This window comes from Mustelus asterias, chromosome 21 (genome assembly GCF_964213995.1).
Source record: "Mustelus asterias chromosome 21, sMusAst1.hap1.1, whole genome shotgun sequence".
In the NCBI taxonomy this organism is placed as follows: domain Eukaryota; kingdom Metazoa; phylum Chordata; class Chondrichthyes; order Carcharhiniformes; family Triakidae; genus Mustelus; species Mustelus asterias.
Window position 1 is genome coordinate 80,115,543 of NC_135821.1, and position 72,089 is coordinate 80,187,631.

Genomic DNA, 72,089 nt, shown 5'->3' on the forward strand with positions numbered 1-72,089 from the left:
CTCGAAAAACTTGGTCAAGTTAGTGAGACACGACCTCCCCTTCACAAAACTATGTTGCCGCTCACTAATATGTCCACTTATTTCCAAGTGGGAGTAAATCCTGTCACGAAGAATCCTCTCCAATAATTTCCCTACCACTGATGTAAGGCTTACTGGCCTGTAATTACCTGGATTATTCTTACTACCCTTCTTAAACAAAGGGACAACATTGGCTATTTTCCAGTCTTCTGGAACCCCCCTGTAGCCGTGAGGATACAAAGATTTCTGTCAAGGCCCCAGCAATTTCCTCCTTTGCCTCTCTCAGTATTCTGGGGTATATCCCATCAGGCCCAGGGGACTTGTCTAGCTTAATGTTTCTCAAGAACCCGAATACCTCTTCCTTTTTGATCTCAACGTGACTCAAACTATCTCCACATCCTTTCCCAGACTCATCATCCACCAAGTCCTTCTCTTTGGTGAATACTGACGCAAAGTACTCATTTAATACCTCACCCATTTCCTCTGGCTCCACGCATAGATTCCCTCCCCTGTCCTTGAGTGGGCCAACCCTCTCCCTGGCTACCTTCTTGCTCTTTATGCACGTCCAAAAAGTCTTGGGATTTTCCTTAATCCTGCTGGCCAATGACTTTTCGTGGCCCCTTTTAGCCCTCCTTACTCCTTGCTTAAATTTCTTTCTGCTTTCCTTGTATTCCACACTTGCTTCGTGTGTTCCCAGCTTCCTAGCTTTGACAAATGCTTCCTTTTTTTCTTTGACTAGACTCACAACACCTCTTGTTATCCAAGGCTCCCAAAACTTGCCATACTTACCCTTCATCCTGACAGGAATGAGTTTTGTAAAGTAAGAACATGCGTCCATGAGCCACAGAGTGCCTTTGAGGACAAATTTAAAACATTAGTTAAGGAACATCTTTTTCGCATTAATCCTACAGTTGAGCTGGGGTTACAGTGGATAATCCTTGTTTCAACAATTTGTCTTGAAGTATATTTGGAATTATGTACGGAAAGTGTTGTAATTGAAGTAAATCTAAGTTCATGTGGACATTAACGCTCTCATTCTAACATCCTAACCAGGAAACACCAGTAAAATCTCACAGCTCTGGTTAATTAATCCTTTCCACCAGCCAAATGCAATGATTATTTCAACAATTACCAGGTTTTCTTGAGGTTATCTCTGTGGCTGGGATTTTCTGGTCTTGCCCAACGAGGAACCAAACCTTCCCACCCAAAGTCAACGGACCTTTGGCTGGTCTGTCAAATTTTCCATCCCGTTGGTGACTATTCCCACCACGGGCGACACCAAAACACCCTGGTCAGAACTGAGCCTCCAATTCCTTTCTCTTCCTGTCTGTAATGAGTGTGCTTTTTTTAAACGGAAAGCGGGTGTGTTTCTCACCCCTGAGTATGTGAACAATTTTAATAACCAGCCACAAGCTTCCATGGGTTTAAATAACGAGAATTATTTATTCATGCATTATTCTGCAAGTCTAAACACTGTGCCACTTAGTCACAGAAACTCACACTCAAGAATGACACCGTTCAAGGAAATAGTGCACTTTCATGAGTTGTAAACAGAAGAATAGTTCATGGTTCATAGTTCATATCCTCAGCTGATTGTAGTAAAAAACAGACATTGCAGCCCATTGAAGAAGGTGTTTTCACTCTTAAAGGGATTGGGGTAGTCGAGGTGGTTTCAGGAGCTGGAGGCGTATATCAGAGTTTTTGCTGGAGTCCCTCGAAGAGATGGACTTTTCCAGCTGGACTTGAAGTTGATTACATGGGGCTGAATTTTACAGCCTTTTTCATCAATGGGATCTTCCATTCCCACCAATGGCAACACTCAGCGGTGGGTTCTCTGGTGGCATGGCTGGTGAAAAATGTGAAACTCTTTAGACATTGACAGGACTGGAAGAGCCCTTTATTGGCCAATGATGAGCTGCATTCACTACCAGAAAACATGCTGGTGGGGTGGGGGGGGGGGGGGGGGCGGGAATCCCACCCTTGTGGTTTTCTTGCCAGGAGGTCAGGTTTTTGGTCGGTGGAGTTGGAACAGGAACAAGGCTGGAAGACATTTAAGATGTAGGAGTCTTCTCCTTTTATCTACTTCTGATGTTTGGCATCTGGTGTTCTACGTACACTGACCAGATTTTCTCTGGTCCTTGGGATGAAGGAATTTGTGATCAGAAGTCACTTTTACTCACATGATCAACTGCCATTGTCCACCTAGAATAGTTTAAAAGCCTGAAGCCATTGCTACACAATGAGAGATAGATGATGACTATTCACACCTCTTTGTGATTAACCGGTTTCCACAACTTACTTTCATTAGAAGTCAAGCTTGGGGATGGTGAGTCTAGTTTTTAAACTCCATCCCTCCAGCATGCGATTCATGCACAAGGACACCCAGGTCCCTCTGCATAGCAACATGGATCGAGGATTGGTTAACTAACAGAAAGAAAAGAGTGAGGATAAATGGGTGTTTTCCTGGTTGGTGACCAGTAACTAGTGGTGTGCCTCAGGGATCAGTTTTGGGAGTGCAATTGTTTATAATTTACATAGATGATTTGGAGTTGGGGACCAAGAGTAAAATGTCAAAGTTTGCATATGACACTAAGATGAGTGGCAGAGCAAAGTGCACTGAGGACACTGAAAGTCTGCAAAGGGATATCAATAGTCTAAGTGACTGAGCGATGGTCTGGCAGATGGAGTACAATATTGGTAAATGTGAGGTCATCCATTTTGGTAGGAATAACAGCAAAATGGACTATTATTTAAATGGTAAAAAATTGCAGCATGCTGCTGTGCAGAGGGACCTGGGTGTCCTTGTGCATGAATCACAAAGTTGGTTTGCAGGTGCAGCAGGTAATTAAGAAGGTAAATGGAATTTTGTCCTTCATTGCTGGAGGAATGGAGTTTAAAAACAGCGAGATTATGTTGCAGCTGTATAAGGTGCTGGTGAGGCCACACCTGGAGCACTGTGTACAGTTTTGGTCTCCTTACTTGAGAAAGGACATACTGGCACTGGAGGGGGTGCAGAGAAGATTCACTAGCTGGTTCTGGAGTCAAGAAGGTTGGCTTATGAGGAGAGACTGAGTAGACTGGGACTATACTCATTGGAATTTAGAAGAATGAGGGGAGATCTTATAGAAACATATAAGATTATGAAGGGAATAGATAAGATAGAAGCAGGGAAGTTGTTTCCATTGGCGGATGAAACTAGAACTAGGGGGCATAGCCTCAAAATAAGGGGGAGCAGGTTTAAGACTGAATTGAGGGGGATCTTCTTCACCCAAAGGGTTGTGAATCTGTGGAATTCCCTGTCCAGTGAAGCAGTTGAGGCTACCTCATTGAATGTTTTTAAGGCAAGGATAGATACATTTTTGAACCGTAAAGGAATTAAGGGTTATGGTGAGCAGGCAGGTAAGTGGAGCTGAGTCCACAAAAAGATCAGCCATGATCTTATTGAATTGCAGAGCAGGCTCGAGGGGCCAGAAGGCCAACTCCTGCTCCTAGTTCTTATATTCTTATGCAAACAACTGACAATAACAAATGTAAATCTCACAGACAGAATTGCTATTTCCAATCAAGGGTGAGGTCCCCACACCCAACCCCTGGTTATTCCATCAGAAATTTTCCAGAAACTTGAGGCAGAAATGGCCAAAGTCACCTGATCTTCAGCAGCCATCATAGCCACCTGTTAGTGTCCAATTTTTGAAAAAAGTAAGTTAGTTCCGGAAGATTCTGAACTGATTACAGTCCATGTTGTACAGTTATGGATAGGACATGCCTCAACAGGGCATGGTTTCCCTTTACTTTGCATTGGTTTTCTACTTCTTACAAAGGTAGCAATACTTAAATTCTTTGAGAAATTTGAATCTCTAAAAGCTTTACCACCGCACTGTCTCAACAATCCCACTGGGTCTCATTGAAGTTGAATTGATTGGTGACATTGGGGATCAAGTTTAAAAGATAATTCCAGGATTCGAAGAGCTTGTATTTAAGATAAAGAGCTCTTCTATCATGAAGTCACAAATGAATTTCATTGGCACATTGATCGATGTTTCCTAAAGTTCCCACTCTTTAACAGGAGACATTTCTAGCTTTGGGCAGATTACTTACTGCTTTTTATCATCAGGTAACGACTTTGCATCAAAAATACCAGGAAATGATCAATTTCTAACAGAAAGTACTTGTTGATTATATTTCCTAATTTGTTTCTTTTTATATTTGCAGCACACACAGGCCAAAACCCGACCACCTCTCCTGCCCTGGAATTGGTGCGGGCGACATTCCCAAAATGGAAATCTTCGTTGGCCTCGGGTGGGTTTTTACGATCTCGCCCAGTGTGTTTGGTTTAACGGCCCCAGAGCAGAGTTGGTGCTTCACTCAAACCAGATACTGAATTGAATAGAAGATGAGTTTTGTGAAAAACGCAGGTGCTAGAAATCTGAAATCAAAGCAGAAAATGCTGGAAACACTTGAAGTATCGGCAGCATCTGTGGATAATGGAACAGAGTTAATGTTTCAGATGGAAGGACTTTTATCACGGTGGTGAAAGGTGAAAGCTCTGAAACATTGGGCGGCACGGTAGCACTGCTGCTTCACAGTTCCAGGGACCTGGGTTCGATTCCTGGCTTGGGTCACTGTCTGTGTGGAGTTTGCACATTCTCCTCGTGTCTGCGTGGGTTTCCTCCGGGTGCTCCGGTTTCCTCCCACAGTCCAAAGATGTGCTGGTTAGGTTGATTGGCCATGCCAAAAATTGCCCCTTAGTGTCCTGAGATGCGTAGGTTAGAGGGATTAGTGGGTAAATCTGTAGGGATATGGGGGTAGGGGCTGGGTGGGATTGTGGTCGGTGCAGACTCGATGGGCCGAATGGCCTCTTTCTGTACTGTAGGGTTTCTATGATTTCTATGATTGGACTGGATTTTCCAGCCTTAACTCCGGCAGAAACCCCCGTCCCCAGCACCCTCCAATGAACGTTAGAATACGACATGATAACCTTGCAAGGGCAATACGGTGTCATCGCACCATCTCAGGTATTACAGAAAGCAAAGCTGCTGCCAAACAAGACTTGATTAGCTGCAAAGACTCGCATTCCAACCATTATCTTGTAAATTGAGTTTGTGTCTTTATAGGTCCTGTTTGTGAACACAACTCCTCACTCACCTGGTGAAGGAGCCTGAGGCTCCAAAAGCTTGTGCTGCCAAATAAACCTGTTGGACTTTAACTTGGTGCTGAGAGACTTCTTCGTGTGCCAAACAAGAAGCCAGGCCGCCTTTTTAAAATGACCAATTAACAATCAGCTTTCTAATGAGCCAATTATCTGAAATTTCTCAATGCTTGCTGAATTTTTGGGTGCCAGATGGGAAGAGGTTTGGGAGTGTTTTAAGACGGGTGCAAGGAGATGGTATAAAGATTTGCTTTTCTGATTTTATTTGATTTATTATTGTCACATGCATTCGTATACAGTGAAAAGTATTGTTTCTTTGTTCTTTAGAGGGATATGGTCCCCGGAAGCGTAGGGGGTTTTAGTTCAGTCAGGCAGCACGGTCGGTGCAGGCTTGGAGGGCCGAAGGGCCTGTTCCTGTGCTGTAATTTTCTTTGTTCTTTGTTCTTTCTTTGTTCTTGCGCACCATACAGACAAAGCATACCATTCATCGAGAAGGAAACGAGAATGTAGTGTTACCGTCATAGCTCGGGTGTAGAGAAAAGTCAACTTAATGCGAGGTAGGTCCATTCAAAAGTCTGATGTAGCAGGGAAGAAGCTGTTCTTGAGTCAGTTGGTACATGGCCTCTGACTTTTGTATCTTTTTCCCGACAGATGAAGGTGGAAGAGAGAATGTCCGGGGTGCGTGGGGTCCTTAATTATGATGGCTGCTTGTCCAAGACAGCAGGAAGTGCAGACAGATTGTGCTGGTGAAGTGTCTGTCTGGACATTGATCTGAGCCTGCCATAGGAAATAAAGACAGATTGTGAGAGCAGGTGTGACTGAATCCACAGTCACGGTATAACCTCTCTCCCACCTGTCGTCCAGCCTACACTCCTGATTGGACTCATTCAAACTGCTAATTAGCCAGCTTCCTGTTGGGCAGCCACTAACTGGCCACCTGCTGCTTGACTGTGTTGAGACAGCAGGTCAGGAGCGAACTGACCACGCTCCGTTTCCGTTTCATCTCTCTCACTCACCAAATACAATAAAATCCAGCCCATTAACTGTGTTTCCCTCTCCACAGATGCTGCCTGAATGATGGAGTATTTGCAGCATTTTCTGTTTTGATTTTGTATTTTACGTGTATTTTGTGGCTTTCGAGTCTCCAGTTTTCTCCCCTTTTCCTCACCTTAAGGTGCTGACACTTGTGCTCAAGGTCATGTCATGACCAGTGAAAGCCCTTTGGTTCCATCCCCTAGTGCCCATTATTTATTTTTTATTCATTTGTGGGACAATGGCATCGCTGGCTGGCCAGCATTTAATGCCCATCCCTAGTTGCCCTTGATCAGAGTGCAGTTGAGAGTCAACCACATTGCTGTGGCTCTGGAGTCACATGTAGACCAGACCAGGTAAGGACGGCAGATTTCCTTCCCTAAAGGACATTAGTGAACCGGATGGGTTTTTCCGACAATCGACACAAGTTTCGTGGTCATCAGTAGATTTTATTGAATTCAAATTCCGCCATCTGCCATGGTGTGATTTGAACCTGGGGTCCCCAGAACATTGGCTGAGTTTCTGGATTAATACTCTCGCGATAAGACCACTCGACCACCACCGCCCCAAGTGTCCATTGCTTTATGTATGCTGTTGACTAATTAGACAGTGGGAGGAAACACAGTCAAGTCCAAACTTGTCCTGACTGACATCCACACACTCTTCCTGGGAGGTAACAGCACATCCAGGGTGAGGTTTCTAACCATATGTTCTCTAATACTACCTCAGATCATTCAGACTGTAGCAGCAAACTGACCTGGGACCTTCTTGATCTGCATGTCTTCATTCATCATTTTCCAAATGAAATAGAAGGCCAACAGGTCTCAATTTGTTAAATATTTTGGGTTAGCATTCGTACTGCAATGTGATATTTGGCAATCTTCCAGTTGTAATGGACAACTACCTAGTTGCACCATGTACTGAACAAATGTTGGCAAATAGCCATCGGACTAATGGTCCATGCCATGTAGTCAGAAACCTCTCAGCCATCACAGCAGTTGTAATAAGTGACTGCTATCTTTCAGCTATCAATCTCTTTGTTGCAGAATAATACTGGGCCATGTTTTACCTGGAGCCACTGACGAACAACGGTAATATTGGGCCTTTTTTAGGTATTACCATTGGCATAACATTTGCTGAATGGTGTGAGGAGAATAGCAGCATCTATTTCTTTATGAAGAAATTAAAAGATTGAGTTTTTTGAAGGGGTAACCAAGAAGGTAGATGAGGGCAAGTGCAGTTGACGTTGTCTACATGGACTTTAGCAAGGCCTTTGACAAGGTACCACATGGTGGGTTGTTGCATAAGGTTAAATCTCATGGGATCCAGGGTGAGGTATCTAAATGGATACAAAATTGGCTTGATGACAGAAGACAGAGGGTGGTTGTAGAGGGTTGTTTTTCAAACTAGAGGCCTGTGACCAGCGGTGTGCCTCAGGGATCAGTGCTGGGTCCACTGTTATTTGTCATTTATATTAATGATTTGGTTGAGAATTTAGGAGGCATGGTTAGTAAGTTTGCAGATGACACCAAGATTGGTGGCATAGTGGACAGTGAAGAAGATTATCTCAGATTGCAACGGGATCTTGATCAATTGGGCAGTGGGCTCATGGCAGAATGGCAGATGGAGTTTAATTTCGATAAATGCAAGATGATGCATTTTGGTAGATCGAACCAGGGCAGGACTTACTCAGTTAATGGTAGGGTGTTGGGGAGAGTTACAGAACAAAGAGATCTAGGGGTACATGTTTATAGCTCCTTGAAAGTGGAGTCACAGGTGCACAGAGTGGTGAAGAAGGCATTCAGCATGCTTGGTTTCGTTGGTCAGAACATTGAATACAGGAGTTGGGACGTTTTGTTGAAGTTTACAAGACATTGGTAAGGCCACACTTGGAATACTGTGTACAGTTCTGGTCACTCTATTATTGAAAGGATATTATTAAACTAGAAAGAGTGCAGAAAAGATTTACTAGGATGTTACTGGGACTTGATGGTTTGAGTTATGAGGAGAGGTTGGATAAACTGGTACTCTTTTCCCTGGAGCGTAAGAAGCTCTAATTTTATAGAGGTCTATAGTTGAGAGGGGAGAGATACAAACGGGTCCAGAGGGGCAATTTTTTCACTCAGAGGGTGGTGAGTGTCTGGAACGAACTGCCAGAGGCAGTAGTAAAGGCAGGTACAGTTTTATCTTTTAAAAAGCATTTAGACAGTTACTTGGGTAAGATGGGTATAGAGGGATATGGGCCAAATGAGGGCAATTGGGACTAGCTTAGTGGTTAAAAACTGGGCGGCATGGACAAGTTAGGCCAAAGGGCCTGTTTCCATGCTGTAAACCTCTGTGACTCTGTAAGACTAATTTGAGTCCTTGCTGTATGTTCTTATACACAAGGGTGAAATTAAGCATAAAGCACGTCTCGACCTCTGTTCAGAGTGGGAATTATTGTTACAAAGTAAAAGAAAATAATGCTCAACTCAATCCACTTTCCTTGTTTATTTTGCAAAACGTATTTCCAATGTGAATGAGCATGTGTGTAGAGGAAAGAAATGTGGATCTGTTCCCCTGGAATCGAATGGAGGATACAAAGTTTGTAAATTATCGTCTGAGTTTTAGTCGATGTGGCTTAACAGTTAGTATCTGTTTCTATGTATTGAATAGTCCATGGTTATATTAGAGAGGAGAAGTCCAGATAATTAGATTCTTTTGAAGGCATGGATAAAAGTTAAATATAACAGGGGTAAAAATTCAAATGTATGCCAATTGGGAAATATTTAAACTCGAAACAAAAAGAGAAAAGACAAATAAAACATGAAATTGAGAATGGGAGAAATATCTCCCAGGATACTGTCTCTAAATAAACTGCTGATATTGGAAGGCCATGCAGTCTAACACTGTGACACGGGTTGGTAATTGATGAGGAGATGGGATGAAGATGGGCTGTTGGATTGCAGGGATGTGCCCAGCCGTGTCCCACAGGGATCTGTACTGGGGCCTCAGCTTTTCAGTATGTACGTTCATGGCTTTTGGGTTAATAGAGAGTTCCATGTCCAAACTTACAAATGACATTAATTTAGGAGGCACAATCAGCTCTGTTGATTAAATAGGAATTTGAAATAAAATAAACAGGAAAACTTTATTTTTCCGAACAGATTAAAATATATATCCATCAGTGTGATTTGGACAGGCTAAGTGAGTGACAAATGCTTGGCAGATGCAGTATGATGTGGGTAAATGTGAGGTTATTCACTTTGGTCGCAAAAACAGGAAGGAAGACAGATTATTTTATGTGAGTGGCTATAAATTGAGAGAAAGGAATGTGCAAAGAGGTGGTCACTGAAGGTAACCATGCAGATGCAGCAGGCGGTAAAAGTGGCAAATGGTATGTTGGTTTTCATAGCGAGGGGATTCAAATACAGGAACAGGGATGTCCTGCTGCACTTATACAGGGCCTTGGTGAGGCCACACCTGGAATATTGTGAGCAGTTTTGGTCTCCTTATCTGAGGAAGAACATTCTTGCCAGAGAGGGAGCGCAGCGAAGGTTTACCAGACTGATTCCTGGGATGGCAGGTCTGTTATATGAGGAGAGACTAAGTCGGTTAGGATTCTATTTACTGGAGTTTAGAAGAGTGAGAGGGGTCTCATAGAAACTTATAAAATCCTAACAGAACTAGGCAGCGTGGATGCAGGAAGGATGTTTCTCATGGTGTTGGAGTTCAGAACCAGGGGTCACAGGCTGAGGATACAGGGTAGACAGTTTAGGACAGGGGTGAGAAGAAATTTCTTCACCCAGTGAGTGGTCAGTCTGTGGAATTCACTCCCACAGGAAGTAGTTGAGGCCAAAACATTGAATATTTTCAAGAAGGAGTTAGATATAGCTCTTGGGGAGAAGGGGATCAAAGGAAATGGGAGGAAGGTGGGATCAGGCTATTGAGTTGGATGATCAGCCATGACCTTACTGAATGGTGGACCAGGCTTGAAGGGCCGAATGGCCTCCTCCTGCTCCTATTTCCCCTGTTTCTATGATCTTTCTCACCTCATCTTCCGCATGTGAAAACAAAGTAAGAAACAGATGAATGTACCTATACACGGCACAATATTCTCACAATGTCCTGAAGCAGGTTATATCTGGAGTGCACTCGCTGCCGTCCTGTGGATGCACCCAGTCCATTTGTACACAGCAGGTCGCAGCAACAAGCAAACAGCCAGAGAGTCTGTGTTCAATAGTGTCCGTTGGTTCAGTGGTGGCCTGAACACGGCAGGTTTCCGCCTCTGGCCAGCGTCATGGGATCCTTTAATCCAAGGATGGACATGTTGGGTCCGATTTTACCATTTTGATTCTAAGTGCTGAATCTGGGAGTGTTTCAGATCCGACTTTTAGACCTGTTCTCAGGCGCCCCCATACGCACTCTGCCTGAAAAATTATCAGCGATTGTGAATCAACAACAAACAAAGAACAAAGAAAATTACAGCACAGGAACAGGCCCTTCGGCCCTCCAAGCCTGCACCGACCATGCTGCCCGACTGAACAAAAACCCCCTACCCTTCCAGGGACCATATCCCTCTATTCCCATCTCATTCATGTATTTGTCAAGACGTCCTTTAAAAGTTACTACCGTGTCCGCTTCCACTACCTCTCCCGGCAACGAGTTCCAGGCACCCATAAGACCATAAGACATAGGAGCGGAAGTAAGGCCATTCGGCCCATCGAGTCCACTCCACCATTCAATCATGGTTGATTTCAACTCCATTTACCCGCTCTCTCCCCATAGCCCTTAATTCCTCGAGAAATCAAGAATTTATCCATTTCTGTCTTGAAGGCGCTCAACGTCTCGGCCTCCACAGCCCTCTGTGGCAATGAATTCCACAGACCTACCACTCTCTGGCTGAAGAAATTTCTCCTCATCTCTGTTCTAAAGTGACTCCCTTTTATTCTAAGGCTGTGCCCCCGCGTCCTAGTCTCCCCTGCTAATGGAAACAACTTCCCTACGTCCATCCTATCTAAGCCGTTCATTATCTTGTAAGTTTCTATTAGATCTCCCCTCAACCTCCTAAACTCCAATGAATATAATCCCATGATCCTCAGACGTTCATCGTATGTCAGGCCTACCATTCCTGGGATCATCCGTGTGAATCTCCGCTGGACCCGCTCCAGTGCCAGTATGTCCTTCCTGAGGTGTGGGGCCCAAAATTGCTCACAGTACTCCAAATGGGGCCTAACCAGTGCTTTATAAAGCCTCAGAAGTACATCCCTGCTTTTGTATTCCAAGCCTCTTGAGATAAATGACAACATTACATTTGCTTTCTTAATTACGGACTCAACCTGCAAGTTTACCTTTAGAGAATCCTGGACTAGGACTCCCAAGTCCCTTTGCACTTTAGCATTATGAATTTTGTCACCGTTTAGAAAATAGTCCATGCCTCTATTCTTTTTTCCAAAGTGCAAGACCTCGCACTTGCCCACGTTGAATTTCATCAGCCACTTCTTGGACCACTCTCCTAAACTATCTAAATCTTTCTGCAGCCTCCCCACCTCCTCAATACTACCTGCCCCTCCACCTATCTTTGTATCATCGGCAAACTTGGCCAGAATGCTCCCAGTCCCGTCATCTAGATCGTTAATATATAAAGAGAACAGCTGTGGCCCCAACACTGAACCCTGCGGGACACCACTTGTCACCGGTTGCCATTCTGAGAAAGAACCTTTTATCCCAACTCTCTGCCTTCTGTCTGACAGCCAATCGTCAATCCATGTTAGTACCTTGCCTCGAATACCACACCCACTACTCTCTGTGTACAAAATCTGCCTCGTACATCTCCTTTAAACCTTTCCCCTCGCACCTTAAATCTATGCCCCCTAGTAATTGACTCTTCCACCCTGGGAAAGAGCTTCTGACTATCCGCTCTGTCCATGCCTCTCATAATCTTGTAGACTTCTATCAGGTCTCCCCTCAACCTCCGTCGTTCCAGTGAGAACAAGCCTGTGGGCGGGGCTTAATGCGCCCAAAATCCTGCTGCTCTGATCAGTGCCTCCAACTACGCATGCGCAGTAAAAAAAAAGAAAAATGCTTTCCTGCCGCATAGCTCCCGGGCCGGATAATGCCTCCTCTTGGCCCCTACAGACATTGCCCCACCCCTACAACATTACTATCCCCCTTATCCCCCAACCCCCAGCTACCCAGACCGATCGTGGGTTCCTGACCCTCTTCCCCCCCACCGATCGCACGCAGAGTGGCAACAGACCCCCCTTCCCCCCCAACAAGAGAGCCATCTGACCTGCCTCCCTCCCACCTCCAGAGAGCCATCTGACCCGCCTCCCTCCCCCCTCCAGAGAGTCATCTGACCCGCCTCCCTCCGACCCGCCTCCCTCCTCCCCACCAGAGAGCCATCCGACCCCCCCCCCCCCCACCCCTCTCAACACCGATCAGAGTTAGAGAGCTGCTGGAAGCTCTGAACCTACCTCCTCAGAAGATGGAGCGCCCAAATCGGACCTTTTCCGAGCATGTCTGTTTTGCGCCGAATCTGGATGGGCGAACGCAATGGTAAAGGGGGAAATACCGGTAAGTTTGGGCGTTCAGCCCATTAAGTCAATTTAAATTCATGCAAATGCATTTGAATTGCCGTCATGCCCGTTTTGGGCGTGGTGCAGATGGCGGCCATTTTAGGCGCTTGGTAAAGCGGGAATCGGCGCAGTGGCAGGTGCAGATCCCACTACTTGCCTCACACCTGACTTTACCAAGTTTTCGCGCCCAGAAACGGGCACAATTTGATGGTAAAATCAAGCCGGAGAGTGAAAGCACTGTGATACACAGTACAGTGTGTGCAGAGAGGGATGGGGCGCATTGGGCAATGGCAGGATATTGATACTAAACTGTAATTTCAGATCAAAAGCAGCTTCACCCTGCAGTTTGTAGCTGAAAACAGAAACTAAACTGGGCCTGGCAGCAAGGCTCAGAGCAAAATGAATGATTGTAGCACTCAGAAAGGTCAAATAATTCTCACAGCAGCGACTGCAGGCAACTTTTGAAGCTTTGCTGCTCTTTGTTATTCCTTGTAGCCTGCAGCTGTGCTCTGAGTAATTCCTCGAATACTTTAATATGTGAGAATAACGAAAGGGAACAATGACTATCTTGTTCTTTCTGTTTATGCTACAGGTCCACTATCTACAATCAACAAATCCACACACAGGGACCAATCCATTTTTAAACTGTTCCTGCATCAACTCCACGTTCTGCCACGTGAGTGATTTCACATTTATTTTCCTTGCAAGGTTAAGGAGATTGAATTGTTTTTCTTTCCGCACCCAACTGAGTGACCTGACGGAACTCGTTTCCAGTGGTAGAATTTAAGTTTCTTCAGTTTATAAGAAGCAGCTGAACTGCGAGGATTTTATTGTCTCCCGAATTCCTTTATTGCCAATTTAATAACGAAGAGTTTAAAATATTCACCATGTTTCACATTAAAAGAATCCTAACATCAAATAGGATGACACCATTGGAATTGTTGATTGTATTTGATCTGAAACTTCCTGCTGTCCAGGATACAACATATTGTGCAACAGGCGATTCTGTTCCAGCCCAGTGAGACACTGCTACAACTTTTCATGATGTGGAGATGCCGGCGTTGGACTGGGGTGAACACAGTAAGAAGTCTCACAACACCAGGTTAAAGTCCAACAGGTTTATTTGGTAGCAAATACCATAAGCTTTCGGAGCACTGCTCCTTCGTCAGATGGAGTGGAAATGTGCTCTCAAACAGTGCACAGACACAGAAATCAAGTTACAGAATACTGATTAGAATGCGAATCCCTACAACCAGCCAGGTCTTAAAGATACAGACAATGTGGGTGGAGGGAGCATTAAACACAGGTTAAAGAGATGTGTATTGTCTCCAGACAGAACAGCTAGTGAGATTCTGCAAGTCCAGGGGGCAAGCTGTGGGGGTTACTGATAATGTGACATAAATCCAACATCCCGGTTGAGGCCGTCCTCATGTGTGCGGAACTTGGCTATCAGTTTCTGCTCAGCGACTCTGCGCTGTCGTGTGTCGTGAAGGCCGCCTTGGAGAACGCTTACCTGAAGATCCAAGGCTGAATGCCCGTGACTGCTGAAGTGCTCCCCAACAGGAAGAGAACAGTCTTGCCTGGTGATTGTCGAGCGGTGTTCATTCATCCGTTGTCGTAGCGCCTGCACGGTTTCCCCAATGTACCATGCCTCGGGACATCCTTTCCTGCAGCGTATCAGGTAGACAATGTTGGCCGAGTTGCAAGAGTAGGTACCGTGTACCAGGTAGATGGTGTTCTCGCGTGAGATTATGGCATCTGTGTCGATGATCCGGCACGTCTAAGGAGGCCTTCACGACACACGACAGCGCAGAGTCGCTGAGCAGAAACCGATAGCCAAGTTCCGCACACATGAGGACGGCCTAAACCGGGATGTTGGATTTATGTCACGCTATCAGTAACCCCCACAGCTTGCCGCCTGGACTTGCAGAATCTCACTAGCTGTTCTGTCTGGGGACAATACACATCTCTTTAACCTGTGTTTAATGCTCCCTCCACCCACATTGTCTGTATCTTTAAGATCTGGCTGGCTTTAGGGATTTGCATTCTAATCAGTATTCTGCAACTTGATTTTGTGTCTGTGCCCTGTTTGAGAGCACATTTCCACTCCATCTGACGAAGGAGCAGTGCTCCGAAAGCTTATGGTATTTGCTACCAAATAAACCTGTTGGACTTTAACCTGGTGTTGTGAGACTTCTTACAACTTTTCAGACCAGGGCCAATTGCCCCACAGAAAGAACATAAAGTTATATGACAATGACATGGGTTAGCACAGAGTGTTTGTTCTGTGTTTAGTGACATATAAAGAACATATGATTCCATTCACTGAAAAGAAAGGGTATTTTACCCAGTGTTCATACGAAATATCAGTTTGAGGAAGACTTTTTTTATGCAGTGACGGGGAATTCATTGCATAAAGTTCCCTTTGCTTTTGTTCCTCTGCTAGTTGTTTCGGTTTGAGGTTAGATATTTTATTGATGACAATATGGGGAAATCTCACACGGGCTTTGACAAAATGTCCCACACATTTATGCTGAAAGCCAATTTTCCCATTGAACTTGGTACCAAGTTTTCCTCGAAGCAGCGCATTGACTACAGGGTTATTGTGGATGGGAGAAGTGACTCCAGCCAGTTTAATTAACATTTGGTAATTATGCATTGCTGTAAGTGTGTTGCACCAGACTACTTTGTAAATGTTGCGCTTAACTTTTAAAAATCCATTGAACTCCATTGACCAGTTCTGGTCGCCGCACTACCAGAAGGACGTGGAGGCTTTGGAGAGAGTGCAGAGAAGGTTTACCAGGATGTTGCCTGGTATGGAGGGTCTTAGCTATGAGGAGAGATTGGGTAAACTGGGGATGTTCTCCCTGGAAAGACGGAGGATGAGGGGCGACCTAATAGAGGTGTATAAAATCATGAAGGGCATAGGTAGAGTGAACAGTGGGAAGCTTTTTCCCAGGTCGGAGGTGACGAACACAAGGGGTCACGGGTTCAAGGTGAGGGGGGCAAAGTTCAACACAGATGTCAGGGGGACGTATTTTACACAGAGGGTGGTGGGGGCCTGGAATGCACTGCCAAGCAAGGTGATTGAGGCGGACATGCTGGGATTGTTTAAGACTTATCTAGATAACCACATGAACAGATTGGGAATAGAGGGATACAAACGAATGGTCTAGTGGGCATGTGAGCGGCGCAGGCTTGGAGGGCCGAAGGGCCTGTTCCTGTGCTGTATTGTTCTTTGTTTGAAACACTCTTCAGTAAATTGAGGCACAGAAAAGGTCAACCTAAACATTGACCTCTGAAAGGAAGCAGGTTCACATGAAACACCAGGTTGTTGAATCTCTGAGTTCCAAGGTGTCTCCTCAAGAACTGCGCCACAGCCAGGCATCGGGGGACACAGATCTTTATTCAGTCTACTCGCTCCACACTCCAAACGTTGACCGCCCACTCCGGGCAGCTCCCAGCCAGCTCACCACATACCCCAGGTCACATGACCCATTCCCTTCAATGTAACTCACAGATCTCTCCAGATCAGTTAGACTCCACACCGGGAGACAGAGTGAGCATTGATAGGCTGAAAGGGATTTCCGAAACATTCTTCTTGTATTAAATGAAAACCCATTAGAGAAGTCAATTTATGTGAAATACCTCCACCTGATACCAGAGAAAATGCACATGTATCACGGGAGAGACTCTGAATTTTAAATTGGCAATAGATATTATTTTCTGACAGTTGGCAATATGATTAGATACTCAATTGATGGAGCCACTGTTTTCTGAGCTCACAGCGGGGCCGAATGGCGATGAAGGTTCATTTCCTCGACAGGAGTTGGTGCTAGTTCTGGTGAGAAGGAGCGAGGAAATTGGAGAGAAGAACAGCAACTTGCTTTTAAATAGCACCTTTTATGATTCTTAAGGCAATTTACAGAAATTTTATACAACAAAATATGACACTGACCAAAAAGTCAGAGACAGGCTTTAAGGAGCATGTTAAAGAAGGAAAAATATCACCATTTAGAGAGAGCAGCAGAGAGAGGGAGGAGCGGAGAGAGGGAGCAGCGAGAGAGGGAGCAGCGGAGAGAGGGAGCAGCGGAGAGAGTTGGGAGCGGAGAGAGGGAGCAGCGGAGAGAGGGAGGAGCAGAGAGAGGGAGCAGCGGAGAGAGGGAGCAGCGGAGAGAGGGAGCAGCGGAGAGAGGGAGGAGCGGAGAGAGGGAGGAGCGGAGAGAGGGAGCAGCGGAGAGAGGGAGGAGCGGAGAGAGGGAGGAGCGGAGAGAGGGAGCAGCGGAGAGAGGGAGCAGTGGAGAGAGAGAGGAGCGGAGAGAGGGAGCAGTGGAGAGAGAGAAGAGCGGAGAGAGGGAGGAGCGGAGAGAGGGAGCAGTGGAGAGAGGGAGGAGTGGAGAGAGGGAGCAGCGGAGAGAGGGAGGAGCGGAGAGAGGGAGGAGCGGAGAGAGGAAGGAGTGGAGAGAGGGAGCAGCAGAAAGAGAGGAGCAGAGAGAGAGAGGAGCGGAGAGAGGGAGGAGCAGAGGGAGGGAGGAGTGGAGAGAAGGAGCAGCAGAAAGAGGGAGCAGCAAAGAGAGGGAGGAGCGGAGAGAGGGAGAAAATAGTCCTGTAAAGTTATGATGCAATTGTTGTTTGGTAACCGAGTGTTGCTCCTCTTTATACTGAATGAGGATGTGGGAAGTTTTCTGGGTCAGATATACAGGAAGTTGGAATCTACATTACTCTCCCAATCTCAACAATAACAACTCCATCCTCCAAAGCGTCTGATGCTTCAGGGTGACAAACTAACAATCCTTATGGTTTCCCCGAGAGAGTTAATAACCTTACATCATTTTCTCTGTTGTTGATTCATGTCCACTGGGATCCGGATAAAAGAAATTAACTTTGTTTACCTCACATTCTGAACAGCAGTCATCAAGAGGAGAAGTTCATTCATTCAAGTTCGGCTTTACTTGAATTGACAGCTGGAGAAGAGGCTGCGGTGTTTGAACTCAGCAAACTTTATCAACCTTTGCACTTTGCTCACAAATATAATGTTAAAATAAAAAATTGTTAAAGTTGAGGCAGAGGGTCCAATTAAAGAGCAGTTAATAATGCTGCAAAGTTTGACAGTTGCCAACAGGCCTTATTGTTTGAGGACGGTCGAGGACGGTCGAGGATGGGAGAGGATGGGAGAAAGTTACTTTGCCAATATTGCTGCATGGTGCTTTGGCAATTATGTAAGATCTGTCTGGTTGTTTATCCATTTAAGGCCATTCGATATAAAGATGCATTGTATGAAATCAGAATTACTCAGACTTTAGAATAGTTTAGAAGCTTAATTCACATAATCATAGAATCCCAATAGTGCAGAAGGAGGCCATTTGGCCCATCGAATTGGCACCAAATTTCCAACAGAGCATCCCACCCAGGCCTATCCTTGTAACTCCACATATTTACCCTGCTAATGCCCCAACCTGCACATCTTTCGACATTAATCGTGAGAATCGTGATGAGGTGACTGAGAGCGAGGAGGTTAGCCCGCAAAGAGAGAAGGATTGTAGACAGTGTAAGAGGGAGAATAGACGGGTGATGGAGAAGGGGAGAGCTCAGACCAAAGGTTTGAGATGTGTCTATTTTAACGCCAGGAGTGTAGTGAATAAAGTGGATGAGCTTAGAGTGTGGATCGATGCTTGGAAGTGTGATGTGGTGGCCATTACGGAGGCTTGGGGACAGGGACAGGACTGGATACTTCAGGTGCCTGGTTTCAGATGTTTCAGAAAGGACAGAGAGGGAGGCAAAAGAGGGGGGGAGTGGCACTGCTGATCAGGGATAGTGTCACAGCTGTAGGGAAGGTGGAAGCCGTGGAGGGATAACTTTGCTGGGTGTTTTCTACAGGCCACCCAATAGTAGCAGGGATGTTGAGGAGCAGATAGGGAAACAGATCCTGGAGAGATGTAGTAATCATGATGTGGAGATGCCGGCGTTGGACTGGGGTAAACACAGTAAGAAGTTTAACAACACCAGGTTAAAGTCCAACAGGTTTATTTGGTAGCAAAAGCCACACAAGCTTTCGAGGCTCTGAGCCCCTTCTTCAGGTGAGTGGGAATTCTGTTCACAAACAGAACTTATAAGACACAGACTCAATTTACATGAATAATGGTTGGAATGCGAATACTTACAACTAATCCAGTCTTTAAGAAACAAAACAATGGGAGTGGAGAGAGCATCAAGACAGGCTAAAAAGATGTGTATTGTCTCCAGACAAGACAGCCAGTGAAACTCTGCAGGTCCACGCAACTGTGGGAGTTACAAATAGTGTGACATAAATTCTGATTCTAGGATCGCATGATAAAGACTCAGGAGGAAAAAAGCAGAAATATTTATGTGAAATAGTGTGACATAAACCCAATATCCCGGTTGAGGCCGTCCTTGTGTGTGCGGAACCTGGCTATCAGTTTCTGCTCCGCGACTCTGCGCTGTCGTGTGTCGCGAAGGCCGCCTTGGAGAACGCTTACCCGAATATCAGAGGCCGAATGCCCGTGACCGCTGAAGTGCTCCCCAACAGGAAGAGAACAGTCTTGCCTGGTGATTGTCGAGCGGTGTTCATTCATCCGTTGTCGCAGCGTCTGCATAGTTTCCCCAATGTACCATGCCTCGGGACATCTGTCCCGAGGCATGGTACATTGTCCCGAGGCATGGTACATTGGGGAAACTATGCAGATGCTGCGACAACGGATGAATGAACACCGCTCGACAATCACCAGGCAAGACTGTTCTCTTCCTGTTGGGGAGCACTTCAGCGGTCACGGGCATTCGGCCTCTGATATTCGGGTAAGCGTTCTCCAAGGCGGCCTTCGCGACACACGACAGCGCAGAGTCGCGGAGCAGAAACTGATAGCCAGGTTCCGCACACACAAGGACGGCCTCAACCGGGATATTGGGTTTATGTCACACTATTTCACATAAATATTTCTGCTTTTTTCCTCCTGAGTCTTTATCATGCGATCCTAGAATCAGAATTTATGTCACATTATTTGTAACTCCCACAGTTGCGTGGACCTGCAGAGTTTCACTGGCTGTCTTGTCTGGAGACAATACACATCTTTTTAGCCTGTCTTGATGCTCTCTCCACTCCCATTGTTTTGTTTCTTAAAGACTGGATTAGTTGTAAGTATTCGCATTCCAACCATTATTCATGTAAATTGAGTCTGTGTCTTATAAGTTCTGTTTGTGAACAGAATTCCCACTCACCTGAAGAAGGGGCTCAGAGCCTCGAAAGCTTGTGTGGCTTTTGCTACCAAATAAACCTGTTGGACTTTAACCTGGTGTTGTTAAACTTCTTACTGAGATGTAGTAATAACAGGGTTGCCGTGATGGGAGACTTTAATTTCCCAAACATCGATTAGAATATCCCGAGGGTAAGGGGTTTGGATGGGGAGGAGTTTGTTAGGTGTGTTCAGGAGGGTTTCCTGACACAGCATGTGGATAAGCCTACAAGAGGAGAGGCTGTACTCGATCTGGTACTGGCTAATGAGCCTAGACAGGTGTCGGATCTCTCAGTGGGAGAGCATCTTGGGGATAGTGATCATAACTCTATCTCCTTTACGCTAGCATTGGAAAGAGAAAGGATCAGGCAAGCTAGGAAAGTGTTTATCTGGAGTAAGGGGAAATATGAAGCCATCAGGCAGGAGATTAGAGGCGTAAATTGGAAGGAGGTATTCTCGAGGAAAAGCACCAAAGTAAGGTGGCAGATTTTCAAGGAATGTTTGTCTGGAGTCCTGCATGACAACGTTCCGATGAGACAGGGAGGTTTTGGTAGGTTACGGGAACCATGGTGCACGAAAGCTGTGCTGAACCTAGTCAAAAAGAAAAGGAAAGCGTACAAAAGATTCAGAGAGCTAGGCGATGATAGGGATCTAGATGTGTATACGGCTTGTAGGAAGGGACTTAAGAAAGAAATTAGGAGAGCCAGAAGGGGTCATGAGAAGGCCTTGGCAGGTAAGATTAAGGAGAACCCTAAGGCATTCTATAAATATGTGAAGAGTAAAAGGATGAGATGTGAAGGAATAGGACCTATAAAATGTGAAGGTGAGAAAGTCTGTACAGAACCAGAAAAATAGCAGAGGTGCTTAATGAATACTTGACCTCAGCATTCACGGTGGAAAAAGACCTGGGTTGTTGTACTACAGGATTGAGGCGGACTGAAAAGATTGAGTATGTGGACATTAAGAAAGAGGATGTGTTGGAAATTTTGAATAGCATTAAGATAGATAAGTCGCCGGGACCGGATGTGTTGTACCCCAGGTTACTGTGGGAGGCGAGGGAAGAGATTGCAGAGCCTCTGGCGATGATCTTTGCTTCGTCGATGGAGACGGGAGAGGTTCCGCAGGATTGGAGGATTGCGGATGTGGTTCCTATATTCAAGAAAGGGAATAGGGATAGCCCAGGAAATTACCGACCGGTGAGTCTAACCTCAGTGGCTGGTAAGTTGATGGAGAAGATCCTGAGGGACAGGATTTATGAACATTTAAAGAAGATTAGTATGCTCAAAAGTAGTCAGCACGGCTTTGTCAAAGGCAAATCATGCCTTACGAGCCTGGTGGAATTCTTTGAAAATGTGACGAAACACATTGACGAAGGAAAAGCGGTAGATGTGGTTTACATGGACTTCAGCAAGGCATTTGATAAGGTCCCCCGTGCAAGACTTCTCGAGAAAGTGAGAGGGCATGGGATCCAAGGGGCTGTTGCCTTGTGGATCCAGAACTGGCTTGCCTGCAGAAGGCAGAGAGTGTGTATAGATGGGTCTTTTTCTGAATGGAGGTCGGTCACCAGTGGAGTGCCCCAGGGATCTGTTCTGGGACCCTTGCTGTTTGTCATTTTCATAAATGACCTGGATGAGGAAGTGGAGGGATGGGTTGGTAAGTTTGCCGATGACACAAAAGTTGGTGGTGTTGTGGATAGTTTGGAGGGATGTCAGAAGCTGCAGCATGCCATAGATAGGATGCAAGACTGGGCGGAGAAGTGGCAGATGGACTTCAACCTGGATAAATGTGTAGTGGTCCATTTTGGCAGGTCAAATGGGATGAAGGAGTATAATATCAAGGGTAAGACTCTTAGCAGTGTAGAGGATCAGAAGGACCTTGGGGTCCAAGTCCATAGGACTCTTAAATCGGCCTCGCAGGTAGAGGAGGTGGTTAAGAAGGCGTATGGTGTGCTGGCCTTCATCAATCGAGGGATTGAGTTTAGGAGTCGGGAGATAATGATGCAGCTTTATAAGACTCTCGTCAGACCCCACTTGGAGTACTGTGCTCAGTTCTGGTCGCCTCATTATAGGAGGGATGTGGAAATTATTGAAAGGGTTCAGAGAAGATTTACAAGGATGTTGCCTGGATTGGTTGGCATGCCTTATGAGGATAGGTTGAGAGAGCTCGGTCTTTTCTCCTTGGAGAGACGAAGGATGAGAGGTGACCTGATAGAGGTGTACAAGATGTTGAGAGGTATAGGTCGGGTGGATTCTTGGAGGCTTTTTCCCAGGGTGGAAATGTCTGCTACGAGAGGACACAGGTTTAAGGTGCTGGGGAGTAGGTACAGAGGAGATGTCAGGGGTAGGTTTTTCACTCAGAGGGTGGTGGGTGAGTGGAATCGGCTGCCGGTGGAGGCAAACTCGATAGGGTCTTTGAAGAGACTTCTGGATGAGTACATGGAACTTAATAGGATTGAGGGTTATAGGTAAGCCTATATATAAGCCTAGGTAGGTAGGGACATGACCGGCACAACTTGTGGGCCGAAGGGCCTGTTTGTGCTGTATTTTTTCTCTGTTCTATGTTCTATTAAGGGGCAATTTAGCGCGGCCAGTCAAAGAACAAAGAACAAAGAACAGTACAGCACAGGAAACAGGCCCTTCGGCCCTCCAAGCCTGTGCCGCTCCTTGGTCCAACTAGACCAATCGTTTGTATCCCTCCATTCCCAGGCTGCTCATGTGACTATCCAGGTAAGTCTTAAACGATGTCAGCGTGCCTGCCTCCACCACCCTACTTGGCAGCGCATTCCAGGCCCCCACCACCCTCTGTGTAAAAAACGTCCCTCTGATGTCTGAGTTATACTTCGCCCCTCTCAGCTTGAGCCCGTGACCCCTCGTGATCGTCACCTCCGACCTGGGAAAAAGCTTCCCACTGTTCACTCTATCTATACCCTTCATAATCTTGTATACCTCTATTAGATCTCCCCTCATTCTCCGTCTTTCCAAGGAGAACAACCCCAGTCTACCCAATCTCTCCTCATAGCTAAGACCCTCCATACCAGGCAACATCCTGGTAAACCTTCTCTGTACTCTCTCCAATGCCTCCACGTCCTTCTGGTGGTGTGGCGACCAGAACTGGACGCAGTACTCCAAATGTGGCCTAACCAGCGTTCTATACAGCTGCATCATCAGACTCCAGCTTTTATACTCTATACCCTGTCCTATAAAGGCAAGCATACCATATGCCTTCTTCACCACCTTCTCCACCTGTGTTGCCACCTTCAAGGATTTGTGGACTTGCACACCTAGGTCCCTCTGTGTTTCTATACTCCTGATGACTCTGCCATTTATTGTATAACTCCTCCCTACATTATTTCTTCCAAAATGCATCACTTCACATTTCTCCGGATTAAACTCCATCTGCCACCTCTCCGCCCAATTTTCCAGCCTATCGATATCCTGCTGTATTGCCCGACAATGCTCTTCGCTATCCGCAATTCCAGCCATCTAATCTGCACATCTTTGGAGTGTGGGAAGAAACCGGAGCACCCAGAGGAAACCCACGCAGGCACAGACAGTGACCCAAGGCTGGAATTGAACCCGGGTCCCTGGCGCTGCGAGGCAGCAGTGCTAACCACCATGCCATCCATCATAATTGTCTGCTATTTATTTTGATTTAATAATAACAAACAGATCAACAATGAGCAGATAGTAGAACGCGCTTGTAAACCATAAAACAACATTTAAGTGGGCAGTTTAAAGTTCGCTGTAAGCAGGCTGCTTAGAAGTGAATAGGAAAAAATATTAAAGGATATAAATCCACATATACAGTTCATCAATAGATGCAGTTTGATATCGTGGATCGTACAAGTGTATTCTCAGTTTCAACATGCATCATCAGCACTTCCATATTATGGTTTTACACCAGAATTGGACCGATTGTATTCTCTATATTCCAAGGTAACAATGAATCTCATTAACATTTTTTTCATCTTATAAGATTGACATTTCCTTCCTCACTTTTGGAAATCGAATTCCCCCTCATTAGAGATGTTCAAAATCGTCAGGGTGCTGGACAGAGTGGTTAGGGAGAAACTGTTCCCCTGGCAAAGGGGAAGAGAGCGAGAGGGCACAGATTTAAAATTATTTGCAAAAAAAGCAAATATGATGCGAGAAAACACTTTTCACGCAGCGAGTGGTTGGGGTCTGGAATGTTCTGCCTGGGAGTGTGGTGGAGGCAGGTTCAATCGAGGCATTCAAGAGGGTATTTATTGGCCATCCCTCATTGCCCTTGCGAAGGTGGTGGTGAGCGTCTGCAGCCATGTTGTGTAGGTACACCCACAGTGCTGTTAGGGAGGGAGTTCCCAGACCTTACATACTGACCCTCACCCTGGCTTCTCAAAGTGCCTGGATCCTTAAACTTACCGCTTTACAGAACCGAGAGCGTGGATTCACCTCCCCCTGACCCTGCTGCCCTCCCCAGCCCAGCCCTACTCTGCCTTCCCTGATCCTCCCCGACTCTGCTGCCCTCCCCGATTCGACCCTCCCCGATCCTCCCTGACCCTACCCAACCCCTGCTGCCCTGCCCTGCCCTCCCTGCCCTGCCCGATCCGAGCCTGCCCTGCCCACTTCAACCCTGCCCTCCCCGAACCTCCCTGACTCGAGCCTGCCCTGACCCTGCCCTCCCCGAACCTCCCCGACCCTACTGACCTCCCCGACCCTGCCCTCCCCGATCTGACTGTCCCCAGTCCTTCCTGACCCTGCCCGACCCCTGCTGCCCTGTCCTGCCCAGACCTGCCCTTCCTGCCCTGACCCTGCCTCCTCGGCCCTGCCTCCCTGACCCTGCCTCCCCAGCCCTGCCCTACCCGACACTGACCCTGACCAGCCCTGCCCTGTTCTCCCCGACCCTAACCCTGACCAGCCCTGCCCTGTCCGACCCGACCCTGCCTCCCCGACCCTGCCACCCCGGCCCTGCCTCCCCAGCCCTGCCCTTCCCTGCCCTGCCCTCCCCGACCCTGCCCTCCCTGACCCTGCCCTCCCTGACCCTGTCCTCCCTGACCCTGCCTCCCTGACCCTGCCTCCCCAACCCTGCCTCCCCCCCCAGCCCTGCCCTCCCTGACCCTGCACTCCCTGACCCTGTCCTCCCTGACCCTGCCCTCCCCGGCCCTGCCCTCCCTGACCCTGCACTCCCTGACCCTGCCCTCCCCGGCCCTGCCCTCCCTGACCCTGCACTCCCTGACCCTGTCCTCCCTGACCCTGCCCTCCCCGGCCCTGCCCTCCCTGACCCTGCACTCCCTGACCCTGTCCTCCCTGACCCTGCCCTCCCTGACCCTGCACTCCCTGACCCTGTCCTCCCTGACCCTGTCCTCCCTGACCCTGCCTCCCCGACCCTGCCTCCCCCCCCCAGCCCTGCCCTCCCTGACCCTGCCCTCCCTGACCCTGTCCTCCCTGACCCTGTCCTCCCTGACCCTGCCCTCCCTGACCCTGTCCTCCCTGACCCTGCCTCCCTGACCCTGCCTCCCCGGCCCTGCCTCCCCCCCCCAGCCCTGCCCTCCCCGACCCTGCCCTCCCTGACCCTGCCCTCCCTGACCCTGCCCTCCCTGACCCTGTCCTCCCTGACCCTGCCTCTCTGACCCTGCCTCCCTGACCCTGCCCTCCCTGACCCTGTCCTCCCTGACCCTGCCTCCCTGACCCTGCCTCCCCGGCCCTGCCTCCCCGGCCCTGCCTCCCTGGCCCTGCCCTCCCTGACCCTGCCCTCCCTGACCCTGCCCTCCCTGACTCTGCCTCCCTGACCCTGCCTCCCAGACCCTGCCCCCCCCCCCCCCAGCCCTGCCCTCCCCGACCCTGCCCTCCCTGACCCTGCACTCCCTGACCCTGCCCTCCCTGACCCTGCACTCCCTGACCCTGCCCTCCCTGACCCTGCACTCCCTGACCCTGTCCTCCCTGACCCTGTCCTCCCTGACCCTGCCTCCCTGGCCCTGCCTCCCCGACCCTGCCCTCCCTGCCCTGCCTCCCCGGCCCTGCCTCCCCGGCCCTGCCTCCCTGGCCCTGCCTCCCCGACCCTGCCTCCCCGACCCTGCCCTCCCTGCCCTGCCTCCCCGGCCCTGCCTCCCCGACCCTGCCCTCCCTGCCCTGCCTCCCCGGCCCTGCCTCCCCGGCCCTGCCTCCCTGACCCTGCCTCCCTGGCCCTGCCTCCCCGGCCCTGCCCTCCCTGACCCTGCCCTCCCTGACCCTGTCCTCCCTGACCCTGCCTCCCTGACCCTGCCTCCCCGGCCCTGGCCCACCGCCCCCAGCCCTGCCCTCCCCGGCCCTGCCCTCCCTGACCCTGCACTCCCTGACCCTGTCCTCCCTGACCCTGTCCTCCCTGACCCTGCCTCCCCGGCCCTGCCTCCCCCCCCCAGCCCTGCCCTCCCCGACCCTGCCCTCCCTGACCCTGCCCTCCCTGACCCTGCCCTCCCTGACCCTGTCCTCCCTGACCCTGCCTCTCTGACCCTGCCTCCCTGACCCTGCCCTCCCTGACCCTGTCCTCTCTGACCCTGCCTCCCTGACCCTGCCTCCCCGGCCCTGCCCTCCCTGACCCTGCCCTCCCTGACCCTGCCCTCCCTGACCCTGCCTCCCCGGCCCTGCCCCCCCCCCCAGCCCTGCCCTCCCCGACCCTGCCTCCCTGGCCCTGCCCTCCCTGACCCTGCCCTCCCTGACCCTGCCCTCCCTGACCCTGCCTCCCTGACCCTGCCTCCCAGACCCTGCCCCCCCCCCCCAGCCCTGCCCTCCCCGACCCTGCCCTCCCTGACCCTGCACTCCCTGACCCTGCCCTCCCTGACCCTGCACTCCCTGACCCTGTCCTCCCTGACCCTGCCCTCCCTGCCCTGCCTCCCCGGCCCTGCCTCCCCGGCCCTGCCTCCCTGGCCCTGCCCTGCCCTGGAAGGTGTCCGGGTTGCTGAGCTTCACATAACTCACCAGATCTGGGTTAGAAGCTCAGCTGAAAAATGTGCAGCTGCCGAGCTGGGTAAAAAGGGGAAAGAGGCAGAGTGGCACTCCGACTGTGACATCACTTCACCCAGTCCTTGCCCAGGATTAGTTTATAAAGCTCAGAGCTCCAACATTGGTGAATACCTTTCAAAAAGCAAAACTGAAATACTCAGATCATCTCGCAGCATCCGCGGAGCGAATAGTCCCACCACCCCAACCTCAGACCCATCTGGGCAACATGGTGGCACAGTGGTTAGCACTGCTGCCTCACAGCGCCAGGGATCCGGGTTCAATTCCCGGCTTGGGTCACTGTCTATGTGGAGTTTGCACTTTCTCCCCGTGTCTGTGTGGGTTTCCTCTGGGTGCTCCGGTTTCCTCCCACAGTCCAAAGATGTGCGGGTTAGGTTGATTGGCCAGGATAAATTGTCCCTTAGTATCAGGGTGATTAGCAGGGTAAATACATGGGGTTACAGGGATAGGGCCTGGGTGGGATTGTTGTTGGTGCAGCTTCGATGGACCGAATGGCCTCCTCCTGCACTTCGGGAATTCTGTGATTCTATGATCTCCAAAGACAACGCAACTGACTCGAGCTCTGTTAGTCAAAGCTGCTTGATGTGGAGATGCTGGTGTTGGACTGGGGTGAACACAGTAAGAAGTCTCACAACACCAGGTTAAAGTCCAACAGGTGCAGCCAATCCAAGGATATTTTAATATTTCTATTATTGAGTTTCAGCTGTAATTTCTCTGTTCGTCTGTTTACATCAGGAGATTGAATTGAGTTTGGTCAACACACCTGACGTCAGTGTTTGCTTTTGCATTGCCCTAACATCAAAACATTCAGAAAACACAATAGCTAACGCAATAAATTATCCAAAATCAGAACAAAGCGAAACCTTTGTGTTTATACTGAATATCCAGGAGAAACTAACATTGCACCTCCACATTCTACACTCACCAGTACATCAGCAATGCAAGCTCACACACATCCTTTTCTATGTGTCTGCTATCTACTGGGCAATGTTTAACTGTTGTACATATTAGTTTAATCAGAGTTAATAATTTCAGGGCCACTTTTTACAGCGGTCAAATCAGTGACATTCCATTTTTATTATATGCCATTCCAGGATTCTCCCACATTTTTATGGCTGTTATGAATATTATATTTTATGATTCTGTCTGAATGTGGAAATTGCAAATTGGAAGCCTTGATATTATAGTTTCATAGAATCCCTGCAGTGCAGAAGGAGGCCATTCGGCCCATCGAGTCTGCACCGACCACAATCCCACCCAGACCCTATCCCCATAACCCCATGCATTTACCCCAGCTAATCCTCCTGACACTAAGGGGCAATTTTAACATGGCCAATCCACCTAACCCACACATCTTTGGACTGTGGGAGGAAACCGGAGCACTTGGAGGAAACCCATGCACACCGTGACCCAAGCTGTGAATCGAACCCGGGTCTCTGGCGCTGTGAGGCAGCAGTGCCAAACGCATATTTCCTAAATCCTATCGATGTATCCAATCTGGGGTGAAATTCCACAGATCAATTGATTTCATTTTCATTTACGATTGTCCTAAAATTATTAACAGGAGGAATTTTGTTCTAGAATGGTTTTTCGGCCGGTAACTCCCTTTTCTGATGTCCCCATTATCTGCCACAGTCTATTATTGGTCCAGTTACAGCTGGCTAAACCTTAATAAAAACACAGTTTATGGAACTGTCTGAAATTTCAGTCTGTGAAACAGGCCTTCGTCTAGTGCCGATCTGCATTGGACGGAAAGGCTTTGACCCTCTGACAGACTCATGGTCATGTTTAGATTGTTCTTACTGTTCTCCTGTCCCCTGGCAGTCTAGAAATAGTGATGTCCTGTAACTGGTCCAAGCCGTGCAGCATTTACACATAGTCTCACTCTCTCTGCCGCCATTTCCCCAAGTCTGGCTCTTCCTCACAAACAACCCATTGGCTCAATGCTATTGTGAAGTTAATGTTTCAACAGAAAGCCACATCCAATAGGAATGCACCAAGCTCGAAACTGGCATCAAGTCCTCGCAACTCTCCAAACATCCATTGGTTATATGATAAATAATTGTGGCCAGACTCTGAATTTTAATGGTTTGGAGATCACAGAACAGGGTTTACTGATATCAAATCAAAACCGCTGATGAAGGAAATCGCGGTTCGCATTTGCAAAACAGATTTTTGTGTCGATTTGTGAAGGTGAACATGTGAAATACAATGACGTGTGTTTTATTTTAAGGGCCTCTGATTAATGTTGACCCTCCCGTCCATTCAGCCCCGGATCATTCATCTCAGTTCCTCAGTTCCTGCCATTATTCTTTCCACTCTGATTGTTCTCCTGTTCTGTGAGTTAGTAACCGCACGTGTGTGACTGTGCACTTGCTCCAACTAGCTGAAGAACTGAGAACTGTCAGAGCTTCATCCCTCTGAGATATTTCAATTACACGTTGTGGCTGCGATTTGAACTCATTACCACCCTCCGGAATGGAAGGGCTTTGCAAGATACTCCCCGTGTCAGCCCCAACACATTTATTTATTCGTGTTGCCAAATAGACAAGGTACAATGTGAAAGAAGCAGAAAATGCTGGAAATCTGAAATGAAAAGGGGGGTAATGCTGGAAATATGCAGCAGGTCAGGCAGCAAGGTTTCAGGTCAATGACCTTTTATCACAACTGAATTTGTGAAGCAGTTCTTAAAGGGTTAATCTTTCTGGGAAAAGTTATAAACAGTGACCCTTGCCACGCTGAATTTGAGTAATTTCTGTAGCTCTGTTGGTGCCTGCCTAGAATATAGACGAGAGTAAGGAATTCATTTTTTGTGTTTCGACTTCCCCTGGAACTGTGTCTGGCTCAGACCGGTCTATTCTTTGGTTTGGTGAACACAGTTGGGAAGTAGCAAGACCCGTGTCCAATTCAAATACAGTGTGAAAGGCCCGCAGTGAACAAAAATCTCATTAAAACATCACTGAAATGTACCCGACAATTTCTCTCGAGTGAGAATACATCGCCCTTTTACTTTTCATTTGTATCAGTTCTCAGATGTTAACGAATATTTTTTTGGTATATTTGAATTGATTATGTGCACTGAATTAAAGCTGGAATATTTATCTACCCCAGTCTGACTCGGAGACTTCCACAGAGTAACAGCAATGAGCCAGCACCAATCAATACACAGCTAGCCTTATGGCAGAGAGTTGCTAAGCAACCTGCTTCGGTGAACAATTAAAATTCTTCAAAGGTGTATTTTGACCGGATGCAATAATACCCAAAACCGTAACCTAAAGATTCAAATTGAATATTATTGGTGTATTTTTTTTGACATTATTTGAAGAGACAAGCTGGCCGGGATTTTATGGCACGCTCGTCCCAAGATCGTAAAATCCCACCTGAGGTCAACGGACCTTCCCATGGTCCGCCCCTCGCCCGCTCCAATTCCCGTGGCGGGCGGGAGGGTAAAATTCCGACCGCTGGGTCCAATTTAATCCCCACGATGGCAAGAATGGATAATTATGCAGTGAATTTTATGGGCCTCCCAACCGTGGTATTTACAGGTGGGGAGGGGATGTAAAATAAAGCAGATGGCCAACTGGCCACCCAGGAGCTTACCCCGTATTGCGGAGCGGGGCTGGGGTAAGATGTCAGTTAGACCCACTGAGATCCTTAGGTGGACAATTAACCGGCACACAATGACCTTATTCCACCTTGCCGCAATTTCACCGTCTGTGTGGGGAAGGCAGAAGCAGGTTGGGCAGCACGGCAGCTTTGAAATGTGACTGCTGTTGGGTGGGTGTCCTGGAAGGTATCTCCCTTGGGTGGGACGGGGGGGGGGGGGGGGGGGTTTGTCCTGTGCCCATCAGGGTATTCTTCCAAGGATGCTATCCAGCTTTGTCCCTCTCAACCCAGCCACCCACTCCCCCTCCCACCCACACCCAGCTGTGCCCATCAAACATCCCTGGAATTTTCTGAAGTCTGGGGGATATTCACGCTTCTTTCTGGGACTGGTTGCAATCCCAGAATTGGCCACTACTCTGTCCTGGGGCTGTTGAGACTACAGAACAGCGCTCCATCTGATTGGTCAGCAGTTCTCTTGGGCAGGATATCCTGTTCCTGAGGGGCAGAATTCCCATACCGTATGTATTAATCCCATCCTTGGCGTGTTATTGCTGTGAGACAGCCAGATTTCGTGTGCTAGCCTATTTTTAGGCTGGGCCAGGGGACGGTAATCCATTTCCCCTCCCCCAGAAAATCAATCCCTAGTTTTTCCCACTTCGATTACCTACACTGCAGAAAGAGGCCATTGGGCCCATCGAGTCTGCACCGACTCTCCCACAGAGCATCCCAGGTTCTATCCCTTAAATCCACATTTTTACCGGCTAATCCCCTAATCTACACATTTTGGGACACTAAGGGGCAATGTAGCACGGCCAGTCCACCTAACCTGCACATCTTTGTAGATGTGGAAGGAAACTGGAGCACCCGGAGGAAACCCACACAGACATGGGGAGAACGTGCAAACTCCACACAGACAGTGACCCGAGGCTGGAATCGAACCCAGGTCCCTGGCGCTGTGAGGCAGCAGTGTTAACCTTGAAGAATAATGGCACTTTTGTCAATTGTATACAGGTCTTCTAAAACTCAGGTTCTAAATCTTCTTTGGGATGGAGGGGCAGAACCTTAGAATAGCTAACTGTCATAGACAGTGTCTGATAGCCTCAATTCCCATTCCCAGCTCAACACCCAGACCACGGGCATTGAGCAGCAAAGATGAGGAGGACATCCTTGTCAAATCATCTGGGATTGCTGAAAATTGCAATTTCCAACAATCTCAGAATGTCAGCTAAAACTGGGAAAGCCAATATCAGGAGTGGACATGAACCCAACTCTGTTCAACTGCAAATTCATTTGCAAGTGTTCAGGGGATTGTGTCACCCAAAGCACTGAGGTTTATCCAAATGAAAAGAAGCCAAACAGAAATAGTTAATCCCGAAAGAAATGTAGCAACAGTCGATCAGAGATTAATTACTCCTAATCTGCTTTTTATAGAATTAAAGCAAGCTCTGTACTCTGAGGTCAGGTATATGTCTGTTGATTACAACGATCCAATCAGAATAGGAAATGCATTGCATCATTTTCTGTTTCGGAGCATCCAGTCTGGTGTCCTGCAGTTAATCCTGCTGTTAAATCACTCGCGTTCCTTTATCCAGTTCAGCCTGAACTGAAACACTCTGCAGAGCGAGATTTCAGCATTCCGCCTGTGTTTCTCAATGCTGATGTGGAGATGCCCGCATTGGACTGGGGTAAACACAGTAAGAAGTCTCACAACACCAGGTTAAAGTCCAACAGGTTTATTTGGTAGCAAAAGCCACTAGTTTTCGGAGCGCTCGCTGCTCCTTCGTCAAGTGAGTGGGAGTTCTGTTCACAAACAGGGCATATAAAGACACAAACTCAATTTACAAAATAATGGTTGGAATGCGAGTCTTTACAGGTAACCAATTCTTAAAGATACAGACAGTGTGAGTGGAGAGAGGGCCAAGCACAGTTTAAAGAGATGTGTATTGTCTCCAGACAGGACAGTTAGTGAGATTTTGCAAGCCCAGGCAAGTCGTGGGGGTTACAGATAGTGTGACATGAACCCAAGATCCCAGTTGAGGCCGTCCTCATGTGTGCGGAACTTGGCTATCAGTCTCTGCTCAGCGACTCTGCGCTGTCGTTTGTCGTAAAGGCCGCCTTGGAGAACGCTTACCCGAAGATCAGAGGCCGAATGCCCATGACTGCTGAAGTGTTCCCCAACAGGAAGAGAACACTCCTGCCTGGTGATTGTCGAGCGGTGTTCATTCATCCACTGTCATAGCGTCTGCACGGTTTCCCCAATGTACCATGCCTCGGGGCATCCTTTCCTGCAGCGTATCAGGTAGACAACGTTGGCCGAGTTGTAAGAGTATGTACCGTGTACCTGGTGGATGATGGATCCGTGTCGATGATCTGGCACGTCTTGCAGAGGTTGCTGTGGCAGGGTTGTGTGGTGTCGTGGTCACTGTTCTCCTGAAGGCTGGGTAGTTTGCTGCGGACAATGGTTTGTTTGAGGTTGTGTGGTTGTTTGAAGGCAAGAAGTGGGGGTGTGGGGATGGCCTTGATGAGATGTTCGTCTTCATCAATGACATGTTGAAGGCTCTGGAGAAGATGTCATAGCTTCTCCGCTCCTTATACACAGGATCTGTTCAGATGAGGAGGATCGCAACAGACACCTCCAGAGGCTGAAAGATGCCCTCATAAGAACAGGATATGGCGCTCGACTCATCGATTGACAGTTCCGACGCGCCACAGTGAAAAACCGCACCGACCTCCTCAGAAGACAAACACGGGACACGGTGGACAGAGTACCCTTCGTCGTCCAGTACTTCCCCGGAGCGGAGAAGCTACGGCATCTCCTCCTGAGCCTTCAACATGTCATTGATGAAGACGAACATCTCGCCAAGGCCATCCCCACACCCCCACTTCTTGCCTTCAAACAACCACACAACCTCAAACAGACCATTGTCCGCAGCAAACTACCCAGCCTTCAGGAGAACAGTGACCACGACACCACACAACCCTGCCACAGCAACCTCTGCAAGACGTGCTAGATCATCGACCCAGATGCCATCATCTCACGTGAGAACACCATCCACCAGGTACACAGCACATACGCTTGCAACTCGGCCAACGTTGTCTACCTGATACGCTGCAGGAAAGGATGTCCCGAGGCATGGTACATTGGGGAAACCTTGCAGACGCTACGACAGTGGATGAATGAACACTGCTCGACAATCACCAGGCAGGAGTGTTCTCTTCCTGTTGGAGAACACTTCAGCAGTCATGGGCATTCGGCCTCTGATCTTCGGCTAAGCGTTCTCCAAGGCGGCCTTTACGACACACGACAGCGCAGAGACACTGAGCAGAGACTGATAGCCAAGTTCCGCACACATGAGGATGGCATCAACCGGGATCTTGGGTTCATGTCACACTATCTGTAACCCCCACGACTTGCCTGGGATTGCAAAATCTCACTAACTGTCCTGTCTGGGGACAATACACATCTCTTTAACCTGTGCTTGGCCCTCTCTCCACTCACATTGTCTGTACCTTTGAGAGTTGATTACCTGTAAAGACTCGCATTCCAACCATTATTTTGTAAATTGAGTTTGTGTCTTTATATGCCCTGTTTGTGAACAGAACTCCCACTCACCTGACGAAGGAGCAGCGAGCGCTCCGAAAGCTAGTGGCTTTTGCTACCAAATAAACCTGTTGGACTTTAACCTGGTGTTGTGAGACTTCTTACTGTGCTTACCCCAGTGCTGACCAGGGGAAACGTAGCCACAACCTGCAGCCTGATCGTTTCGCTGAGACTTCATGTGTCGGCATCATCACTGTCAAATCAAATTATTTTGAACTCTTCAAAATTGTCAAGGTGGTGACTGTTTATGATTGTGTAGCCATCAGGCTTTGCACAGATTAAGTGATTATGTTAAAATCTAAGATGTAAGTCACCACTGCCTCCATATGTTTTCCATCAGAGTGAGCCCCTTTGGGCAGTTACAGTCACAATACTCACTCTGAGCGATCTCATTTTTTGGTACAAGCCTTCCACCTGGTGTTTACTTTGCTGAGATTTGTTCCAATGTCCACAGAGGAATCCTTGGTTCGTAACTGATAAATGAGTTTATCAACAAAAATATTTGCAAATCCAAATTCATTCCCAACTGAAGTTGAAATTCAAAAAGCTGCAGGAAAATGGTTCCTGTGGCATGTTTTTGACAATACGGATTTATTAATCTCGATCTCTTAAAACAGTGGGCAGCTGGGTTGGTGCAGCCATGCATTGTGCTAGTCAAAAGTAGCCTATCCATTGGTGCGTTTGGATTTCAGGTTAACCACTGCTGGAACCTTGGCGATTTTTCCTTCAGGAAAGGGGAAAGAGCTCCCTGTCCAGCGTCAGAATGGCAGCAACAAGTTGTACCATTCTTAGTTAGCACCACGGAATCTCAGATTACATGCAGTGCAGAAGAAGGCCATTCGGGCCATTGTGCCTACGTGGGCTGTCCAAATGAACATTGTGATTGAGATAGGTGCATAATAAGGAGGTGGGGCAGAGGGGTGGGGGGGTGGTGGTGGTGTTATTAAAAGAGGAAATAGAAGCCAAAAAAATCCCAGTTGAGGTTGTGTAAAGCGTATGGATCCTCCAGTTGTGTCCTGATGAATGCTGGCAGAGTGTTGAGTGTTTGGAGATTAGTGAATGGCAGACAGTAAATTCTCTGTATATTTTTAGATTGAGGTGTAGTGGGTAATGATGTCATTGGAAGTGAGGGAAATATAAACAGCTGATTATAGGATAGGCTGAGGGAGCTCGGTCTTTTCTCCTTGGAGAGACGTAGGATGAGACGAGACCTAATAGAGGTATATAAGATGTTGAGAGGCATAATCGGGTGGACTCTCAGAGGCTTTTTCCCAGGGTGGAAATGGCTGCTACGAGAGGGCACAGGTTTAAGGTGCTGGGGGGTAGGTACAGGGGAAATGTTAGGGGGACGTTTCTCACACAGAGGGTGGTGGGCGAGTGGAATCGGCTGCCGTCAGTGGTGGTGGAGGCAAACTCAATAGGGTCTTTTAAGAGACTCCTGGATGAGTACATGGGACTTAATAGGATGGAGGGTTATAGGTAGGCCTAAAAGGTAGGGATATGTTCGGCACAACTTGTGGTGCCGAAGGGCCTGTTTTGTGCTGTAGTTTTTCTATGTTTCTATGATTTCCTACTCCTGTGCTAGGGTTGACCAGTTGTCTCGTGGGGCTAGTGGAATGTAGCTCGAAGCTATTAGGCTGAAAAATTAACCTCCGTAGTGATGGTGATTTCCATCGCTACACTTGCCAATTTAGCAGAAAAATGGATTATGTGCACATTCTGCCCTTCCCTGACACTTCCCATCCCAAATGTGATCTTTGTGACATTGGTGTACCTTGAAGAGATGTGTTTTGTTTGAATCATGTTCTCTGCAGCTCTCAGTATTGCCGAGCTGTCTGTAGAAGCCCTTTTATTGCTCCTTCAGTGGTTTAAATGGGGTTTGTTTATTTTTACTCTGGGTGTTTTATGACCCTGCATTGTTTGGAGGAAGGTCATGTGTTCTGGACAGTTTCTCTTTTCTCCCCAGTGAATTTAAGGTTTCATTTTCTGTTGGGCTGCAGTTGGAGTTTAGAAGGGAGTGGATATCAGACTGAAATCAGTGTTTCTCTCTGTCCCTGGTTTTGGAAGTTTTGCTGGTTAGCTGAAAGCAAGGCTTCTTGCCTTCCTGGAGTAGAGAATCTGCTGTGACTTTAACCTGGTGTTGTGAGACTTCTTACTGTGCTTACCCCAGTCCAATGCCGGCATCTCCACATCATGGGTGTTTTGACCAGAATCTCTCCCTGGTGTTCTGGGAAACTGTCCTGACTTCAAACTGTTCTGTGTGTATCCAGAGGGCTGCTAGAAGTTACAAGACTGAGAGTTCAGGGTTTCAATTCTCCAACCAAAGGACTCAGTTCCAGTATGGTGTGAGCATTAGTCTTTGCTGTGTTAAACCTGTGGAAAGGGTTTTTTTGTTCATGGGGAGTTTTGTTTGATTGGAACATTTTAGAAATATTTGTTGAGGGTTATACATTATAGTGGTTGTTTTGTTTTTGTCTGTAATTGATAAAACTTATTACTAATTTTCTTTCCATACATGTTAACTGTATTCTTAAATAAACTTTGTTTGATAAAAGCTCCCTAGTGAATCATTTGAATCATACCTGAAGTGAAACCTATCATGCTTATCCTCGCCAAATTCAAGAGGCAAAACTGATGATCCAGATGGGCTCCAGAAAACACTGTGGAGTTTCTGACCTGAACCATGACATCTTGGTGAGGCTGTTAGAGTGGGTGCTGCACACATACGAGGGTTCAGAGCGGCATCAATCAGTATCTAACTCTGATTTAATGAAAGTCTTGCCATTATTAATTATAAGCACACACTGAGGGCGTCCAGCAGCACCAAGCAGCCTCTACTGCGGCTGTTTAAAGGTGACATTGACAATTTGAAGGGTACATGCTTAACACCTTTTCATGTTTCTTGTTGAGCTAGTGGAAATATTGGCATTTGGAGGAGTTCAGAACAGTTGACAAAGTCTGCAGAATGATGCTAGAGTTTGGCTGTGAAGGATTGGTTGCTGCTGTAAGGGTTCTGAGAGCATCACTTGCCCCTGGTTTTGGTGTTATAGTTACACTTTCTCTTGAGCTTCAGTATCAGAGAGAGATGGAGCAAAGGCAGCAGAGAGGACAAGCTACCTGCAGAGGGAGGAGGAGGGGGGTGACTCTGAGTGGGAGGCATTGTCCTCGTGGAGTCAAACTGGGCTGTGCCAGCTCTTGAAACCAGAATTGTAGCCTCAGAACAAGGCGAGGACGGCACTGCCAGTGGCCATCAAGGTGATGGAACCCTGAATATTTGAAGCAATGGCTATTTCCAGACTAGAGGAGCATTCACCAGACACGATGAACATTGCACAGTTCACCATCCATTGCTACATCTGAAAGACTTGCTCTGAATGACTCGAGACTGAATGTCTTCTCTCTAATCTGTGAGAATCAGGAGGAGAGGGGACTCGGCTACTCCATATTGCCAGGAACCATCCATCACGCATACATGAATGCCACAACTCGATACTATATTGCACTGAAACTGTAAAGGTGGCTGTTCACTGAATGTCCACTTGGTGTTTGATGATGCACAGCTCAGCAATGCTGAGAAATACCACATTCCTGGCAGCAGTCATGGTGCGTCCATCATGTCCAGGGTTCCAACCACCCTGAAAAAGCATAGGGTGATCCCACCAACCAGGGCTAAATTCTTTAAATCTGCTAAATAACGTACCTCCACAACCCAAACACACATGTGGTCAGCATTCAGATAACGGGAGCCATGCAGTCACAAGGAACATTGATTGAAGCAATGGTTTAATTACCTTGACTGTTCTGGAGAAATCCTCCGGCACTCACCAGAACGGACTTCCACATTCACCATGTTCTGCTGCAGCCTCGATGTCTTCACCATCATGACGCCGTGCTGATCCTTGGCAGCACAGCTCGGCAAGTAGCTCAGGTGGAAGACGAGGTCGAAGTGGTGGAGGTAGAGACACATCCCTACTTTAGACAGGCTAACTGCGAGAGCATCATTTAACTCTGATTTCCTGAGTACCATCCCAAATCTCAGTGATTCCACATCTTATCATCGCACTGTGACAGTCTGCACCTTGAGGCCTCATGGGCGGCACGGTGGCACAGTGGTTAGCACTGCTGCCTCACAGCACCAGGGACCCGAGTTCAATTCCCGGCTTGGGTCACTGTCTGTGTTCGCACATTCTCCCCATGTCTGCATAGGTTTCCTCCGGGTGCTCCGGTTTCCTCCCACTATCCGAAAGACGTGCTGGTTAGGTACATTGATCCGAACAGGTGCAGGAATGTGATGACTAGGGGAATTCCACAGTAACTTCATTGCAGTGTTAATGTAAGCCTCATCTTGAGACACTAATAAATAAACTAAAACAGTTTCAGGCCGTGCTACCTCAGGCTGAGTGCCAGCGGTTTGAGTTGGCTGACTGGCAACAACAAGGGCACTGGCAGAATGGCAAAGGTAGGAACACAAATGCTGTCACAGAGGGCAGCAGGTCCATGTTCCATTGCAGCCATTGCCACTTGCCGAGGACAGGATCGCAATGAACCTGGAGGAAAGGTGGCAGGACTCTGTGAGGAGCTGCCTGTGCATTTGAGCTCCGAGATTCACAGCCGTGATGGTCAGTAACGCAGCGGACGCTAAGATCTTGGTCATCAGCTGCTGCATCATGGCCGGCTCCCAAAGTGCCCTCAAGGAGTTCACCACCATGTTTACACCATTGGCTCAAAGCTCTGAATGATCCTGGTGCCAAATTGAAGCCAGATTTATCCATATTCCTTCACAGTTATGCAAACTTTCCAACAGGCCAACTATTTCTGTGTACATTACCCATCAACCTTTATCTACCCATGGCCCCATTGAAGTCCTCATTTCAGTCTATAGCAGAACCTGAGTGGAACCTCATCCTCTGGAGAGCTGACACCTACTGATCCTCCACCACCCCCCCCCACCCCCCCCGCCCCCCCACTACCCAACCACCCCCCCCAAGCCCACTGATCCCTGGTGATTCACCACATCTAGATTCTGCCTCTATCCTCCAGGTTTGTCCATCCATTTTGTGTGCGCAGGTTGGTGAGGGGTGTGTGGGGGGGGGGGGGGGGGGGGCATCTAAAACATTTTCTCACTCAAGGGGCCAAGAGAAAATTTTAGTAAGACAAAATTTGGCACAAGATTAAACCTTGCCACCTCCCCCAACCCTCCCGACCCCCACCTGAGCGTGAAATGCCTTCAGGAAAACTGACTCACGGGCGGGCTCCTGACTGTGGGGCAGAGAAGGCTTCACCCCATAAAACCCAGTCCTTAGAATTTGGGACAAAACATCTGAAGTAAAATTTCAGAAATTAGGTGCTCTTTAATGGAAACAGGGAGATCATTTTGTTCTATTTTCTTTCTGTCCTTTCCTCTGTAGTAAGAAGTCTCACAACACCAGGTTAAAGTCCAACAGGTTTATTTGGTAGCAAAAGCCACTAGCTACCAAATAAACGCTACCAAATAAACCTGTTGGACTTTAACCTGGTGTTGTTAGACTCCTTATTGTGTTTACCCCAGTCCAACGCCGGCATCTCCACATCTTTCCTCTGTACCCATTCTGGTCTTAACATAATGTTGTGAACTTTACAACACTTCAATTTAACATTTTTGCAATCAGTCTGAGCTTAAATAAACCCCAGTCACAGTTAATATAGCAGCTCAGAGGTTCATATCCAATGGTACATGGACCACTATGGAATTAATCAGGATTATTGAATATTAACACAGACCTCATTTAATATTCAGAGGAAATTCCTGCACTAATGATCAGCCTAGATTGGTCTAGACTTGAAACGTTGGCTCTATTCTCTCTCCACAGATGCTGTCAGACCTGCTCAGATTTTCCAGCATTTTCTGTTTTTGAGCCAAGATTGGTGAACTGGTTTCCCACAATTGGACCTCACAGCATCAATTGTCATTTCAGGGTGTGGGGTTCCTAACACCATCCCTGGCTGGTGCCTCCTATTGTTCACTCTGCTGAAACCAGATGATGAATAGATTGTTCCCCGGACTTTCCCTGGTCTTTGTGCACACTGACACTGTGATCTGCTACAGTCACACCCAGTCAGGCGCTCACACATTCAGTCCTTCATGGCCGAAATTGGGAAAGGGATCAGCAACAGCTTTCTAGTTTCTTGCCCAGATGTCATTCTTCATGTGAGTGCAGTGGGAGTCAGCAGGATTTTACCCCCTGGGGTATAACGTGCAAGGTCACACCCAGCAGCTGGACATAAGCAGCAACTTCCAGTCAAGGGGCAAGCTCTCGGAATCAGAAAGAAGAAGCTTCAGATAATTTCTAACGGTGAAATGTGAAACAATACTTCACTGGTAGAAAGATTATTCAGCATCAATTCACTCCAAATTAATCCGAAATTGCCTGAAGCTGTGACCCCATTAGGACTGAGTGGAATAATTCTGGGACTTCGATGGCTTTTCCCCACACTGGAGTAACCCTGGAGCAAAGGGTGAATTCTCAAAAACAAAATCAAAGATTTTATTGACAAACCAATATTTTTAAGAGTTTAATGTTTTCCACTGGGATTAAAATGTGTTTCCTCTCTAAGAAGAGATATTTTAAAAGCATTAATGATTGGACTCCATCGGCTGGGAATGTTAATTGGTGTTAGCAGGAGGTCCAGTTGATAAAGAGTGAATGCATCAATTATTTAATCAGAACAGAAGTTTTCCATTTATATCCACTCAGCTGGGACCTTTTTACACCATTTCTACAAATGTGGCTGGAATGGAGGATCCATTCAAACCATTGTCTTCATTTCCACCGTTTGAGCATAACGAAGAATTATCCATTCTCCAACACAATAATCTATCAGATTGAAAGAAAACACGGTGACTGTGATTGGTGTTTATTGCTGCACAAGTTAACGGCTGCTCTAACACAACGAGGAAAGGTTGATCAGAGCAATTGGTTAAGACGCCAGGTACAATGGGTTTATCTGATGCAACAGTGGACGTACCACGTCAGTTCACACTATTGGAACGGACAACATCCAACTCCCTGGGAGTGCTGGAGTTATAGAAACTGGGTTGCATAATTCATCATCTGGGGGTAATGTATGTATTATACTAAATATAAAATCGACATTGCAGCACAGCAAATCTTTTCAATCACGTCATTGATAAAGTAAAGAGGTGGTGTACTGAGGATGTGAAAATAAGAAAGGAGTTTGTGATAATTTTGTACAGATGTGGAAGTGCAAATTGTGCATATCCTTCCCCCCATTCTTTTCCAATTCTCTGAAGAACACGACCCTTACTGGTGTCAAGAGAATGAACACCAGCAGGTTCCGGCTAAGTACTTTTCTCGTACATCCGTGTGAGCATCAGTGACCAGACCAGCATTTATTCCCATCCTTATTTACCTTTGAGAAGGTGGTGGTGAGCTGTCTTCTTGAATCGCTGCAGTCTGTTTTTTAAAAGTTATTAATTTGCAGGATGTGGGCATTGCTGGCTCGGCCAGTATTTATTGCCCACTGTGCTTTTAGGGAAGGGGTTCCACAGGAACGTAGGGACAGGGAGAGGTTATTTAATGTCTAACCTGTTCCAACATTCAGTGAGGCCATGGCTGACCTGTGTTCTAATTCCATATCCCCCCGTTGCCACATAACCTGCATCTTAACAGAAAATCAAAGCATGAATGTTAATTGCCATTTGCAGAAGAGAAATCCAAACATTGGGCTGAATTTTCCCATCCCGACTGTGCTGGCTTCCATGGTGGGCAGGAGTGGAGAATCCAGTGGTAGGCACCTTCGTAAGACCATAAGACCATAAGACATAGGAGCAGAATCAGGTCACTCGGCCCATCGAGTCTGCTCCGCCATTCAATCATGGCTGATATTTTTCTCATCCCCATTTTCCTGCCTTTTCCCCATAACCCCTGATCCCCTAATTAATCAAGAACGTATCTATCTCTGTTTTAAAGACATTCAATGACCCGGCCTCCACAGCCGTCTGCGGCAAAGAGTTCCACAGATTTGCCACTCTCTGGCTGAAGAAATTCCTCCTCATCTTAAGACTTACCTGGATAGTCACATGAGCAGCCTGGGAATGGAGGGATACAAACGATTGGTCTAGTTGGACCAAGGAGCGGCGCAGGCTTGGAGGGCCGAAGGGCCTGTTTCCTGTGCTGTACTGTTCTTTGTTCTTTGTTCTTTGTATCTCTGTTTTAAAGGATCGTCCTTTTAGCCTGAGGTTGTGCCCTCTGGTTCTAGTTTTTTCTACTAGTGCAAACATCCTCTCCACGTCCACTCTATCCGGGCCTCAGTGTAAAACGAGTTTGCAATTCCCCAGTGGCAGGTTAATGGTGGTTTGGTTATCCCGTTGCTTGTGGCGTGAACACCATTTTCATTCATTTACGTCTCATGAATGCTGATTAAAACAGCTGCTCGCTGGAATCTCCTCACGCCATCCAGTCTTTGTTTGGGACTTTGAGATGAGTGTAGTATACACAGCCTCCCTGCCGTAACGCTGTGACACTCTTTCTATAGGGCGTTGGTGAGGCCACACCTGAAATATTGTGTGCAGTTTTGGTGTCCTTATCTGAGGAAGGATGTCCTTGCTATAGAGGGAGAACAGCGAAGGTTTATCAGGCTGATTCCTGGGATGGCAGGTCTGTCATATGAGGAAAGATTAAGTCGGTTAGGATTATATTCACTGGAGGTTCGAAGAGTGAGAGGGGATCTCATAGAAACTTAGAAAATTCTCACAGGGTTAGACAGGGTAGATTCAGAAAGAATGTTCCCAGTAGTGGGGGTATCCAGAACTAGGGGTTATAGTTTTGAGGATAAGGGGTAAACCTTTTAGAACTGAGGTGAGGAGAAATTTCTTCACCCAGAGGGTGGTGAATCTGATGAATTCACTCCCACAGAAAGTAGTTGAGGCCAAAATGTTGTCTGATTTCAGGAAGAAATTAGATATAGCTCTTGGGACTAAAGGGATGAAGGGATATGGGGGGAAAGGGGGATCAGGATATTGAATTCGATGATCTGCCATGATCAAAATGAATGGCGGAGTAGGCTCGAAGGGCCGAATGGCCTACTCCTACTTCTAGTTTCTATGTTTCTTGTTGTATGAACCCCACATGGCTCGGGGTGTAGGGTTGCTCTGCTCCTGCTCTTTGCCAACATTGTCTGGAAGGACAGCACCATGCTGATGGACATGTCCAACCGCCACTTTCTGGTGTGTCCACAGGATAGATGTGAGGAGGGACAGAGGCTACCAAATGAAAGGAGTTTATTAACGAGGTGTGTTCGGTACTGGCTGTCGCTTTACTCTGTAGTTGCTTGCGCTAGCGATCGGTGACATCATGCGTATATTATTATACGTTGCTGAGTGCTGCTTCTCTGAAATCAATATAAATACTTTCAGACACTGACCAGTACGGAGGCCCGGAGTGCAGGAGGTTTCTGCTCCCAATGGCTCACATCATCGTCGGGGTGGGATGTGAAGGGAGAGAGGTGATGACCAACACATTGCCTCATAAATGCAAAATTCCATCCTTTGTGTAGAAGTGTTTCTTAGTTTGACTCCCGGAGATACGGGTATCCTGGTGGGGAGGGATGCTTTTAACGGGACACTCCATTGACAATGGCAGGACCAAACAGTCCCGGCACCAGCCAATAGCGGGCGACCCCTGCCGCCACGAAACACGCAGCGGGATGCACCGAAAATCCCACCTTGGAGCCCAGGTATCATATCCAGGACAATCGTCAAAACCTGCCAGTTAGAATACCATTATCCCAGATCTTTCTCCCTCCACTCAGCCAGTTTCCAAACCCTGCCTTCAACTCCATGAGCTTCAGCTAATCATTTCCAGGATTCTAACCGTGATGACCAGTGAAATATTTCTGTGCCAGGGTGCTGGGTGGTTTAGAGGAGAACCTCCAGGTGCTGGTGTTCTGTCTGATGCCCTTCGATGGCACAGGCCACACGTTAGGGAGTGAAGGAGATTGTCCGAGTGTGATAATATTTTCAGATTATTAAATACTGAGAGCATCGTGATTCAGAATGTGATCCTGTTCCCAGTTCAAATCGGCATCTTCCAGTGTGGCCTTCACGGGACAATCATTGGAGTGACTCCCAGTGTCGAATTTAATCCCTTCCATCGAACACAAACATCGAGGCCAATCAGCCTCTGCCTTCACTCTTTCCTTGAGCACCTGGGGCTGGCTGACTACAATACTCAGATGTGTTGCCTTAGCAACTGGGCCAGCAGAAATGTCTTGCTGGTTAGAGCAGCCACATTTACCCCAGCGTTGAAAATGTCACTGGCTGTGTCGGATTTGGGATTTCATACCTGACATTTGTATGGGGAAGTAAAGGACCTTCCTGCTGGGATGAGCTATTCTGCCAGTTGGAGTTCCCAGGAATATTGGCTACAGCTCGGATATCAAACTGACATGTCATTTCTGACATCCTCTGTGTCTCCATGGCGACAGGATTATATGGGCATGCACAGATGCAGGCAGCAGCTGTAGTGCCGTGCTCAGTGCAACGTACAGGTTTAATATTCACACCGTAGAGACCGACAAGGGGATTTCACCAAGGCTGGAATCTATCAGTCCCGAATCCAGAGGCAGGATGGCAGGAATGTTAAATATTCTCGGAACCACCTCCTCGTTTCATTGCGGTTATAAACCCTGGGATTGAATTATTCACATTACTCAGGCTGCTGCTTCCCGAACACTGTGGGTCAGAGCTGTGGGACTCCCAAACATGATGTTTCGCCTCCAAGTCAACAAAAACATAACTGCCTTGTCATTTTGACTGGGGGAATGTCCTGTAACAATCCTGTTGGTGAGGGAGCAATTCAGGAAGCTTTACTCATTACACAAGACAGTTTATCTATTATCAAAATGACTCAGAACCAGAATGAACTTTCTGGTATGTTTGGGTTGTTGGATCGAAGCAACTCCTGCAGCAATCGATTATTTTCAGAAATGTATTGTGGATGACCATGTGGTGACATCATCACCTACCAAGAATTAATGCTCCTAGCATTGTTACACTGCAATGATTTCATGCATCGGGTATATCGAGTGTGAATGGGTAACACTCCCAGGAGGATTGTGGGTTCATGATCATTTCACTGCCATTTATTTAAGGCTGTCACCCCAGAGAGGTGCTGAGGGAGTGCTGCACTGCCGGTAATGCTGTCTTTCAGCTCGAGCTAAAACACCCCATGGTGTTTTAAGCACAGTCTCCTGGCCGATATTTATCCATTATTATCACACTGGTGTTTGTGGGAGTTTCTCGACGCTAACCGACTGCTCTTTTTCCCAAACTGAAGTGACTGAAAATATTTCATTGACAGTAAAGTATCTCGGGATGTGTAAGTTACTGTATTCTGTCTTCTGTATTTTGATTCAATTTGATTTGATTTATTATTGTCACATGTATTGGGAAACAGTGAAAAAAATTGTTTCTTGCGTGCTATAGAGACAAATATACTGTTCATAGAGAAGGAAATGAGAGAGTGCAGAATGTAGTGTTACAGTCATAGCTCGGGTGTAGAGAAAGATCAACTTAATGCGAGGTAAGTCCATTCAAAAGTCTGATGGCAGCAGGGAAGAAGCTGTTCTTGTATCATTTGGTACGTGGCCTCAGACTTTTGTGTCTTTTTCCCAACAGAAGAACATAGAACATAGAACATTACAGCGCAGTACAGGCCCTTCGGCCCTCGATGTTGCGCCAACCCGTGAAACCAATCTAAAGCCTATCTAACCTACACTATTCCAATATCATCCATATGTTTATCCAATGACCATTTAAATGCCCTTAATGTTGGCGAGTCCACTACTGCTGCAGGCAGGGCATTCCACGCTCTTACTACTCTCTGAGTGAAGAACCTACCTCTGACAGAAGGTGGAAGAGAGAATGTCTGGGGTGCATGGGATCCTTAATTATGCTGGCTGCTTTGCCGAGGCAGCGGGAAGTGTAGACAGAGTCAATGGACGGGAGGCTGATTTGCGTGATGGATTGGGCTACATTCACGACCTTTTGTAGTTCCTTGCAGTCTTGGGCAGAGCAGGAGCCATACCAAGCTGTGATACAACCAGAAAGAATGCTTTCTATGGTGTATCTGTAAATGTTGGTGAGAGTTGAAGCTGACATGCCAAATTTCCTTAGTCTTCTGAGGAAGCAGAAGCGTTGATGGGCTTTCTTAACTATTGTGTCGGCATGGGGGGACCAGGACAAGTTGTTAGTGATCTGGACACCTAAAAACTTGAAGCTCTCAACGCTTTCTGCTTCGTCCCCGTTGATGTAGACAGGGGCATGTTCTCCTTTACGCTTCCTGAAGTCGATGACAATCTCCTTCGTTTTGTTGACATTGAGGAAGAGATTATTGTTGCCGCACCAGTTCACCAGATTCTCTATCTTGTTCCTGTACTCTGTCTCATCATTGTTTGAGATCCGACCCACCATGGTGATGTCATCAGCAAACTTGAAAATTAAGTTGGAGGGGAATTTGGCCACACAGTCATAGGTGTATAAGGAGTATAGTAGGGGGCTGAGAACACAGCCTTGTGGGGCACCGGTGTTGAGGATGATCGTGGAGGAGGTGTTGATACCTATCCTTACTGATTGTGGTCTGTGGGTTAGGAAGCTCAGGATCCAGTCGTAGAGGGAGGAGTCGAGGCCCAGGCCACGGAGTTTGGAGATAGATTTCGTAGGAATAATAATATTGAAGGCTGAGCTGTAGTCAATAAGTAGGAATCTGACATCGGTGGCTTTGTTATCCGGGTGTTCCAGGCTTGAGTGCAGGGCCAGGGAAATGGCATCTGCTGAGGACCTGTTGCGGCGGTCAGTGAATTGTAGTGGATCCAGGCAGTCCGGGAGGCTGGAATTGATTCGTGCCATGACTAACCTTTCGAAACACTTCATAATGATGGATGTCAGAGCCACTGGATGATAGTCATTAAGGCACGCTGCCTGGCTTTTCTTTGGTACTGGGATGATGGTCGTCTTCTTGAAGCAAGGATCTAACCTTAGTCGTTAAGAACAATAAACATTTTCTTCACCTTTTTGCCACTTCCATGCTGACTCTGAGGGTTCAATGGGTTCTGGAAGCTACCTCATGTATTCTGCAAATATTAATTTTTCATGTGTGAAGCTCGGAAATGATGGTCAGCTGGTGAGGGACCATGCAAGGAGGGACTGTGCAAGGAGGGACTGTGCAAGGAGGGACCATGCAGTGAGGGACTGTGCAGTGAGGGACTGTGCAGTGAGGGACTGTGCGAGGAGGGACTGTGCGAGGAGGGACTGTGCGAGGCGGGACTGTGCGAGGCGGGACTGTGCGAGGAGGGACTGTGCGAGGCGGGACTGTGCGAGGCGGGACCATGCAGTGAGGGACTGTGCAAGGAGGGACTGTGCGAGGAGGGACTGTGCAAGGAGGGACTGTGCGAGGCGGGACTGTGCGAGGAGGGACTGTGCGAGGAGGGACTGTGCAAGGAGGGACTGTGCGAGGCGGGACCATGCAGTGAGGGACTGTGCGAGGAGGGACTGTGCGAGGTGGGACTGTGCGAGGAGGGACTGTGCGAGGAGGGACTGTGCGAGGAGGGACTGTGCGAGGAGGGACTGTGCGAGGAGGGACTGTGCGAGGTGGGACTGTGCAAGGAGGGACTGTGCGAGGAGGGACTGTGCGAGGTGGGACTGTGCGAGGCGGGACTGTGCAAGGCGGGACTGTGCGAGGCGGGACTGTGCGAGGAGGGACTGTGCGAGGAGGGACTGTGCAAGGAGGGACTGTGCGAGGCGGGACTGTGCGAGGCGGGACTGTGCGAGGAGGGACTGTGCGAGGAGGGACTGTGCGAGGAGGGACTGTGCGAGGAGGGACTGTGCGAGGAGGGACTGTGCGAGGAGGGACTGTGCGAGGAGGGACTGCGAGGTGGGACTGTGCGAGGAGGGACTGTGCGAGGAGGGACTGTGCGAGGAGGGACTGTGCGAGGAGGGACTGTGCGAGGAGGGACTGTGCGAGGAGGGACTGTGCGAGGTGGGACTGTGCGAGGAGGGACTGTGCGAGGAGGGACTGTGCGAGGAGGGACTGTGCGAGGAGGGACTGTGCGAGGTGGGACTGTGCGAGGTGGGACTGTGCGAGGAGGGACTGTGCGAGGAGGGACTGTGCGAGGAGGGACTGTGCGAGGAGGGACTGTGCGAGGTGGGACTGTGCGAGGAGGGACTGTGCGAGGAGGGACTGTGCGAGGAGGGACTGTGCGAGGAGGGACTGTGCGAGGTGGGACTGTGCGAGGAGGGACTGTGCGAGGAGGGACTGTGCGAGGAGGGATTGCACGGGCAGGGACTGTGCGCGGAGGGACTGTGCGAGGAGGGACTGTGTGGGGAGGGACTGTGCGAGGAGGGACTGTGTGGGGAGGGACTGTGCGAGGTGGGATTGTGCGCGGAGGGACTGTGCGCGGAGGGACTGTGCGAGGAGGGACTGTGCGGGGAGGGACTGTGCGAGGAGGGACTGTGCGAGGTGGGACTGTGCGAGGAGGGACTGTGCGAGGTGGGACTGTGCGAGGAGGGATTGCACGGGCAGGGACTGTGCGCGGAGGGACTGTGCGAGGAGGGACTGTGTGGGGAGGGACTGTGCGAGGAGGGACTGTGCGCGGAGGGACTGTGCGAGGAGGGACTGTGCGAGGTGGGACTGTGCGAGGAGGGACTGTGCGAGGAGGGACTGTGCGAGGAGGGACTGTGCGAGGAGGGACTGTGCGAGGAGGGACTGTGTGGGGAGGGACTGTGCGAGGTGGGACTGTGCGAGGAGGGATTGCACGGGCAGGGACTGTGCGCGGAGGGACTGTGCGAGGAGGGACTGTGTGGGGAGGGACTGTGCGAGGTGGGATTGTGCGCGGAGGGACTGTGCGGGGAGGGACTGTGCGAGGAGGGATTGCGTGGGGAGGGACTGTGCGAGGAGGGACTGTGCAGTGAGGCGGAACAGTGTGGGTGGTGTGTGGGATGAATCCACAGATTACCTTTCCACACTCAACACGTCCATCTTTCCAGCAGGGATCACTGTTCCGGAGTTCTGGATGGATTTCCCAAGCTTGCCAAGTGTCTCTGAGATGCTGATGGTTGTTATAATGGCCTCGCTCTCACTCTGTATCTTAGCTTTTCCATTCCACTATTGGCTGGGTTATTTTAACTTTCTCATGTTTTGAAATTCTTTTCAGGAGATGGGAAAGAACAATTTTTGGCCCAGATAAAGTCTCAATGATAAGAGGAGCGGCAGAGTTGATTGTGAAGCATTTCCTGAAGATTTCATCGTATCTTTCCCAGTCTCCTTGAACTTTTCCTGTCTTGTCCATGTTGACTCTGCTCAGGAAGGTCAGGTTCGATGTCTGACTTTGCCAATAGCAGATTTTAGAAAGCAGGACAATCCTGTTCAGCTTGTCCCAAATGTTTACAAGATGCAGGAGAGAGCCTCAACTCCAAGGAATAGGAAAGGCAGGTCCCACTATCTAGCGGGCAGCGTTGGGAGCGGGCAGCGGAGTGAGACGGAGCTGAGTGAGAACTGAGGGGCTTTGGCTCATCGGGCTTAGGCAGAAAGGGCGAGCAGGGGTGAGTTTCTTATTTTTAAAAAATTTTATTTATAAGTTACTTTTCTCCGGGTACCTTGGTAGAAATAATTTGGAACAGAGAGGAATAATCTTCATTCACTTTTTTCCCTGTGTTTAAAAGGGCAATTATGACTGTCAGGCCAGTATGTTGTTCCCAATGTAGGATGTGGGAGGTCCTGGAGGCTCCTAGCCTCCCAGACGACCATATCTGTGCTGGGTGTGTTGAGCTGCGGTTCCTAAGGGACCATGTTAGGGAACTGGAATTGCAGCTCGAGGACCTTCGCCGGGTTAGGGATAGTGAGGAGGTCATTGACAGGAGCTATCGGCAGGTGGTCACACCGGGACCACGGGAGGAGGGTAACTGGGTAACAGTGAGGAAGGAGAAAGCTCGGGTGATGGTGAGCACCCCGGTGGATGTGCCCCTTAATAATAAGTACTCCTGTCTGAGTACTACTGGGGTGGACAGCCCACCTGGGGGAAGCAGCGGTGGCAGTGTCTCTGGAGCTGAGCCTGGCCCAGTAGTGCAAAGGGGTAAGGAAAGGAGGGTAGTGCTAATTGGGGACTCTACGGTGAGAGGGTCAGATAGGCGTTTTTGCGGACACAGACGGGACTCTCGGATGGTGGTTTGCCTCCCTGGTGCAGGGGTCCGGGATGTCTCTGGTCGAGTCCCAGAAATCCTGAAGGGGGAGGGAGAGGAGCCCAAGGTCGTGATGCATATAGGTACTGCTGACATAGGTAGGAAGAGGGAAGGGGTCATGAAAAGAGAATATAGGGAGTTGGGTAGACAGCTGAGAAAGAGGAATGCAAAGGTAGTAATCTCGGGATTGCTGCCTGTGCCGCGGGAGAGTGAGAACAGGAATCGGTGGAGAATTAATGCGTGGCTGAGGGACTGGAGCAAGGGACAAGGATTTGGGTACTTGGATCATTGGGACCTCTTTAGGGGCAGGTGTGACCTGTTTAAAAAAGACGGGTGGCACTTGAATCCCAGGGGGACCAATATCCTGGCGGGAAGGTTGGCTAAGGCTACTGGTGAGACTTTAAACTAGAAAGGTTGGGGGGAGGGAATCGAAATGAGGGGACTGAGAGCGAGGAGGTTAGCTCGCAAATAGATAAGGAATGTAGACAGGGTAAGAGGGAGGTTAGACGAGTGAGGGAGAAGGGAAGTGCTCAGGCTGAAGGTCTGAGATGTGTCTATTTTAATGCCAGGAGTGTAGTGAATAAAGTGGATGAGCTTGGAGCGTGGATTGCTGCTTCGAATTGTGATGTGGTGGCCATTACGGAGACTTGGATGTCTCAGGGACAGGACTGGGTGCTTCAGGTGCCGGGTTTTAGATGTTTCAGGAAGGACAGGGAGGGAGGCAAGAGAGGGGGGGGAGTGGCACTGTTGATCAGGGATAGTGTCACGGCTGTAGAGAAGGTGGACGCCGTGGAGGGACTGACTACGGAATCTCTGTGGGTGGAGGTTAGGAACAGGAAGGGGTCGGTAACTTTGCTGGGTGTTTTCTATAGGCCGCCCAATAGTAACAGAGATGTTGAGGAGCAGATGGGGAAACAGATCCTGGAGAGATGTAGGAATAACAGAGTTGTCGTGATGGGAGATTTTAATTTCCCAAACATAGATTGGAATATCCCTAGGGCTAGGGGTTTGGATGGAGAGGAGTTTGTTAGGTGTGTCCAGGAGAGTTTCCTGACACAGTATGTGGATAAGCCTACTAGAGGAGAGGCTGTTCTTGATCTGGTGCTGGCTAATGAACCTGGACAGGTGGAGGATCTCTCGGTGGGTGAGCATCTTGGGGATAGCGATCATAATTCTATCTCCTTCACGATAGCATTGGAAAGAGATAGGGTCAGGCAGGCTAGGAAAGTGTTTCTCTGGAGTAAAGGGAAATACAGTGTCATCAGGGAGGAAATTAGACGGGTAAATTGGAAGGAGGCATTCTTGGGGAAAAGTACCGAAGGAAAGTGGAGGATTTTCAAGGAATGTTTGTCTGGAGCTCTGCATGACAACGTTCCGATGAGACAGGGGGGTGTTGGTAGGGTACGGGAACCGTGGTGTACGAAGGTTGTGATGAACCTGGTGAATAAGAAAAGAGAGGCGTACAGAAGGTTCAGAGAGCTAGGAGGTGTTAAGGATTTAGAGGAGTATACGCGATGTAGGAAGGAGCTTAAGAAGGAAATTAGGAGAGCGAGAAGGGGTCATGAGAAGACCTTGGCGGGTAAGATTAAGGAGAATCCCAAGGCTTTCTACAAATATGTCAAGAGTAAAAGGATGAGATGTGAAGGCATAGGACCCTTAAAAGGTGAAGGGGGAAAAGTTTGTGCGGAACCGTTAGAAATGGCGGAGCTGCTTAATGAATACTTTACCTCGGTATTCACGGTGGAAAGGGATCTGGGTGGTTGTACTGCTGGATTGCGGAGGACAGAAAGGATCGAGCATGTGGACATAAAGAAAGAGGATGTGTTGGAACTATTGAATGGCATCAAGGTTGGTAAGTCGCCGGGACCGGATGGGATGTACCCCAGGTTACTGTGGGAGGCGAGGGAGGAGATTGCGGAGCCTTTGGCGATGATCTTTGCATCGTCGATGGAGACGGGAGAGGTTCCGGAGGATTGGAGGATTGCGGATGTGGTCCCTATATTCAAGAAAGGGAACAGGGACAGCCCGGGAAATTACCGACCGGTGAGTCTAACCTCAGTGGTTGGTAAGTTGATGGAGAGGATCCTGAGAGACAGGATTTATGATCATCTAGAGAAGTTTAGTATGATCAAAAGTAGTCAGCACGGCTTTGTCAGGGGCAGGTCGTGCCTTACGAGCCTGGTTGAGTTCTTTGAAAATGTGACCAAGCACATTGACGAAGGAAGAGCGGTGGATGTGGTCTATATGGACTTCAGCAAAGCGTTCGATAAGGTCCCCCATGCAAGACTTCTTGAGAAAGTGAGAGGGCATGGGATCCAAGGGGCTGTTGCCTTGTGGATCCAGAACTGGCTTGCCTGCAGAAGGCAGAGAGTGGCTGTGGAGGGGTCTTTCTCTGCATGGAGGTCAGTGACCAGTGGAGTGCCCCAGGGATCTGTTCTGGGACCCTTGCTGTTTGTCATTTTCATAAATGACCTGGATGAGGAAGTGGAGGGATGGGTTGGTAAGTTTGCTGACGACACCAAGGTAGGTGGTGTTGTGGATAGTTTGGAGGGATGTCAGAAGTTGCAGCGAGACATAGATAGAATGCAAGACTGGGCGGAGAAGTGGCAGATGGACTTCAACCCGGATAAGTGTGTAGTGATCCATTTTGGCAGATCCAATGGGATGGAGCAGCAGTATAAAATGAAGGGTACCATTCTTAGCAGTGTAGAGGATCAGAAGGACCTTGGGGTCCGGGTCCATAGGACTCTTAAATCGGCCTCGCAGGTGGAGGATGCGGTCAAGAAGGCGTATGGCGTACTAGCCTTCATTAATCGAGGGATTGAGTTTAGGAGTCGGGAGATAATGCTGCAGCTTTATAGGACCCTGGTTAGACCCCACTTGGAGTACTGCGCGCAGTTCTGGTCACCTCATTACAGGAAAGATGTTGAAGCCATTGAAAGGGTGCAGAGGAGATTTACAAGGATGTTGCCTGGATTGGGGGGCATGCCTTATGAGGATAGGTTGAGGGAGCTTGGTCTCTTCTCCCTGGAGAGACGAAGGATGAGAGGTGACCTGATAGAGGTTTACAAGATGTTGAGGGGTCTGGATAGGGTGGACTCTCAGAGGCTATTTCCAAGGGCTGAAATGGTTGCTACGAGAGGACACAGGTTTAAGGTGCTGGGGGGTAGGTACAGGGGGGATGTCAGGGGTAAGTTTTTCACTCAGAGGGTGGTGGGTGAGTGGAATCGGCTGACGTCGGTGGTGGTGGAGGCAAACTCGTTGGGGTCTTTTAAGAGACTTCTGGATGAGTACATGGGATTTAATGGGATTGAGGGCTATAGATAGGCCTAGAGGTGGGAATGTGATCGGCGCAACTTGTGGGCCGAAGGGCCTGTTTGTGCTGTGGCTTTCTATGTTCTATGTTCTATATGGGGAATGTTTTTGTAAACAGTGGCACATTGTGGGGAGCTCTGCTGATAACTCCGTTTGTTTGTGGCAATGAGGCCAGTGAATGAAGGAGATCCCAGCTTCAAAGCAATAACCTTGTCTGCTGAGAGTGTATTGTAAGTCAGTCAGCCACTGAAGAAGGTCGGTTATAGTATTTCAGTGTGTAATCTTCATCAGAGTCTCTGAAGCAACTCAGCCACTTCCCACATCACTGCAGTGACTACACTTCAAAAAGTATTCCTTTTTCTAAAAAAATTCATTTACGGGATCTGGGCCTCACTGGCAAGGCCAGCATTTATTGCCCATCCATAGTGGTGGTGAGCTGCCTTCTTGAACCGCTGCAGTCCCTGTGGTGTTGGTACACCCACAGTGCTGTTAGGGAGAGAGTTCAAGTATTTTGACCCAACGACAGTGAAGGAATGGCGATATATTTCCAAGTCAGGATCTTACTAACTGCCCTGGCTTGAGACAATTCACATCTCTTTAACCTGTGCTTAACCCTCTCTCCACTCACATTGTCTGTACCTGTAAAGACTTGATTACCTGTTAAGACTTGCATTCCAACCATTATCTTGCAATGGAATCTGTGTCCATATATGCCCTATTTGTGAACTCAACTCGTCACTCACCTGATGAAGGAGCAGCGCTCCGAAAGCTCATTCTACCAAATAAACCTGCTGGACTTTAACTGGTGTTGTGAGACATCTTACTTTGCCCATCCCAGTCCAACACCAGCATCTCCACATTAAGTCAGGATGGTGAGTGACTTGGAGGGGAACCTCCTGGTGGTGATGTTCCCAGGTATCTGCTGCTCTCGTTCTTCGAAATGGTAGTGGTTGTGGGTTTGGAAGATGTTGCCTAAGGAACCTTGGTGAGTTTCTACAGTGCATCTTGTAGATGGTACACACGACTGCCACTGTTCATCAGTGGTGAAAGGATTGAATATTTGTGAATGTGGTGCCAATCAAGTGGGCTGCTTTGTCCTGGATGGTGTTGAGCTTCTTGAGTGTTGTTGGAGTTGCACTCATCCAGGCAAGTGGAGAATATTCCATCATACTCCTGATTTGTGTCTTGTAGATTATGGACTGGCTCACCACAGGCTTCCCAGCCTCTAGCCTGCTCTGGTAGCCACAGTATTTATATGGCTCGCCCCATTCAATTTCTGGTCAACGGTAACCCCCAGGATCCTCTCTTCTTGCTGATGGTCATTGCCTGCCACTTGTCTGGCACGAATGTTACTTGCCACTTCTCAGTGTAACCTGGATATTGTCCACGTCTTGCTGCATTTGGACATGAGCTGCTTCAGTTGTGCAGTCATCAGTGAACATCCCCACTTCTGACCTTATGATGTAAGGAAGGTCATTGAGGAAGCAGCTTTAGATTGTTGAATCTAGGACACTACCCTGAGGGACTCCTGCAGTGATGTCCTGGAGCTGAGATGACTGACGTCCAACAACTTTTTTTTCATTCATTCATGGGACATGGGTATCGCTGGCTGGCCAGCATTTATTCAGGCAAGTGGAGAATATTCCATCATACTCCTGACAACAACGCCGGCATCTCCACATCAGCATTTATTGCCCATTCCTAGTTGCCCTTGAGAAGGTGGTGGTGAGCTGCCCTCTTGAATCATGATGTGGAGATGCCGGCGTTGGACTGGGGTAAATACAGTAAGAGTTTTAACAACACCAGGTTAAAGTCCAACAGGTTTATTTGGTAGCAAATGCCATACCAAATAAACCTGTTGGACTTTAACCTGGTGTTGTTAAAACTCTTACTGTTCTTGAATCACTGCAGTGCATGTTCTGTGGGTTGACCCACATTGCCGTTAGGGAGGGAATTCCAGGATTTTGACCCAGCGACTGCGAAGGAACGGCGATATATTTCCAAGTCAGGATGGTGAGTGGCTTGGAGGGGGACTTGCAGGTGATGGTGTTCCCATGTATCTGCTGCCATTGTCCTTTTAGATCGAAGTGGTCGTGGGTTTGGAAGTTGCTGTCTAAGGATCTTTGGTGAATTGCTGCAGTGCATCTTGTAGATAATACACACTGCTGCTAGTTTTGTTGTTGTTCTGGACTGGCACAGATTCAATGGGCCAAAGGGTCTTTTCTGTGCCATAGACCTCCATGAAAATCAATAATGGTTTCATGGTCATCGTTAATTCCAGATCTTTTATTGAGTTTTTGGGTGGGAGTTGCGGCTTCGCTCGACCTGAGACTAGAAACGTCCGCCCGAGGTTAATGGGCATTTCCATTGTCCGCCCCTCGCCCGCTCCAATTCTGTGGCGGGCTGGGCGATAGAATTCCGGCGTTTAAGTTCCACATCTGCCATGGTGGGATTCAAACTTGGATCCCTGTGTCCCTCAAGGATTACCCTGGGTCTCGGGATTAGAACAAAGAACAATACAGCACAGGAACAGGCCCTTCGGCCCTCCAAGCCCGCGCCGCTCCCCAGTCCAGGATTGAATCCTGAATCCAGGATCCCCACCCAATTTTCCAGCCTATCTACATACCAATATCCTATCCACCGAGCTGTCCCTCACAGCTACGATGCTTTGTTCATTACAACCTATTAACTTACCCCCACCCCCCCATTCCAGACCATGTGATCTCCAGGGAGAGGCGAAAACCCAGAGTGAAAAACCCCAGGGCCAATATGGGGAAAAAAAAATCTGGGAAATTCCTCTCCGACCCCCTGAGGCGATCGAAACGAGTCCAGGAGATCACAATGGCCCCGATCGGAAAATGCTTCCCAACCCTAGTCATTTCCACTTCCACGAACACCATATGAATCCCCTGCCCCCGAGACAGGTTCCCAACTATCCGCAGTATCACTCTGTACTGGCACCAGCAAGATGATCGTAGAATGAAGCCTTGAAACGAGAAACCAGGAACAATTAGCCCGCGCCGCTCCCTGGTCCAAACTAGATCACTCTTTTGTATCCCTCCATTCCCACTCCGTTCATATAGCTGTCTAGATAAGTCTTAAACGTTCCCAGTGTGTCCGCCTCCACCACCTTGCCCGGCAACACATTCCAGGCCCCCACGACCCTCTGTGTGAAATATGTCCTTCTGATATCTGTGTTAAACCTCCCCCCCTTCACCTTGAACCTATGACCCCTCGTGAACGTCACCACCGACCCGGGGAAAAGCTTCCCACCGTTCACCCTCTCTATGCCTTTCATAATTTTATACACCTCTATTAAGTCTCCCCTCATCCTCCGTCTTTCCAAGGAGAACAACCCCAGTTTCCCCAATCTCTCCTCATAACCAAGCCCCTCCATACCAGGCAACATCCTGGTAAACCTCCTCTGTACTCTCTCCAAAGCCTCCACGTCCTTCTGGTAGTGTGGCGACCAGAACTGGACGCAGTATTCCAAATGCGGCCGAACCAACGTTCTATACATCTGCAACATCAGACCCCAACTTTTATACTCTATGCCCCGTCCTATAAAGGCAAGCATGCCATATGCCTTCTTCACCACCTTCTCCACCTGTGACGTCACCTTCAAAGATCTGTGGACTTGCACACCCAGGTCCCTCTGCGTCTCTACACCCTTTATGGTTCTTCCATTTATCGTGTAGCTCCTCCCTACATTATTCCCACCAAAATGCATCACTTCGCATTTATCAGGATTGAACTCCATCTGCCATTTCCTTGCCCAAATTTCCAGCCTATCTATATCCTTCTGTAGCCTCTGACAATGTTCCTCACTATCTGCAAGTCCTGCCAGTTTTGTGTCGTCCGCAAACTTACTGATCACCCCAGTTACTCCTTCTTCCAGATCATTTATATAAATCACAAACAGCAGAGGTCCCAATACAGAGCCCTGCGGTACACCACTAGTCACAGGCCTCCAGCCGGAAAAAGACCCTTCCACTACCACCCTCTGTCTTCTATGACCAAGCCAGTTCTCCACCCATCTAGCCACCTCCCCCTTTATCCCATGGGATCCAACCTTTTTCACTAGCCTACCATGAGGGACTTTGTCAAACGCTTTACTAAAGTCCATATAGACAACATCCACGGCCCTTCCTTCGTCAACCATTTTGGTCACTTCTTCAAAAAACACCACCAGGTTCGTGAGGCATGACCTCCCTCTCACAAAACCATGTTGACTATCGTTAATGAGTTTATTCCTTTCTAAATGCGCATACATCCTATCTTTAAGAATCTTCTCCAACAACTTCCCCACCACGGACGTCAAGCTCACCGGCCTATAATTACCCGGGTTATCCTTCCTACCCTTCTTAAATAACGGGACCACATTGGCTATCCTCCAATCCTCTGGGACCTCACCTGTGTCCAGTGACGAGACAAAGATTTGCGTCAGAGGCCCAACTATTTCACCTCTCGTCTCCCTGAGCAGCCTTGGATAGATTCCATCAGGCCCTGGGGATTTGTCAGTCTTTATATTCTCTAACAAACCTAACACTTCCTCCTTTGTAATGGAGATTTTCTCCAACGGTTCAACACTCCCCTCCGAGACACTCCCAGTCAACACATCCCTCTCCTTAGTGAATACCGACGCAAAGTATTCATTTAGGATCTCCCCTACCTCTTTGGGCTCCAAGCATAAGTCCCCACTTTTGTCCCTGAGAGGTCCGATTTTTTCCCTTACAACCCTTTTGTTCCTAACGTATGAATAAAATGCCTTGGGATTCTCCTTAATCCTGTCTGCCAAGAACATTTCGTGACCCCTTTTTGCTCTTCTAATTCCCCGTTTGAGTATTTTCCTACTTTCATTATACTCTTCCAGAGCTCCCTCCGTTTTTAGCTGCTTGGACCTAACATACGCCTCTCTTTTCCTTTTGACCAGTCCCTCAATTTCCCTGGTTATCCACGGTTCTCTAATCCTACCCTTCCTATCCTTCTTTTTTACAGGCACATGCTTGTCCTGTAGCCCTAACAACCATTCCTTAAAAGACTGCCACATACCAGATGTGGATTTACCCTCAAACAGCCTCTCCCAATCAAGAGCTGCCAATTTCTGCCTGATCCCAATAAAGTTAGCCTTCCCCCAATCCAACACCTTACCCTTGGGACACCACTCATCCTTTTCCATCACTATCCTAAAGCTAACAGAATTGTGGTCACTATTTGCCACATGTTCCCGACCAAAACTTTGAAGACCTGACCGGGTTCATTCCCCAGCACCAGGTTCAGTATAGCCCCCTCTCTAGTTGGGCTGTCCACATATTGTTCCAACGAACCCTCCTGTACACATTTTACAAATGCCTCACCATCCAGAGTCCCTGCCCTCAGCGATTTCCAGTCTATACCAGGGAAATTGAAGTCTCCCACTACAACAACCCTATATTTCCTGCACCTATCCAGTATCTCCTGACATATCCATTCTTCCACTTCCCTTGGGCTGTTGGGGGGCCTGTAGTACACCCCCAACATAGTGACTGCGCCTTTCCTGTTTCTGGACAGTGACAGTATTACTGCACCACTACCTAGAGTCATAGAGAGTTACAGCATGGAAACAGGCCCTTCGGCCCAACTTGTCCATGCCACCCCTTTTTTTTACCGACTAAGCTAGTCCCAATTGCCTGCGTTTGGCCCATATCCCTTAATAGCCATCTTACTCATGTAACTGTCTAAACGCTTTTTAAAATACAATATTGTACCCACCTCTGGCAGCTTGTTCCAGACACTCACCACTTGTGTGTGAAAAAATTGCCCCTCTGAATCCTTTTGTAACTCTCCCCTCTCACAAATCTATGGCTCTCCAGTTTTAGACTCCCCTACCTTTGGGAAAATATATTGACTATCTCGCTGATCTATGCCCTTCATTATTTTATAGACCTCTATAAGATCACCCCTCAGCCTCCTACACTCCAGAGAAAAAAGTTCCAGTCTATCCAGCCTTTCCTTGTAACTCAAACCATCGAGTCCTGGTACTATCCTAGTAAATCTTTTCTGCTCTCTTTCTAGTTTAATAGTATCCTTTCTATAATAGGGTGACCAGAACTGCGCACAGTATTCCAAGTGTGACCTTACCAATGTTTTGGACAACTTCAACAAGATGCGCCAACTCCTGTATTCAATGTTCTGACCAATGAAACCAAGCGTGCCGAATGCCTTCTTCACCACTCTGTCCACCTGTGACTCCACTTTCAATGAGCTATGAACCTGTACCCCGAGATCTCTTTGTTCTGTAACTCTCCCCAGTGCCCTACCATTAACTGAGTAAGTTCTGCCCTGGTTCGGTTTACCAAAATGCATCACTTCGCATTTTCGCAATTAAACTCCATCTGCCATTCGTCAGCCCACTGGCCCAATTGATCAAGATCCCGTTGCAATCCGAGATAACCTTCTTCACTGTCCATAATGCCACCAATCTTGGTGTCATCTGCAAACTTACTAACCATACCTCCTATATTCTGTCTGTGAAGCAAATTGAAATATCTGTGGTGGTGACAGGCACGATATAGCTGTTCAATTGCATCGTTTGCTGTTTGTATTTCTGACTTCCAATCTTTGCAGTTTTTATAACAAGGTATCTACGTTGTAGGTTCACTCTACTGTAATCAGATATTCTGAAAGTGTTCTGTTTTTTCTTTCTTCTTCCTCTCGATAACATCTTCAGCGTCCATTGAACTGTTCCTGGTTCCAAAACACATCCTCCTTCTTACCATCCTCACTCTTTCATATCAAATTTTCACTCTAATTCTTTCAACTCTCCCTTGCAGCACTTTTTGTGGTTTTGATGTTTCCAGGGCTGTTGTCACATGGACAAGTGAAGGGATGCACTACACGCCTTCCTTCATCGAATCCCTACAGTGAAGAATCAGGCCATTTGGCCCATCTAGTGTACACTAACTCTGTGACAGATCATCATAAGGTGGAGATGCCGGCGTCGGACTGGGGGAAGCACAGTAAGAAGTCTCACCACACCAGGTTAAAGTCCAACAGGTTTATTTGGTAGCACAAGCTTTCGGAGTCTCGCTCCTTCTTCAGGTGAGTCACTCCGAAAGCTCGTGATACCAAATAAATCTGTTGGACTTTAACCTGGGATTGTGAGACTTCTTACAGATCATCATACTCAGGTCCTCCCCACCCTATCCCTGTAAGCCTCTGCATTCACCCCACTAAGCCCCCTAACCTACACATCTTTGGACACTAAGGGGAAATTTAGCATGGCCAATCAACCTATCTTGCACATTTTTGGACCGTGGGAAGAAACCAGAGCACCCGAGGAAACCCACGCAGACACAGGGTGAATGTGCATACTCCACATAGACAGTCACCCAAGACTGGAATCGAACCTGGGTCCCTGGCACTGTGAGGCAGCAGTGCTAACCACTGTGCCACCATGCTACCCCATTCTTATTCCTTATTCTTGCAAGGCATTGCCAGGTAAAGTGTCAGTGTATGGGATGATACAATTTATTTCAACATGCCTGAGCTGTGAAATGGAATAACATCAGCTAGCATATTTTATACTGAAGGAAAGGTTTTAGTGGGTGTCGGACCACAGAAGGTGAAGCTCCTTATAGTTAAATAGCTTTCCCATTATCAGTTTGCAGGCTTTTGGAATGGGTCACAAGTTGTTGGTGACATGCACCCACCCAATGCAACCTCCCCCAGCAAAGATAGAGCTAAGGGTAGAAAATCAAGATGGAAAAAAAGGGTTATGTTAGGCAGGCAGAAAATGTATTGACAGTGCCAATTGTCCAATTGTTCTGTAAGTTTAGACAGCGAGTATCAGTGATCCTCTAAACTGCTGAAAAAGCAATAGCTGGAAATAATCCCTGCCACACCTACAATATATGAATGACCTGAAATATTTAGTTACACAGTTCAGAAGTTAGAAAATAATCAGCTGCAAATGTGACGACACTGTGCCTTTAAGAAATGTATTTATATCATGTTTCCGGTAAAAGGCAGTGTTTTACTCCAAGGAGTCAATTTCTCTGAAAAAACAGGCAGCCCCCTGCTGAGACTGCAGGATAATAACTCATTTTAGCCAATGGTGTGTTTGTCTAGTTAATGCATTTGTGTTTATTGGTTTTTCCCTCGGGGTTTCAGAGTTTTGATTGGGTTGATTGACAGGGCCCGAGTCATGTGCTCAATGGGAGGAGCTAAGCTTGCAGGGAAGATACACCGGTTTCTCTTTTATTTTTAAAAACAAGCAGTTTGTTGCCTGATTCTGAAAGAAACAAGACATCTCTCTGCTTCTCTCTCCAGATGTACTCTCAGAACTCTAGGACTCCAGAACATTGAATACAGGAGTTGGGACGTCTTGTTAAAGTTGTACAAGACATTGGTAAGGCCACACTTGGAATACTGTGTGCAATTCTGGTCACCCTATTATAGAAAGGGTATTATTACACTAGAAAGAGTGCAGAAAAGATTTACTCAGATGCTACCGGGACTTGATGGATTGAGTTATAAGGAGAGGCTGAATAGACTGGGATTTTTTTCTCTGGAATGTAGGAGGCTGAGGGGTGACGTTATAGAGGTCTATAAAATAATGAGGGGCATAGACAAGGTAGATAGTCAATATCTTTTCCCAAAGGTAGGGGAGTCTAAAACTAGAGGGCATAGGTTTAAGGTGAGAGGGGAGAGATACAAAAGTGTCCAGAGGGGCAATTTCTTCACACAGACGGTGGTGAGTGTCTGGAACAAGCTGCCAGAGATAGTAGTAGAGGCGGGTACAATTTTATCTTTTGAAAAGCATTTAGATAGTTACATGGGTGCGATGGGTATAGAGGGATATGGGCCAAATGCGGGCAATTGGGATTAGTTTAGGGGTTTTAAAAAAAAAAGGCGGCATGGACAAGTTGGGCCGAAGGGCCTGTTTCCATGCTGTAAACCTCTATCACTCTATGACTGCAACCTAAGTACAAGCTCGTAAGCCTGTGTTTTGCTAACTGATTTTGAAGCGAGGTTTTAAGTCTGTAAGATGAATATTGCTTGAATTGGAACTCCTGGGGATGGGTTCGCAGTTAAGAACTGTATCTTATCTTGTTTAAGCACTGTTCAATTGTTAAATGTTAAGCTAATTCATTTGTTCTAGTTAAACTGTGTTGTTAAATAAAGTTTGTTTTGATAAAAGCTTCCCCGTGTGTCAGTAGAATTGCACCTGGAGTGAAACATCATAATCTCAGATTAACACTAAAATAGCAAATTGTTGTGACCTAGTCTGACTTTACAATATATCTCAGATCAGCACCTAACAAAACTGGGAGCTCTTTTCCGTGAATGAATGCTGTAAGCTAGTGAGTGTTGAGGATCTGTTGTTTTATTTCAGGTGTTGCATTTGGTTAGTTTAAATAGGGAGTGCCTTGTGAAAAGTGGCTCTTTCAGTGGCTAAAGCTTTCCCGGGTGTGGGAGGAGGGGTCACTCAGACTGGTTTACAAAAGGTGGTTCAAGCAAAGCTTTAGGATTTGACAAACAGGCTGCAGTTGACGAGACCAGAAGAGGCGAGGAAGGTGGAAATCATTCCAGCGATAGCTTATATTTACATTTCCAGAAACATAGCGTGCATTGGAATGGCCAAAATTCAAACACAAATGAAACAACTTGAATTAGAGGCAACTGCAGCGAAAAAAGAAAGAATTGAAACAGTTGCAACATGAAAAGGAAATGAGACAGTTTGAATTGCAATTAAGAGAAAACGAAAGAGAGAGAGAGAGATTACCCCGAGCAGAACAAAGAGAAAAAGAGGAAAGGGAAAGAAGGAGAGTTTTTGAACTTCAGAAACTGGAACTGAAAAGTGAAAATCAGCTTAAACTGTCAAAGTTAAAGTTAACGTTTATTTATTCGTGTCACAAGCAGGCTCAGATTAATACTGCAATGAAGTTACTGTGGAAATCCCCTCATCACCACACTACAGCGGCTGTTCGGGTCAATGCACCTAACCAGCACGTCTTTCAGACTGTGGGAGGAAACCGGAGCACCCAGAGGAAACCCACGCAGACACGGGGAGAATGTGCAAACTCCACACAGACAGTGACTCAAGCCGGGAATCGAATCCGGGTCTCTGGTGCTGTGAGGCAGCAGTGATAACCACTGTGCCACCATGCCGCCCCCACCTGGTGGAGGTAAAGGTAAAGTTTAGGAGTAGTGATGAGGACAGTGAGAAAGAATCAACCTGTCATAGTCAAAGGCCTACCGGGGATCTGTTCAAATATGTTCAAGCACTGCCAAGGTTTGATGAGAAAGATGTAGAAGCCTTTTTCATTTCATTTGAGAAAGTAGCTAAACAAGTAAACTGGCCACAGATCATGTGGAGATAATTGGTTCAAACAAAGTTGGTAGGTAGAGCTAGTGAGCTGTTTGCATCACTATCAGAGGAGGTTTCTGGGGATGATGATCAGGTGAAAAAAGCCATCTTAAGTGCATATGAACTGGTGCCAGAAGCCCACAGACAACGGTTTAGAAATCTGAGGAAGGAACCTGGTCAAACGTACATAGAATTAGAAAGAATCAAACAAGGTAACTTTGACGGCAGATAAGACATTGAAAATTGAAAAGCTCTTAGAGAAACGATTATTTTGGAGGAATTTAAAAATTAATTCCCAAAGTAGTGAGAACTCATGTGGAAGAGCAGAGTGTTAAAACTGCGAGGTTAACAGCAGAAATGCCATGTAGCAGATCCTACGACAATGGATGAACGTACACCGCTCGACAATCGCCAAACAGGAGTGTTCCCCTGCAGGCAAGAGCATTTAGCTTCTGATCTTCGGAAAAGCGTTCTCCAAGGCGTTCTTCAAGACACACAACAACGCAGAATCGCTGAGCAGAAACTGATAGCCAAACTCCACACACATGAGGACGGCCTCAACCTGGATCTTGGGTTCATGTCACACTATCTGTAGTCCCCACCACTTGCCTGTGTTTGCAAAATCTTACTAACTGTCCTGGCTTGAGACAATTCACATCTCTTTAACCTGTGACTATCCCTCTCTCTGCACACTTTATGTACCTGTAAAGACTTGATTACCTGTAAAGACTCGCATTCCAATCATTATCTTGCGATTCTGTCTCTATCTGTATATGATGTGTTTGTGAACCTACCTCTCCACCCACCTGATGAAGGGGCAGCACTCCAAAAGCTCATGATTTCAAATAAACCTCTTGGACTTTAACCCGGTGTTGTGGAACTTATTACTGTGCCCATTTCCACACCATAGCAGCAGAAATGGCAAATGATTTTGAGTTAGTTCATAAATTAAAGTTTGGGAGTGGATTTTATTTCAATCTGTGACGGATAGAAACTGGGAAAAGGAGAAATTCTTGGGTGGTAAAGGTGACCATGTTGGAGACAATAAGGATAGTTTACATCAGGTTAAAAAGGGAACATAGGAGGGTGGAAGAGAAATAAGAAACCTTGGATGTTTTGATTGTAATAAAGTCAGACCAATAAAGTCAGAGTGTTGGTGGCTTAAGAAAAGCACCAGGAAGACAGATACGGTAAAATAGGATAAGCCAGTGGGGTTTGTTAAAGTGGTAAAGAAAACCATGGCTGAAGCTAAAGAGGTTCAAAATAATGTACAGCCTGTTCAGGGGTTGGTTGATAAGGGAGTGCCAGATCTCTTTAAAGAATTCATGTGTGGATAAAGTTCACTCATGTGTACCAGGAGGAGTAGGTAAAGAAGTTAAAATTTTAAGAGATACTGGAGCAAGTCAATCTTTAATGGTAAGAGATGAGGAGTTGTGTGGTTTGGGAGGAGTATTACCTGTAAAGGTGGTAATATGCAGATTTCAGAGTGAGAAGAGTAGTGTTCCATTATATAAGATGAGGTGGGAGAGTCCAGTGAAGAGTGGTGAAGGGGTAGTGGGACTTACAGAGGAATTATCTTGTCCAGGAATACAGTTTATTTTGGGTAACGATACATTTGGATCACAGGTGGGAGTGATGCCTACTGTGGTTGACAAGCCATTGGAAAATCAACTGAGTTGTTGAAGGACGTATATACTGGGATTTTTCCTGATTGTAACAAGGCCACAGAGGTTAAGACAAGAGGAGAAATCAAAGAGTAAAGATAAGGAGGCTAAGATTCAGTTATCAGGAACAATCTTTGACCAGATGGTTGATAAAGTACAAGAACAGGTGGAGGAGCAAGCAGATATTTTTAGTTCAGGAAAGTTGGTTAAATTACGACAGAAGGATGTAACATTGAAGCAGTTGTGTCAGAAAGCATACACAGAAGAATCGGAGCATAGGCTGGACTGTTATTACATTAAAAATTATGCCTTAATGACAAAGTGGAGACCTTTACATATTCAGGCAGATGAGAAATGGGCAGAAGTTCATCAAGTTGTATTACTGGTGGGTTACAGAAAGGAGGTGTTGCGGATAACGCAGGAGGTACCAGTAGGAAATCATTTAGGAGGAAGGAAAACTCAAGCAAAAATACAAAAACATTTTTATTGGCCTGGACTGTATAAAAATGTAGTAGAATTTTGCTCTACATGTCACACATGTCAGGTCATAGGGAAACCTCAGCCGGTGATAAAACCAACATCCTTAATACTCATTGCGGCGTTTGAGGAACCTTTCACTGGGGTCCTAATTGATTGCGTGGGACCCCTCCCTAAAATGAAGTGTCAGAATCAATGTTTGTTGACTATAATGGATGTGTCTGCTAGATTCCTGGAGTCCATTGCATTATGTAATATTATAGCCAAAAGGATCGTAGAGGAGTTACTTACATTTTTTACCAGATTCGGACTACCCTCAGAAATCCAATTAGGTCAAGGATCAGATTTTGCATTGAAATTATTCAGGGAAGTTCTGCCTAGTTTAGGAGTAAAGCAACTTAAAGCCACTGGAGATCCCCCACAGCACAATATATAGATGGATATTACAGGAAGTACGTACACACTAAGATATACTCCATAATTGTTGGTGCATCTGCTTCGAAAATGTATTTTCCAAATATTTCAAAAAATTCTATTTCTTCTTCATTATTAGAACACATTAGACATCTTGGCATTTAATGATTTAAACTGAAACTCTTGTATCAATTCATTGCGCAGAAAGGTAAATAATAGACTTGCTTATCTCCATAGCTCAAATGGAATTGGATCTAATGTAACAGAGTTGTTATATTTTAACTAATCCATTTCTTGGCCGTGCTTGGAATAAACTTGCCGGGTCTGGAATTCCAGTTTATCAGTCAAGGTCAACAGAAAATTAGAACTGATTCAAAATAGGACCTTGCGGATAATTCTGAGATAAGATTGACAAAGGACTGCTTTGAGGAGGAATCTGTTGTAGAAGCTTGAAGCCAGGATAGATTTTTTTGTGCAATGTTTTTTCTGAAGTCAGATGTTCAATCATTTCTTGGTACAAGGTAAAGAACATTAATCGTAGCAAAGTCAGTGTGACATTTCTGACATTTCACACAGAGGATTGTTAATTTTTATTCTGTTTGCTTTTAAACTTCCAAATGATTTTCACATGATTGGGTTATTATTTCTTCTGCCCGTACTCCATCATTTCTGAAGGCTGTGTTTGGATACAGCTCGGCAGATACCCCCCAGACAACGCTATCAATTAAAAGAGGAATTTCATAAATGCTGGAAATCTGAAAGCGAAACAGACAAAACGACAGAGTGCAACATTTATTCAGATATTAACTTTCTATCACCTAGATGATGTAAATGTGAAAGTAACAATGTACCAGGATCATTAACTTGAATAAACAGAGGAATTAAAAAGGAAACTTATGCATCCCCAAAGAAATGATGATGGTGATGGTGAGGTAACTGGGTTAGTAATCCAGAGGTCTGGGAAATTAATTCAATGGAATGTGAGGTTCAATAGCATGTAAGGGGAGGTAATGGCCTAGTGGTATTATTGCTAGACTATTAATCCAGAAACTCAGCTAATGTTCTGGGTGCCATTTGAATTCAATAAAGTCGAATTTATAAATAGGGTAGGAGACTGAGGGGTGATCTTATAGAGGTCTATAAAATAATGAGTCAAGATCTTTTCCCAAAAGTAGGGAAGTCTAAAACTAGAGGACATAGGTTTAAGGTGAGAGGGGAGAGATACAAAAGTGTCCAGAGGGGCAATTTTTTCACACACAGGGTGGTGAGTGTCTGGAACAAGCTGCCAGAGGCAGTAGTAGAGGCGGGTACAATTTTGTCTTTTAAGAAGCATTTAGACATTTGCACAGGTAAGATGGGTATAGAGGGATATGGGCAAACACAGGCAATTGGGACTAGCTTAGGGGCTTTAAAAAAGGGCGGCATGGACAAGTTGGGCCAAAGGGCCTGTTTCCATGCTGTGAACCTCTATGACGCTATGACTCTATAAAATCTGGACTTAAGAATCTACTGATGACCATGAAACCATTGTCGCTTGTCGCAAAACTCCACCCAGTTCACTAATGTTCTTTAGGGAAGGAAATTTGCCATCCTTACCTGGTCTGGCCTCCATGTGACTCCAGAGACACAGCAATGTGGTTGACTCTCAATTGCCCTCGGGCAACTGGGATGGGCAATAAATGCTGGCCAGCCAGCGACACCCATGTCCTACAAATAAATGAAAAAAACCCACCTCAGTTTGATTGAATTACATTTTGAAAAATTATTGTGAATATTTTTAAAAATCTAACTTAGAAGTGTTGTTAAACTGTCACTAAAAATCTGGCTGTTGTTGTTTGAATTGGGATATAAATTGGACATTCAAAATTAACATGATTTCAGTGAAGTTGCTTCCATATGCAGTAAGACCTGGAGAATACCCGACTGATGAATGGCAAGTAACCATCTCCGAAAGAGAGAATCCAACCATTGCCCCTTCACATTCAGTGACATCACCATCGCTAAATCCCCCACCATCGACATCCTGGGGATTATCATTGACCAGAAACTGTACTGGACTCAGCCATATAAACACAGTGGCTACAAGAGCAGGTCAAAGGCTAGGAATACTGCAGAGAGTAACTCACCTCCTGACTTCCCAAAGTCTTTCCACAATTTACAAGGCACAAATCAGGAGTGTGATGGGATACTCTTCACTTACCTGGAGGAGTGCAACTCCAACAACACTCAAAATACTCAACACCATCCAGGACAAAACAACAGACTTAATTCACCACCACCTTAAACATTCAGTCAGTCCCTCAACCACTGGCGCACAGTAGCAGCAGAGTGTACCATCTACAAGATACACTGCAGGAACTCACCAAGGTTGATTCAACAGGAACTTCCAAACTTTCAACTTCTATCATCTGGAGAGACAAGGACAGCAGATATATGGGAAACAGAGCTCCAAGTTCCCCTCCTAGCAATTCACCATTCTGACTTGGTGCTATACCTGTTGTGGTACATATAGTGGGTGTGGTTATCTTTTCTTTATGCATTATTAGATGGGAAATGAAGCAATCATAGAATTGCAATGTATCCCATGGGTCAGATAGTCTTAGTTTTGTTCTTAAGAAGCTGCCAACTCAGATATGTGTATACATTCTCCAACTTTGTAATAATGTACTCAACTTTTCAAAACCTTAATAAATAAACCGAGATATTTTTGTGCTAAGCTTAGGTGCGGGTGTTCCCTTGAAGTTTACCCACTAGGTAAGCAGAATGAGAAGAAAGGCACAATTCCATTGGCATTCCAATGTCCCTGGGTCAAAACCTTGCAGCTCCTGTCCCACCAACCCCTGCATCACACGGACACCAGTGGCTCAAGGGGGCAACTCACCATCAGCCCTCAGAGGGTAAGAAAGGATGGAAAATCAGTGCTGGCCTTTCCAACGATGCTCACATTCCAGAACTAATTAAAGAGATAATATTTCTGGTTAATATAATCAGCTTTTACTTTATGTAAAGTTGTTGTGCCACATGGAAGGATTGTACAGAAAATAAATGTCAATAAGTGAAAGTGTAGACTTAATTCTGAGCGTGTTCGGTCAGTGTGTTGTATGTGGTAGTGTGTTCGGCCTGGGTGTGGCATGTTGTAGTGTGTTCAGTTAGTGTGTAGCGTGTTCTCAGTGTGTAGTGTGGATTTAGTTCCCAGGGTGTTCAATCTGTGTGTAGTTTTTTTGGTTAGTATGGAGGATGTTTATACAAAAACCAGTATTTATATAGCATCAGAATAAAACAATTCCAATAAAATGAGTAACGATATTGGACACCAAGCCACAGCGAGTGAAAGTCAGACAGAGGTTCAAACGTTTGCTCAAACTTCAACTTCACGCAAAATGGAGCGGTGAAGATGTTTAAGAACGGAATCCCAGAGGTCAGGAACTCGGCAGCTGCAGGCGCAGCCGCCAGGATGGGTGGCACGGTTGGATGCAGTTTTATTGTTCCCAAATTTCCAGTTCGTGGTTTAAACACTAGAGACAGTGAGGTGAACGGGTAACAATCCGAGAGCACGTTATGGTCAGACAATTGGACACATCTCCCAGTGGCTGCTTGATTCATTTCTTTTGGTTATGGGGACACGGTGTGAGGCACATTGGGAGAGAGGGGGAGGGGCAAGGATTGGGGTGAGGGGGAAGTCCGAAACTAAAGGAGCCAGCGTGGTATCTCAGCAAATAGTATTTAACTCTCTACAGAATTAGGGCCAAATGGCCTTCCCCTGCTCCTATTTTATACACATCATTGAGAAGGGGTGAATAACTCACTTCCATCTTTGAATATGGAGTAAAATGTAACGAGACTGTAAAGATCCACACCCAGAATCATCGCTTTCCTTCAGCTCAGTGGGTGATGTGATCTGAATTATAGGTTTGAAAAGAAATTATCTTTCATTTCTAATTATTGTGAATTGTACAAACTTTCCCACTCGCTTAATGATCATGTACCTTTTACATCCAACAGCTATCAGATTCCTTCCGTTCCCAAGGGCATCTGGAGGCATTTCTAATTTTTCAGTCCCTTTTAAATGATGGATATTCCAGAATTTAAAGCTCTATTCTGAGAATTATCATCTTATTTTCAGCCTGGGAAAAGGTTTAAGTTGCTGCTTCACTTTATTGAAATCTGTTCCCGCCTTGCTATTTTTGCAAATTAATTATTTCAATCTTAAATTTTCCTTCCCCCCTCCCCTCCACCCCCCGCCCCCCCCCACCCCCCCCCCCCCCCCCCCCCCCGGCCCCTCCCCACCCCAGGGGATAACAGTTAACCAATCAGTGCAAGAAAGAGGCAATATTTCAATTTCTTCTCTAGAATTGCTTAAATCAATAAGCTCGGTTTTATTGACCCTGGAACATACCAGGGTCAATAGGCTGTTGTAGGCTGCAAAGAGACATAGATAGGATGCAAAGCTGGGCTGAAAAATGGCAAATGGAGTTTAACCCTGATAAATGTGAGGTGATTCATTTTGGTAGGACAAATTTAAATGTGGATTACAGGGTCAAAGGTAGGGTTCTGAAGACTGTGGAGGAACAGAGAGATCTTGGGGTCCATATCCACAGATCTCTAAAGGTTGCCACTCAAGTGGATAGAGCTGTGAAGAAGGCCTGTAGTGTGTTAGCTTTTATTAACAGGGGGTTGGAGTTTAAGAGCCGTGGGGTTATGCTGCAACTGTACAGGACCTTGGTGAGACCACATTTGGAATATTGTGTGCAGTTCTGGTCACCTCACTATAGGAAGGATGTGGAAGCGCTGGAAGGAGTGCAGAGGAGATTTACCAGGATGCTGCCTGGTTTGGAGGGTAGGTCATATGAGGAAAGGTTGAGGGAGCTAGGGCTATTCTCTCTGGAGCGGAGGAGGCTGAGGGGAGACTTAATAGAGGTGTATAAAATGATGAAGGGGATAGATAGAGTGAACGTTCAAAGACTATTTCCTCGGGTGGATGGAGCTATTACAAGGGGGCATAACTATAGGGTTCGTGGTGGGAGATACAGGACAGATATCAGAGGTAGGTTCTTTACGCAGAGAGTGGTTGGGGTGTGGAATGGACTGCCTGCAGTGATAGTGGAGTCAGACACTTTAGAAACATTTAAGCGGTTATTGGACAGGCACATGGAGCACACCAGGATGATAGGGAGTGGGATAGCTTGATCTTGGTTTCAGATAAAGCTCGGCACAACATCTTGGGCCGAAGGGCCTGTTCTGTGCTGTACTGTTCTATGTTCTATACCAATCAGACTCACTGGCACCAAAGTGAGAATTGTGGCAATTTTCGCGACTGCTACCCTCTAATTGATGATGCTTTTCAAGTGGGTATTTTGAATTTTTTTATTAATAAAGTACACACTTTGGTTAAATTGAAATGTTTTGGCATTTTGTCATTGAACTAACCTGACCCAGCTTCCCCAGAAAAC